The sequence below is a fragment of the Salvelinus namaycush genome, chromosome 8 (genome assembly GCF_016432855.1).
Source record: "Salvelinus namaycush isolate Seneca chromosome 8, SaNama_1.0, whole genome shotgun sequence".
NCBI lineage: Eukaryota > Metazoa > Chordata > Actinopteri > Salmoniformes > Salmonidae > Salvelinus > Salvelinus namaycush.
The window spans coordinates 49,093,860-49,165,948 of record NC_052314.1 but is presented as its reverse complement, the minus strand read 5'-3'; the positions used below and the strand labels follow the sequence as shown (position 1 = coordinate 49,165,948).

At 45.5% G+C, this 72,089-nt stretch overlaps 1 protein-coding gene across 1 annotated transcript; it reads left to right on the top strand.

Moving 5' to 3' along the window:
• The first annotated feature begins 12,328 nt into the window (after positions 1 to 12,328).
• Positions 12,329 to 66,982, top strand: dchs2 (dachsous cadherin-related 2). The gene is made up of 21 exons (XM_038999002.1): positions 12,329 to 12,334; positions 13,598 to 15,253; positions 26,649 to 26,840; positions 33,255 to 33,486; positions 35,762 to 35,998; positions 37,839 to 38,906; positions 40,126 to 40,316; positions 40,719 to 40,818; positions 42,565 to 42,722; positions 43,031 to 43,907; positions 44,667 to 44,906; positions 51,087 to 51,221; positions 55,076 to 55,285; positions 55,382 to 56,242; positions 56,587 to 56,700; positions 58,564 to 58,778; positions 59,161 to 59,312; positions 60,626 to 60,756; positions 61,439 to 61,725; positions 62,098 to 62,239; positions 64,389 to 66,982. The coding sequence occupies exons 1-21, from the start codon at positions 12,329 to 12,331 to the stop codon at positions 66,980 to 66,982; spliced, it is 9,798 nt and encodes a 3,265-aa protein (XP_038854930.1).
• Positions 66,983 to 72,089: the final 5,107 nt, after the last annotated feature.

The following is a 72,089-nucleotide window of genomic DNA, read 5'->3' as shown; positions in this document are numbered from 1 at the left end:
GAAGAACAGAACAGGTTCAAATCATTCATTTTCATCCCAGACATTTCAATGTTCTTGTCTAATAGTGATCCCTGTTTGTTACAAGCTGTACAAATTCACTTTAACAAACACAATTGCATATGCAGCTTCTAGATCTGCTTATTTGGCTCATACGAGCTATTTCTGTGGGTGATGGTTGACTGTTTCAACGCCAACGTTCTGATCTCTGCTGTTTGCCCAGGCAGACAAACAGATGAACACAGAATGACAATTGATCACAAGTAACAAGACAAAAAGCTGTAGGAGAAGAGTCGTTAGCTTCTGCTCGGAGGCTGAAACACCTTCATTGTCCCGTTGGTATGAAGAGATTTGGGAGACAGGCTCAGGAATGCGTAATAGGTTTTTTAATTAAGCCCCAATTTACGGCGTGCTGTGTAAAGGCACGGGGACGAAGACCAAACAAACACATAACAAAAACACAGGGTTGAAAGCCAAACAAAAGAGCGAGGAGTACCTCGAATAAATAACACAAGCGTACAATGATTATCACACGGGACGAGACCATCATCTGCGCAATCCACAAGGGCACGAAAGCCCAAAACACGCAGCACAGGTACTCACATGCACCAACGGACATAGTAACAATAATCGACAAGACCATGGAAACCACAGGACACATTGCCTTCAGAAAGTATTCAGACCCCTTGACTTTTTACACATTTTGATACGTTACAGCCTTATTCTAAAATGTTTTAAATCATTTTTTCCCTCATCAATCTACACAATATACCCCATAATGGCAAAGCAAAAACAGGTATTTCTAAATGTTTGCTAGTTTATCAAAAAAACACATTTACATAAGTATTCAGACACTTTACTCAGTACTCTGCTGAAGCACCTTTGGCAGCTATTACAGCCTCGAGTCTTCTTGGGTATGACGCTATAAGCTTGGCACACCTGGATTTGCGGAGTTTCTCCCATTATTCTCTGCAGATCCTCTCAAGCTCTGTCAGGTTGGATGGGGAGCGTTGTTGCACAGCTATTTTTAGGTCTCTCCCAAGATGTTAGATCGGGTTCAAGTCCGGACTCGTGCGTTGTCTTGGCTGTGTGCCTAGGGTCGTTGCCCTGTTGGAAGGCGAACCTTCGCCCCAGTCTGAGGTCCTGAGCGCTCTGGAGCAGGTTTTCCTCAAGGATCTCTCTGTACTTTGTTCCATTCATCTTTGCCTAATTCCTGACTAGTCTCCCAGTCCCTGCCGCTGAAAAACATCCCCATAGCATGATGCTGCCACCACCATGCTTCACCGTAGGGACAGTGCAAGGTTTCCTCCAGGCATGACATTTCGCATTCAGGCCAAAGAGTTCAATCTTGATTTCATCACACCAGAGAATCTTGTTTCTCATGGTCTGAGAGTTTTTATGTACCTTTTGGCAAACTCCAAGCGGGCTGTCATGTGCCTTTTACTTCCGTCTGCCCACTCTACCATAAAGGCCTGATTGATGGAGTGCTGCAGAGATGGTTGTCCTTCTGGAAGGTTCTCCCATCTCCACAGAGGAACTCTAGAAGTCTGTCAGGGTGAAAATAGGGTTCTTGGTCACCTCCCTGACCAAGGCCATTCTCCCGTGATTTCTCAGTTTGGCGGAGCGGCCAGCTCTAGGAAGAGTCTTGGTGGTTCCAAGTGATGGAGGCTACTGTGTTCTTGGGGACCTTCAATGCTGCAGACATTTTTTGGTACCCTTCCCCAGATCTGTGCCTTCGACACAGTTCTGTCTCAGAGCTTTACAGACAATTCCTTCAACCTCAGGCTTGGTTTATGCTCTGACATGCACTTTCAACTGTGGGACCTTATATAGACAGGTGTGTACAAACGGAGTACGCATTCGAGAAGTGCCCTCTATGCTCCGTTTTGCATACTTCGATTTGGACTCATACTCCGATCCCTCCGTGCTCCAATTTGCATGCTCAGAGCACGGTAGTATGCATTTTGAGAAACATCCATTGTTATTATTTTCTGTTACAATTATTTTACTGGGCAGTGGGCACTCATAAGCTTACAGATACATATGTAGCCCTATGAATGCATACATCACATTAAAATGTTAATACCCTGATTACTGTCTAAAAGGAAAGAACATATAAGACTCTGTGTACAACAGGTACAGTATGCATAATATCAAAACCACAACTATTGTATTCACTGGGCATTTACAGCCATGTAGATACAGACATACAAGATTAAAAACTACCCAACTTGTTGACACTTTGTGTTGCCTCGTGTTCACCAATCATTTGTTCTCATATTGACACATGCACTGCTGGGAGCAAACTTACCATAACATTTCAGATAGACAGGAGCTCCTAATTTCATTGAATTTACCACGTGTATTGCGCTGTGTAATAATTAAACTCCTTATTGAATACAGTATAAATTATGCCGCAGATATGCCCTATGTGAAATTTTATGATTATTATATAACATATATATATATATTAAACTGGTGAAGTAAAACAACACATTTCAATTAAATGGTGCTTTCTCTGTCTTTGTAGGCTTGCCGGCTGTACACTTACAGAGGAGTCTTGTGAGGATGTGGTCTTAGATCTCACTTCAGAACTGGATCTGAGTAACATTGACCTACAAGATTCAGGAGTGGTGCTGCTCTCTGCTGGACTGGGGAACCTGGAAATACTGAGGTCAGGGCTCATATTAAAAAAACATGTAGCTTTAAGCCTAGTCCTGGACTAAGAAGCACTTAGAGTGGTACTTTTCTAGGCAGAACTAGATGGTAACATGAAGCTTATTAGGCCATAAGGATCAATATTTAGGAAAAATCGTGTGCTCATTCACTTGACACTGCTAATGTTTCCTCAGCATGCTATTGGCTGTTCCTCAGCATTCCGGACACATTCAATCGACATCATTGCGTTTCCTTTACTTTAGTAGAAATTGTCATAATCATTAGCTGGAATGTATTGCTTTACCTCTGCCTGAACAGCTTCATAATATGGTCCTGGTATTTTAGTCCAAACGTTGTTTTTACCCTAACTCTGAGACGTTTGATGATTAGTGACCCAGTTTTCATCACCAGAAGGAAGTTGTTGTAAAATCATGATGATCTCTCTCTATAGGCTGGCATTCTGTAGAGTCACAGAGGAAGGTTGCGCTTTCCTGGCCTCTGATCTGATCTGATGTCTTCTCCCACCTGAAATAGCTGAAACTGAGCTTCAATCACCCAGGAGATGCAGGAGTGAAGCTGCCCTCTGCTCGACTGGAAGATCTACACTGTAGAAACTCAAGTTAGTAAAGTGACTTTTCAAAATGTTTTGTTTGTGTGTACCTTACTTTCCAACTTGTTTCACAGTTATAAGAATTCTGATCCAATTCTTGTTGTGGCAATCATGAATTGTGACATAAATAATGTCATCTTTCTAATAGAAATAGTGTAACTGATGCTGTAGCCTAACTTATTGAACTGATATTGTGTCTAGAACTCTTACTTCCCACTGGGCACACACTGGTTAAATCAACGTTGTTTCCACGTCATTTCAATTAAATGACTTTGAACCAATATGGAATAGAAGTTGAATTGATGTCTGTGCCCAGTGGGTTTGTCATTCTACTAAACTGCAGTTTATACACTGGCTGTGTCTGTCACTCACTGTCTGTTCTACTGCCTCTCCCACAGTATGGATAATAATGAAGAGTTCTGGGTGTAATCACAGCTGCTTAGGACGTGTGTTTGATATAAGAATTTCAAGGCAATAAAAGCCTTTCCTTAGTTTCATACACACACACAGGTTCTGATCCAGACAATTCTCTCTTCTCTAACTTATTTTCTCATCAACAGAGGCTTGTGATCTCACACTGGACTCAAACACAGCCTTTGATGGCATCTTTCTGTCTGAGGAGAACAGAATGATGGAGATGTTGTTTACACAGAGTTGGTGATATCCTGATACTGTAATCCAGAGATATTTGACTTCTAGGAACAGGTGCTGTGTAGACAGGGTCTGACTGGACGCTGCTACTGGTAAGTCGACTGTGAAGTGCCAGGGGTTGTGATAGGAGTGACATACACTACCGTTCAAAAGTTTGGGGTCACTTTGAAATGTCCTTTTTTCGAAAGAAAAGCCAACAAATTGTCCATTAAAATAACATCAAATTGATTAGAAATACAGTGTAGACATTGTTAATGTTGTAAATGACTATTGTAGCTGGAAACGGCAGATTTGTTATGGAATATATACATATGCGTACAGAGGCCCATTATCAGCAACCATCACTCCTGTGTTTCAATGGCATGCTAATCCAAATGTATCATTTTAAAAGGCTAATTGATCATTAGAAAACCCTTTTGCAATTATGTTAGCACAGCTGAAAACTGTCGTCCTGATTAAAGAAGCAATAAAACTGGCCTTCTTTAGACTAGTTGAGTATCTGGAGCATCAGCATTTGTGGGTTCGATTACAGGCTCAAAATGGCCAGAAACAAATAACTTTCTTCTGAAACTCGTCAGTCTATTCTTGTTCTGAGAAATGAAGGCAATTCCATGTGAGAAATTTCCAAGAAACTGAAGATCTCGTACAACGCAGTGTACTCCTCCCTTCACAGAACAGCGCAAATTGGCTCTAACCAGAATAGAAAGAGGAGTGGGAGGACCCGGTGCACAACTGAGCAAGAGGACAAGTACATTAGAGTGTCTAGTTTCCACATGACTGCGCAATCCACTGTCTCATCAGCTCAGCCAAGCAATTTATAAACTCTAGACATTATCTCACATTACTTTTAGACTAACATTTATTTTCAACAGCAGAGATTTGTATAAACCTTGCTGTCTGTCTCTGACATTTGCAACATTGTTTCAATATTCAAATTCGATCTTCAGCTGTGCCATAGCAATGCATGTGTCGGGAGTTGGGATGAGACAGACAAGCAGGCAGGGTTTCTTAGCCAGTCGAAATCATGAATCAGCTGGCATCATTTTTATGGATATAAACAAAGAAATGTAATTTGAAAAAAGCTAAAACGAAATGAAGTGCAGCTAGTTTGCAGTATTTTTAGCTTCTGTTTAAAGTGATTGTGTTTGCTGTGTTGTTGGCTAGCTCCTCTGAACATGTCACGTTCCTGACCGGTTTTCTGTTATTTTGTATGTGTTTGACGGTCAGGGCGTGAGTTTGGGTGGGTAGTCTATGTTATGTGTTTCTATGTTGGTTAAAGGCTGACCTGATATGGCTCTCAATTAGAGGCAGGTGGTTTTCATTTCCTCTAATTGAGAGCCATATTAAGGTAGGTGTTTTCACATTGATTGTTGTGGGTGGTTGTCTCCTGTGTCAGTGTCTGTGTATGTTACGCCACACGGGACTGTTTTCGGTTTTGTTTGTTCGTTCGTTTTACGTAGTCATTTTTCCTGTTCATGCGTTCTTCGTGTTTCATGTAAGTTCGTCGTCCAGGTCTGTCTACTCCGTTTTGTTATTTTGTTAGTTATTCAAGTTAGTTCGTTTTTTTGTCTTGTTCAATAAATATCATGTCAAGTTACCACGCTGCGTATTGGTCATCTGATCCGTCTCGCCTCTCCTCGTCCGAGGGGGAGGAAGAGCTAGAGAACCGTTACAGAACCACCCACCGAACCAGAACCAAGCAGCATGAGTTCGAGCAGTGGCCTACGAAACAGGAATCCTGGACATGGGAAGAAGTATTGGAGGGAAAAGGACACTGGGCTCATATTGGGGAATATCGCCGCGCTCGTGAGGAGATGGAAGCAGCGAGAGCCCAGGAGCGATGGTATGAGGAGGCAGCAAGGAGACGTGGCTGGAAGCCGGAGAATCAAGCTCAAGACCGGAGTTGTGAAGGTACGCGGCTAGCACGGAAGCCCGTGAAGAAACCCCAAAAAATTCTTGGGGGGGGCTAAGAGGTAGTGGGCCAAGGGCAGGTAGGAGACCTGCGCCCACTTCTCAGGCTAACCGTGGAGAGCGGGAGTACGGGCAGACACCGTGTTACGCAGTAGAGCGCACGGTGTCTCCTGTACGTGTGCATAGCCCGGTGCGTGTTATTCCACCTCCCCGCACTGGTAGGGCTAGATTGAGCGTTGAGCCGGATGTCATGAAGCCAGCCCTACATATCTGGCCACCAGTACGTCTCCTCGGGCCGGCTTACATGGCACCAGCCTTACGCATGGTGTCCCCGGTTCGCCTACATAGCCCGGTGCGGGTTATTCCACCTCCCCGCACTGGTCGGGCGACGGGGAGCATTCAGCCAGGTAAGGTTGGGCAGGCTCAATGCTCAAGGGAGCCAGTACGCCTGCACAGTCCGGTATTTCCGGCGCCACCTCCCCACCCCAGCCCAGTACCACCAGTGCCTACACCACGCACCAGGCTTCCTGTGCGTCTCCAGAGCCCAGTTCCTCCTCCACGCACTCTCCCTATGGTGCGTGTCTCCAGCCCAGTGCCTCCAGTTCCGGCACCACGCACTAAGCCACCTGTGCGTCTCCAGAGCCCTGTACGCACTGTTCCTTCTCCCCGCACTCGCCCTGAGGTGCGTGCCCTTAGCCCGGTACCACCAGGGCCGGTACCACGCACCAGGCCTATAGTGCGCTTCGAGAGGTCAGTGTGCCCTGTCCCTGCTCCCCGCACTAGCCTGAAGGTGCGTGTCCTTAGCCCGGTGCCTCCAGTTCCGGCACCACGCACCAGGCCTACAGTGCGCCTCATCCGGCCAGAGCCATCCGTCTCCCCAGCGCCATCTAAGCCATCCGTCTCCCCAGCGCCATCTGAGCCATCCGTCTCCCCAGCGCCATCTGAGCCATCCGTCTGCCCAGTGCCGTCTGAGCCATCCGTCTGTCCCGAGCCATTAGAGCCGCCCGTCTGTCCCGAGCCGTCAGAGCCGTTAGTCAGTCAGGAGCCGCTAGAGCCATTCGTCAGTCAGGATCTGCCAGAGCCGCCAACCAGACAGGATCTGCCAGAGCCGCCAACCAGACAGGATCTGCCAGAGCCGCCAACCAGACAGGATCTGCCAGATCCGCCAACCAGACAGGATCTGCCAGAGCCGCCAACCAGACAGGATCTGCCAGAGCCGCCAACCAGACAGGATCTGCCAGAGCCGTCAGCCAGCCATGAGCGTCCAGAGCCGTCAGCCAGCCATGAGCGTCCAGAGCCGTCAGCCAGCCATGAGCGTCCAGAGCCGTCAGCCAGCCATGAGCGTCCAGAGCCGTCAGCCAGCCATGAGCGTCCAGAGCCGTCAGCCAGCCATGAGCGTCCAGAGCCGTCAGCCAGCCATGAGCGTCCAGAGCCGTCAGCCAGCCATGAGCGTCCAGAGCCGTCAGCTAGCCATGAGCGTCCAGAGCCGTCAGCCAGTCATGAGCTGCCCCTCAGCCCAGAGCGGTCATTTATCCAGAACTGCCCCTCAGTCCAGAGCTGTCTCTCTGTCCGGAGCTGCCCTTCAGTCCGGAGTTGCCTCTCTATCCTGAGCTACCTCTCTGTCCTGAGCTACCTCTCTGTCCTGAGCTACCTCTCTGTCCTGAGCTATATCTCTGTCCTGAGCTACCTTATCCCGGGGCTGCCCCTTGTCCCGGTGCTGCCCCTTATCTTAAAGTTACCAGTTAAATTAAGTGGGTGTAAGATGAGGGTGGTCATTCTAAGGGGGAGACGTAAGCTGGGATTGACTATGGTGGGGTGGGGACCTCGCCCAGAGCCTGAGCCACCACCGTGGTCAGACGCCCACCCAGACCCTCCCCTAGACTTTTGGTGGTGCGTTCGGAGTACGCACCTTGAGGGGGGGGTTATGTCACGTTCCTGACCGGTTTTCTGTTATTTTGTATGTGTTTGACGGTCAGGGCGTGAGTTTGGGTGGGTAGTCTATGTTATGTGTTTCTATGTTGGTTAAAGGCTGACCTGATATGGCTCTCAATTAGAGGCAGGTGGTTTTCATTTCCTCTAATTGAGAGCCATATTAAGGTAGGTGTTTTCACATTGATTGTTGTGGGTGGTTGTCTCCTGTGTCAGTGTCTGTGTATGTTACGCCACACGGGACTGTTTTCGGTTTTGTTTGTTCGTTCGTTTTACGTAGTCATTTTTCCTGTTCATGCGTTCTTCGTGTTTCATGTAAGTTCGTCGTCCAGGTCTGTCTACTCCGTTTTGTTATTTTGTTAGTTATTCAAGTTAGTTCGTTTTTTTGTCTTGTTCAATAAATATCATGTCAAGTTACCACGCTGCGTATTGGTCATCTGATCCGTCTCGCCTCTCCTCGTCCGAGGGGGAGGAAGAGCTAGAGAACCGTTACAGAACCACCCACCGAACCAGAACCAAGCAGCATGAGTTCGAGCAGTGGCCTACGAAACAGGAATCCTGGACATGGGAAGAAGTATTGGAGGGAAAAGGACACTGGGCTCATATTGGGGAATATCGCCGCGCTCGTGAGGAGATGGAAGCAGCGAGAGCCCAGGAGCGATGGTATGAGGAGGCAGCAAGGAGACGTGGCTGGAAGCCGGAGAATCAAGCTCAAGACCGGAGTTGTGAAGGTACGCGGCTAGCACGGAAGCCCGTGAAGAAACCCCAAAAAATTCTTGGGGGGGGGCTAAGAGGTAGTGGGCCAAGGGCAGGTAGGAGACCTGCGCCCACTTCTCAGGCTAACCGTGGAGAGCGGGAGTACGGGCAGACACCGTGTTACGCAGTAGAGCGCACGGTGTCTCCTGTACGTGTGCATAGCCCGGTGCGTGTTATTCCACCTCCCCGCACTGGTAGGGCTAGATTGAGCGTTGAGCCGGATGTCATGAAGCCGGCCCTACATATCTGGCCACCAGTACGTCTCCTCGGGCCGGCTTACATGGCACCAGCCTTACGCATGGTGTCCCCGGTTCGCCTACATAGCCCGGTGCGGGTTATTCCACCTCCCCGCACTGGTCGGGCGACGGGGAGCATTCAGCCAGGTAAGGTTGGGCAGGCTCAATGCTCAAGGGAGCCAGTACGCCTGCACAGTCCGGTATTTCCGGCGCCACCTCCCCACCCCAGCCCAGTACCACCAGTGCCTACACCACGCACCAGGCTTCCTGTGCGTCTCCAGAGCCCAGTTCCTCCTCCACGCACTCTCCCTATGGTGCGTGTCTCCAGCCCAGTGCCTCCAGTTCCGGCACCACGCACTAAGCCACCTGTGCGTCTCCAGAGCCCTGTACGCACTGTTCCTTCTCCCCGCACTCGCCCTGAGGTGCGTGCCCTTAGCCCGGTACCACCAGGGCCGGTACCACGCACCAGGCCTATAGTGCGCTTCGAGAGGTCAGTGTGCCCTGTCCCTGCTCCCCGCACTAGCCTGAAGGTGCGTGTCCTTAGCCCGGTGCCTCCAGTTCCGGCACCACGCACCAGGCCTACAGTGCGCCTCATCCGGCCAGAGCCATCCGTCTCCCCAGCGCCATCTAAGCCATCCGTCTCCCCAGCGCCATCTGAGCCATCCGTCTCCCCAGCGCCATCTGAGCCATCCGTCTGCCCAGTGCCGTCTGAGCCATCCGTCTGTCCCGAGCCATTAGAGCCGCCCGTCTGTCCCGAGCCGTCAGAGCCGTTAGTCAGTCAGGAGCCGCTAGAGCCATTCGTCAGTCAGGATCTGCCAGAGCCGCCAACCAGACAGGATCTGCCAGAGCCGCCAACCAGACAGGATCTGCCAGAGCCGCCAACCAGACAGGATCTGCCAGATCCGCCAACCAGACAGGATCTGCCAGAGCCGCCAACCAGACAGGATCTGCCAGAGCCGCCAACCAGACAGGATCTGCCAGAGCCGTCAGCCAGCCATGAGCGTCCAGAGCCGTCAGCCAGCCATGAGCGTCCAGAGCCGTCAGCCAGCCATGAGCGTCCAGAGCCGTCAGCCAGCCATGAGCGTCCAGAGCCGTCAGCCAGCCATGAGCGTCCAGAGCCGTCAGCCAGCCATGAGCGTCCAGAGCCGTCAGCCAGCCATGAGCGTCCAGAGCCGTCAGCCAGCCATGAGCGTCCAGAGCCGTCAGCTAGCCATGAGCGTCCAGAGCCGTCAGCCAGTCATGAGCTGCCCCTCAGCCCAGAGCGGTCATTTATCCAGAACTGCCCCTCAGTCCAGAGCTGTCTCTCTGTCCGGAGCTGCCCTTCAGTCCGGAGTTGCCTCTCTATCCTGAGCTACCTCTCTGTCCTGAGCTACCTCTCTGTCCTGAGCTACCTCTCTGTCCTGAGCTATATCTCTGTCCTGAGCTACCTTATCCCGGGGCTGCCCCTTGTCCCGGTGCTGCCCCTTATCTTAAAGTTACCAGTTAAATTAAGTGGGTGTAAGATGAGGGTGGTCATTCTAAGGGGGAGACGTAAGCTGGGATTGACTATGGTGGGGTGGGGACCTCGCCCAGAGCCTGAGCCACCACCGTGGTCAGACGCCCACCCAGACCCTCCCCTAGACTTTTGGTGGTGCGTTCGGAGTACGCACCTTGAGGGGGGGGTTATGTCACGTTCCTGACCGGTTTTCTGTTATTTTGTATGTGTTTGACGGTCAGGGCGTGAGTTTGGGTGGGTAGTCTATGTTATGTGTTTCTATGTTGGTTAAAGGCTGACCTGATATGGCTCTCAATTAGAGGCAGGTGGTTTTCATTTCCTCTAATTGAGAGCCATATTAAGGTAGGTGTTTTCACATTGATTGTTGTGGGTGGTTGTCTCCTGTGTCAGTGTCTGTGTATGTTACGCCACACGGGACTGTTTTCGGTTTTGTTTGTTCGTTCGTTTTACGTAGTCATTTTTCCTGTTCATGCGTTCTTCGTGTTTCATGTAAGTTCGTCGTCCAGGTCTGTCTACTCCGTTTTGTTATTTTGTTAGTTATTCAAGTTAGTTCGTTTTTTTGTCTTGTTCAATAAATATCATGTCAAGTTACCACGCTGCGTATTGGTCATCTGATCCGTCTCGCCTCTCCTCGTCCGAGGGGGAGGAAGAGCTAGAGAACCGTTACAGAACAACAGTGTCCTGACTGAGTGAGCATAGTTTCTATGCCAGTAGAAATCGCGCCTCATTTGCTCATTGTTATGGATGTATTGAAATAAATGTCAGCAGAACACCGCTTAAACAAATGCAAATGCAGCTACTTTGTTGTTATTTTGGCTGCACCTTTGACGTGACTGTAAGTTTGCCGTTGGCTAGCTAGCCAGCAAGGGATAAGAACGTTGCCAGCCAGTATGACAATGTAAAATGTAAAACGAACTACTGGGTCGCGTCCATTGATACAGAACAAAAAGACTGAATGACTAGCAGCCGAACCAATAGAACAAACTACCAGCCGGCTTGGGTTGCAACTCTAGATTTGTGTCGGGACTATATCTTGTGGAAGGATGAAATAGTATGAATAGATTCATCAAAATATATTTTTTTAATGAAAATATGTTAATCATTATTTGAATATGTTGGTAACCTGTTGTATAAAAGTGATAATGTCTCGACTTCGTCTCGGACCTAACAACGCCCGTGCCAATATATCCTCCAAACACCGGTTTCGAGGGCATTATCACTTAAATGACATCTCCACTGATACAATGACCCAACTGTACACATTCCAGACCACAATCACTGAGCCCCTCTACCCAGCATTTGGGGGCAGACATGATGCGTCCACTGTAGAGCTAATGTTCATACTCCCTCCCTGCTTCTCAGTGTCCCTGTGTCAGGTAGAGTAGCCTCCTGTGTCCTGTAGAAAACAGTCTCCATGGAAACACACTCTTGTTGTTATCCAACCGTGTGACATGATAGGGTGTTGTTGACAGTGTTGACTTCAGTTATGGACGTTGTTCCAGATAAAGTTGTTGAGAGTGATCATGACACCGGATATGGACATAAATAATCACAACGAGGTTGTAATGACATAAATGATTGTTATATTCCTGTGACTGTGCATCCCTTTTCTGAGGTGAAAGGCCTTTATATCTAAGTAGGAGACATTTAATAATTGTGTTGTTGTTAAATCAGTGACATTGATCAAATCTATAGTTTGCAAATATTACTGTTTGGCAAATGACTATGTTGAATAATACAGACAACATACATCATACACTGCTCTGTCTTATTACCGCAAGAGAAAAAAAGCTTTTATGAAATAAACTTTGTGTGTGTGTGCGTCCGTGTGTGTGTGAAATCTTCTGCCCTCTTCACCTCTTCTTAATGTACAACATTTTTCACTTGTCCAACTCTTTCAGATCTTTGTAGATCACAGGTGTCAAACTATTTCCATAGAGGGCAGAGTGTCTACTGGTTTTTGCTCATCCCTTGTACTTAATTGATCAATTATGGTAACTGAGCCCCTAGTTGTCAAGGTCTTAATTGGAAATAACAAAAAACAGCAGACACTCTGGCCATGGAGTTTTTACACCCCTGGTGTAGATGAAGGTAAGGAGACAAGGTGAGGAAGCCACTTTTGACATGGTGGAAGATGGGTTGGGCAGGACGCCTTTTGATTGACACCCAAAGTGGCAAATAGCCGGTGTGGTGATACTGATGTTTTGTCGGGACTGATGATTTGTTGACAACTGCAGAATTTTAGCTAATCCTAACCCAGGTATGGACAGACGTGAGTTTACGTAACATGTTAGGAGAACTAACGCAGCAGGTTAGGAGAATGAGGTTAAGGTTAAGAAAAGGGGTAGGGTTAGGCTTGACTAAAACGGTACAGTTGTCAACAACTGTTATCCCTGACATGACATCTAGATGGAGCTATACTCCATTCTAGACACAACCAGACAAAAGCATTTGAACCCAAGTGCCATGACAGAACATATCAGTAGATATGTTCTCTGCAGAGAAAATATATTAGGCACAAGAATATTGCTAGGCTAAGAATATTGAATCTATAACAGTAGATGACAGGTTATCTTAATAATTATGATTAGACAATTATGAACAGCAGAAATAATACGTTTAGGCCTACATTTAAGATAATACACTTCAAATGATGTGACTAATTACAGTACCATTTTTTATGCATTAATATTACTTGTTTCAAGTAATTTTAGTATTAGATTTTCTGGGGACTTTGACATTTTCTTTAACTTTATTTAAACACAATTTATTCAACATATTTTAATCTGATTAAATAATAGCAACAACTAACATATGTGCTGATGAATTTAACGTTATTTCATTCCATCTGGATGTTTAAAGGTTAAATACTGTACCTCACGTGACCTAATTAGAGCTGACAGGCAGTCAAGGCCACCGACACTCGGGTCATTGAAGGTGCGTGCTGCGCGCTCTAGTTGGGTTGCCGGTAGTACCAGCGCGGTTTCAGTGTGTATTCTTGCCCGACGGATTTCGGCGCGTTACTATTTTTCCAATATTATAAATATTTCGAGGGACCTAATCATATTACGTTAAATAAACTGTGTAATCATGTTTTATATGTTGAAGAGTGAACTTTCCTCTAACCGAGCGCAAGAATGTGTTTTTACCTGTCCTCATTTTGAGTATCTGTCTGAAACGTGAGTAACGTTATCTTCAAGACTCGCCGTGTTTGAGATTCATTTTACACGGAAATATGTAAATTAAACTTCGGAATATAAAATGTCGAGGGCAAGAATTAGCCGTCGAAATGCGGCGACTTTATTTAAACTATTTGCTGTGTGTCTTTTGTGGGAGCGCTCATTTGCTCAACAGGTGTACAACCTCAGTCTCTCAATTGAAGAGGGACTACCTGCAAGGACTATTGTTGGGGATATAAGAGCGGGGTTACAGACTCCAAGCAGTGGATTTTTTATATCTGAAAGTAGAGATTCTTATGTTTTTAAAGACTTGGAAATAGATGCAGACACTGGAATAATTTCAACAGCTGTGGTGCTGGACAGGGAGAGCAGAGACCAGTATGAATTTGTGGCAGCCACTCTCACAGGTGATGTGATTAAGGTAAAAATAGTGGTTAAAGATGTGAATGACCATTCTCCTGTATTCTCCACTGAAAAGGTGGAGTTGAATGTGTCAGAGTTAAGTCCTCCAGGAACTCGCTTTGAATTTGAGGGGGCAAAAGACCAGGATGATGGTGAGTTTGGAACTCGGGGTTACCGCATCACTGAAAGTGAGATGGGAAATATTTTTATGGTGAAATATCGTGAGGGGGTTGGAAATCTATTCAACCTGGATCTCATCCTCACTGACAAATTGGACAGAGAAACAAGAGATCTTTATTCCCTGACCATTGAGGCATTTGATGGGGGTATCCCGCCTAAAACGGGGCTGCTTAAGGTTTATATCCACGTCTCGGATGAAAATGACAACCCACCTGTGTTCAATCAGACTGAATACCAAGCTTCAGTGTGGGAGGATGCTCTGGTAATGTCACCTGTGTGTCAGGTCTACGCCACAGATCTGGACCTCGGAGACAATGGGCTCGTAACCTACGAGATCAACCGACGCCAGAGTGACCCGAATGAATTCTTTGTCATCAACGGAACTTCTGGTGTCATCCATGTTAACAAACCCTTAGACTTTGAGACACAGCCATTTCATGAGTTGATTGTCAGGGCAAGGGATAATGGTGCCCAGCCGGAGTATAGCAGCACCTTTGTAGCCTTGAGGGTACTAGACATCAATGACAACAGCCCCATTATCAACGTATTGTTTCTGAGTGAGACTGGGGAAGCCGAGGTGTCGGAAGGGGCAGGTATGGGGGAATATGTTGCGAGGATATCAGTCTCTGACCCCGACCTGGGAGAGGTCGGGAGGCTCAGGGTCACCCTCGAAGGTGGCGATGGGAAGTTCACCCTGAAACAGACTGATGACTTCCTGTACGCCTTGTGCGTGGATGGTGAGCTGGACAGGGAGAAAGAGGGGCTGTACGAGTTAAAAGTGGTTGCCTCAGACTTCGGTAGCCCACCATTGAAGAGTGAAAGCACATTGTTGGTGAGGGTCACCGACACCAACGATTGGCGGCCAGTTTTTGACCAGGACGTCTACACTGTGTCTGTTTCTGAGGATGTACCCCAGGGTAGTTCCCTACTGAGTGTGCAGGCCAGAGACTCAGACGACGGGGTCAACGCAGCCATCCTCTACTCCATCCTACAGTCAGACCAAGACCACCTGGTCAACGTCGACCCAGAATCAGGCCTCATTACCACGGCAGCCAGGTTGGACCGCGAAAGGGAGACAGAAGTGCGGTTCCTGATGGTTGCGGTCGACGGGGGGTCACCAGCCCTGTCCTCCACAGCCACTATCACCGTTACGGTTGAGGACGTCAATGACAACGAGCCTGTGTTCCAGCAGCAGCTGTATAATGTGTCCATCCTGGAACACACCCAGATTGGGAACTGCTTTTTACAGGTATGTTGGCTAGTTTAGTTTAGTTTGTGTGTGTGTGTGTGTGTGTGTGTGTGTGTGTTGCATAAATGAATATGTGAAAAAAATATTCTGGGCAATTTCCATGTAAAAGGACCCATGAGCATCAACGTGAAGTTCATAGGAGCACACAGAATTTGTCAAATTAAAGCAAAAGCTTTAAGGTATTTGAAATGATTCAAAACACAATGTTAAGGCCCTTGCCAACCAATATCAACATTTTATATCTAATTTTGCAGAAATAATTTGCCTTCTGTAAGTTAAGAAATTTTGCCTAGTGTCTTGTCATTCTGTTACAAAACCCCACATACAGTTGAAGTCAGAAGTTTCCATACGTTTAAACTCAGTTTTTCATAATTCCTGACATTTTAATCCTAGTAAAAATTCTCTGTCTTAGGTCAGTTAGGAACACCACTTTATTTTAAGAATGTGAAATGTCAGAATAATAGTAGAGTGATTTATTTCAGCTTTTATTTATTTCATCACATTCCCAGTGGGTCAGAAGTTTACATAGACTCAATTAGTATTTGGTAGCATTGCCTTTAAATTGTTTAACTTGGGTCAAATGTTTCGGGTAGTCTTCCACAAGCTTCCCACAATAATTTGGGGGACTTTTGGCCCATTCCTCCTAACAGAGCTGGTGTAATTGAGTCAGGTTTGTAGGCCTCCTTGCTTGCACACGCTTTTTCAGTTCTGCCCACAACTTTTCTATAGGATTGAGGTCAGGGCTTTGTGATGGCCACTCCAATACCTTAACTTTATTGTCCTTAAGCCATTTTGCCACAACTTTGGAAGTTGGGGTCATATGCTTGGGGTCATTGTCCATTTGGAAGACCCATTTGCAACCAAGCTTTAACTTCCTGACTGATGTCTTGAGATGTTGCTTCAATATATCCACATAATTTTCCTGCTTCATGATGCCATCTATTTTGTGAAGTGCACCAGTCCCTCCTGCAGCAAAGCACCCCCACAACATGATGCTGCCACCCCCGTGCTTCACGGTTGGGATGGTGTTTTTCGACTTGCAATCCTACCCCTTTTTCCTCCAAACATAACGTTGGTCATTATGGCCAAACAGTTCTATTTTTGTTTAATCAGACCAGAGCACATTTCTCCAAAAAGTAAGATCTTTGTTCCCATGTGCAGTTGCAAACTGTTTTGGAGCAGTGGCTTCTTCCTTGCTGAGCGGCCTTTCAGGTTATGTCGATATAGGACTCGTTTTATTGTGGATATATATACTTTTGTGTGTATATATATATATCTCATTCCTGAGCGGTATGAAGGCTGCGTGGTCCCATGGTGTTTATACTTGCGTACTATTGTTTGTACAGATGAATGTGGTACCTTCAGGCGTTTGGAAATTACTCCCAAAGATGAACCAGACTTTTGGAGGTCTACAATTGTTTTCTGAGGTCTTTACTGATTCCTTTAGATTTTCCCATGATGTCAAGCAAAGAGGCACTGAGTTTGAAGGTAGGCCTTGAAATACATCCACATGTACACCTCCAAATTGACTCAAATGATGCCAATTAGCCTATCAGAAGCTTCTAAAGCCATGACATCATTTTCTGGAATTTTCCAAGCTGTTTAAAGGCACAGTCAACTTTGTGTATGTACATTTCTGACCCACTGGAATTGTGATACAGTGAAATAATCTGTCTGTAAACAATTGTTGGAAAAATTACTTGTCATGCACAAAGTAGATGTCTTAACCGACTTGCCAAAACTATAGTTTGTTAACAAGAAATTTGTGGAGTGGCTGAAAAACAAGTTTTAATGACTCCAACCTAAGTGTATGTAAACTTCTGACTTCAACTGTATATGCATTCTCTCAAGGACTTGTCCCGAAGCCACTCCAGCATTGTTTTGGCTGTGTGCTTAGGGTCGTATTGAAAGGTGAACCTTTGCCCCTCTGGGGCAGGTTTTCATCAAGGGTCTCTCTGTACTTTGCTCCATCTTTCACTCGATCCTGAATAGTCTCCCAGTCCCTGCCCCTGAAAAACGTCCCCACAGCATGATGCTGCCACCACTATGCTTCACCGTAGGGATGGTGCCAGGTTTCCTCCAGATGTGACGCTTGGCATTCAGGCCAGATTTCAATCTTGGTTTCATCAGACCAGAGAATCTTGTTTCTCATTGTCTGAGAGTCCTTTAGGTGCTTTTTGACAAACTCCAAGCGGGCTGTCGTGCCTTTTACTGAGGTGTGGCTTCCGTCTGGCCACTCTACCATAAAAGCCTGATTGGTGGAGTGCTGCAGAGATGGTTGTCCTTCTGGAAGGTTCTCCCATCTCCACAGAGGAACTCTGGAGCTATGTCAGAATGGCCATTGGGTTCTTGGTCACCTCCCTGAGCAAGGCCCTTCTCCCCCGATTGCTCAGTTTGGCCAGGAGGCCAGCTCTAGGTTGTCTTGGTGGTTCCAAACTTATTCCATTGAAGAATGATGGAGACCATTGTTTGGTACCCTTCCTCAGATCTGTGCCTCGACACAATCCTGTCTCGTCGCTCTACGGACAATTCCTTTGACCTCATGGCTTGGTTTTTGCTCTGACATGCACTGTCAACTGTGGGACCTTTTATATAGACAGATGTGTGCCTTTTCCAAATCATGTCCAATCAATTTAATTAATCACAGGTGGACTCTAATCAAGTTGTAGAAACATCTCAAGAATGATCATTTGAAGCAGGATGCACCTGAGCTCAATTTAAATGGATTAAATGTTTGTCCATATGACTGATTCTGTTGGACAAACCTCAAATGCAAATAGCGAGTTGAAACTGCTTCTTGTCAGAGAGGATGTAGTGATGGAACATCACGCAAAACATACATTCTAATTCATTAATTTGATATAATCACCCAGTCCTAACTGTACTGTGCTGTCAATCTTGTGAAAAGACACCATGATTGGTTCAGATTTGGATTGACCAAATTTCAACAACTTTTCAACGTCCATGGACGTCCGGTGTCGGTCGGTGCTCAGTGGGTACAGTAAATGGAAATAGTGGGATCATGGGTAGTTGTCCTTAAGAGCTTGGAGAGGTAATATCCTCTCCTCCTCAAGACCCAATGGAGAAGGTCCGAGGGGAGGAACCTCTGGCTTTCTCATCTAATGGGTTTTGAGAAGGAGAGGAGGAGAGAGGACACTTGGAGTATGCGATTGAGAAAAGGCCATAGGTTCTGTTTGCTCCTAGCAGAACTAGGCAAAGTGAACGTCTGTGCTCGCAGACTCCCTAAAGACCTTGGCTTGAAAAACGGACATGCAATATTAGTTTTTTCCCTCCAGAGCCACTGTAGCAACAACAGCTAGTCATAATACACTACATGGCCAGAGGTATGGGGACTCCTGCTCGTTGAACATCCCATTCCAAAATCATGGATGTTAATATGGAGTTGCCCCCCCTTTACTGCTATTACAGCCTCCATTATTCTGGGAAGACTTTCCACTAGATGTTGGAACATTGCTGCAGGGACTTGGTTCCATTCAACCACAAGAATTAGTGAGGTCGGGCACTGATTTTGGGCGATTAGGCCTGGCTCGCAGTCGGCATTCCAATTCATCCCAAAGGAAATTTGACAAACTGACTTGTAGGAAAGGTGGCATCCTATGACGGTGCCACGTTGCAAGTCACTGAGCTCTTCAGTAAGGCCATTATACTGCCAATGTTTGTCCATGGAGATTGCATGGCTGTGTGCTCGATTTTATGCACCTTTTAAAAATTATATTCTATTTTAGACCTGACTAAAATAAATCATGGATTTATTGTGATTTGGTATATTAAATTGATTTAGACTTTTTAAATGTAGACGTGCCAAAGGCACACATCAGCCGCTTGTATGCGTGGAGGCCTGTAGTTCCGAAGTGTTTATGTTAATTAATGGTCAATTACCATGAGACCCGAACCGACTTTTGCATGACAATAACCGGCTGAGAAAATGTCATGACCGCCGCCACAGCCCTGTAAATAGATCAGATATCCTTATTTATGCATTTCTATATAGTACAGATCAGGCACCCATGATCAAATCAAACTTAATTTGTCACATGCGCCGAATACAAGTGTAGACCTTACTGTGAAATGCTTACGTACAAGCCCTTAACCAACAGTGCAGTTAAAGAGTTACGAAAATATTTACCAAATTAACTAAAGTAAAAAATAATAAAATATAGTTCTGACTTCCTCCCTATAGGCTGTCTCATCGTTGTCGGTGATCAGACCTACCACTGTTGCGTCGTCAGCAAACTTAATGAAGGTGTTGGAGTCGTGTTTGGCCACGCAGTCGTGGGTGAACAGGGAGTACAGGAGGGGACTAAGTACACACCCCTGAGGGGCCTCAGTGTTGAGGATCAGCGTGGCATATGTGTTGTCGACCCTTACCACCTGGGGGCGGCCCATCAGGAAGTCTAGGATCCAGTTGCACAGGGAAGTGTTTAGTCCCATGGTTCTTAGCTTAGTGGTGAGCTTCGTGGGCACTGGTGTAGAGCTGAGCTGTAGTCAATGATCATTCTTTCACAGGTGTTCCTTTTGTCCAGGTGGGAAAGGGCAGTGTGGAATGCGATTGAGTTTGCGTCATCTATGGATCTGTTGGGGCGGTATGCGAATTGGAGTGGGTCTAGGGTATCCGGGAGGATGCTGTTGTGAGGAATGATCAGCCTTTCAAAGCTCTTCATGGCTACCGACGTGTGTGCTATGGTGGGGTAATCATTTAGGCAGGTTACCTTTGCTTCCTTGGACACAGAGACTACTATGGTGGTCTGCTTGAAACATGTTGGTATTACAGACTCAGTCAGGGACAGGTTGAAAATGTCAGTGAAGACACTTGCCAGTTTGTCCGCACATGCTTTGAGTACACGTCCTGGTAATCCATCTGGCCCCACGGCTTTGCGAATGTTGACCTGTTTAAAGGTCTTGCTAACATTGGCTACCGAGAGCGTTATCACAGTCATCCAGAACAGCTGGTGCTCTCGTCCATGCTTCAGTGTTGCTTGCCTCGAAGTGAGCATTAAAGGCATTTAGCTCGTCTGGTAAGCTCGTCACTGGGCAGCTCGCGTCTGGGTTTCCCTTTGTACTCCGTAATAGTTTTCAAGCCCCTCCACATCCGACGAGCAGCAAAGCGGGGGAATAGGATTCAATCTTAATCCTGTATTTATGCTTTGCTTGTTTGATGTTTTGTCTGAGGGCATAGCGGGGTTTCTCATAGGCGTCCGGATTAGTGTCCCGCTCCTTGAAAGCGGCAGCTCTAGCCTTTAGCTCAGCGCGGCTGTTGCCTGTAATCCATGGCATCTAGTTGGGTTATGTAGGTATGGTCACTGTGGGGATGACGTTGTCGATGCACTTATTGATGAAGCCGATGACTGAGGTGGTATACTCCTCAATGCCATTGGATGAATCCCGGACCATATTCCAGTCTGTGCTAGCAAAACAGTCCTGTAGCATCTGCGCCATTTGACCACTTCCGTATTGAGCTAGTTACTGGTACTTCCTGTTTTTGTTTGGAATCAGGAGGATATAATTATGGTCGGATTTGCCAAATGGAGGGTGGAGGAGAGCTTTGTATGCATCTCTGTGTGTGGAGTAAAGGTGGTCTAGAGTTTTTTATTTTTTATTTTTTTATTATTAGTATTATTTTTCCTCTGGTTGCACGTGACATGCTGGTAAAAATTTGGTAAAATTGATTTGTTTGCCTGCATTAAAGTACCCGGCCACTAGGAGCGCCGCTTCTGGGTGAGCATATTCTTGTTTGCTTATGGCCTTATAGAGTTGGTTGAGTGCGCTCTTAGTGCCAGCATCGGTCTGTGGTGGTAAATAGACGGCTTTGAATAATATAGTGTGGTCTACAGCTTATCCTAAGGTACTCTACCCTAGGCGAGCAATACCTCAAGACTTCTTTAATACTAGACTTCGTGCACCAGCTGTTATTGACAGACACACACTCCCACCCTCCAGCTCTATATTGTCCATGTCGTCGTTCAGCCTCGACTCGGTGAAACACAGGATATTACAGTTCTTAATGTCCCATTGATAGGATAATCGTAGGTCATCCATTTTATTTTCCAATGATTGCATGTTAGCAAGTAGAATTGATGGCAATGGAAGTTTACTTGCTCGCATACGGATTCTCAAAAGGCAGCCTGATCTGCGTCCTCTTTTCCTCCGTCTTTTCTTCACACAAATGACGTGGATCTGGGCCTTTTCCCGGTAGAGCAGTATATCTTTCTCGTCAGACTCGTTAAAGGAAAAAGCTTCTTCCAGTCCATGGTGAATAATCCCAGTTCTGATGTCTAGTAGTTATTTTCGGTGATAAGAGACGGTAGCAGCAACATTATGTACAATATAAGTTAGAAAATAAGTTACAAACAATGCAAGAAAATGAACAAAATAGCACATTTGATTACGGTTATGTAACACGCCATCCTCTTGGGCACCATTTTAAATAACTGATGTCAGTTACCATCATTCTGTTATCAGATGTTTAATGCACTCGACTTACTGTTGTTCAGTAACAAAATCAAGTTGTCAAATCACAACGGGGACACAATTCTTTCTGCAGACATTTTGTCATCTTAATTCAGAGTAGACATTTAAGAGTTTTTGGAAAACTTTGTCACAAACTGAGGGAGAATTTTATTTAATTCTGTTACGAAGCTTTACATCTGCGCTGTTCAAGTATGTTTTTGTAAAATTCAGTGAATTTTTGTAAAAAATGTGTCCTTGTGCATAGTTGGTTGATTTAACTTTGCAACCAATGGCTTTAGTTTACTATGCATTTTAAAGTGAAAAATGTGAGTCTCGGTGTCATTGTTACCATGGGATTACCCTATGCACAGCAGTATAACATTAGTTTTTTCGAATTCCCACAAGTATGTTTCTATGAAATTAAGTTATTGTTTAAATAATATGGCCCTTTATTTTAAAAAGTGAGGCCTATCAGCCCAAATAACATGACAAGATTGTGGACAAATGAATCATCAACTCTTGCGGGTGCGCGCACACGCACTCTCTCTCTGAGGGGACAGTGGCATGCTTTCTCTGTGTTCACAAAGCCACCAGTGTTGCCCTGAGGGGCCCAGTGCTGTCCAGGCTGGATCCAACACACTGACCCAGTCCAGCCCAGTGTTTATGTGATATGACAGATCTGATGCTTGGTACCACCTCCCTAGCTTGGCACAAGTCAAGGGCCATGACAATGAACCATTAATCACAAAGTCTGTCTGTGTAGTTGCCAATGGGCAGGTTTGAATGGTGGAAGAAACAAGGACAAAAAAATTCAGTTTCAGCAATAGGGATGCTATTAAAAGCACCGTCCTTAATTTGTTTTCAGCCAAACAGCACTTGCTTTGCTGAGGAATGTGGTTGAAGAAATAGACATTAACACTCAAATTGTGTTCATAGGTTGAGCAGTAAGACAGCTGTTATAAAGTGCCACTACTGGGCATGCTGATCCTGAGCCCATACTTATTTTTTGAATGGAGCTGTCCCTCATTAGAATTCTTCTGAGTAGGACAATCTGTTGACAAATTAACTTCCGAAACGTAATTGCGGAAGACTAATTGCTATCAGAGGGGAAGACTGTGCACAATAAGTAGAAAAACACAAATTGGAAAAGAAATGGCAGTGAATAGGGGTATTATGAAAACGAGTAAGGAGTCTGTTTTGCCTGATTCAAGGTGCACTATGCTCAAATACATACATACATACATACATACATACATACATACATACATACATACATACATACATACATACACAGTGCCTTCGGAAAGTATTCAGACCCCTTTTTTTGTTACAGCCTTATTCTAAAATGTATAAAATAAAATCCTCAGCAATCTACACACAAATACCCCATAATAACATATCGAAGAAAGGTTTTTAGACATTTTAGCAAATGTATTTAAAATTAACACAAATACCTTTTATTTACATAAGTGTTCAGACCCTTTGCTATGTGAGTCGATGTAATTGTCCGTAGAGCTCCGAGACAGGATTGTGTCAAGGCACAGATCTGTGGAAGGGTACCAAAAAATGTCTGCTGCATTGAAGGTCCCAAGAACACAGTGGCCTCCATTCTTAAATGGTAGACGTTTGGAACCACCAAGACTTCCAAGATCTAGCTGCCCGGCCAAACTGAGCAATCGGGGGAGAAGGGCCTTGGTCAGGGAGGTGACCAAGAACCCGATGGTCACTCTGACAGAGCTCCAGTGTTCCTCGGTGAAGATGGGAGAACCTTCCAGTAGGACAACCATCTCTGCAGTACTCTACCAATCAGGCCTGTATGGTAGAGTGGCCAGATGGAAGTAAAAGGCACATGACAGACCGCTTGGATTTTGCCAAAACTCACCTGAAGACTCTCAGACCATGAGAAACCAAGATTGAACTTGTTGGCCTGAATGCCAAGCATCACGTCTGTAGGAAACCTGGCACCATCCCTACGGTGAAGCATGGTGGTAGCAGAATCATGCTGTTGGGATCTTTTTCAGTGGCAGGGACTGGGAGATTAGTCAGGATCGAGGCAAAGATGAACGGAGCAAAGTACAGAGAGATCCTTGATGAAGGACCTCAGACTGGGGCGACGGTTCACCTTCCAACAGGACAACAACCCTAAGCACCCAGCCAAGACAACACCCAGCCAAGACAACACGAGTGGCTTCGGGATTGGTCTCTGAATGTCCTTGAGTGGCCCAACCAGAGCACGGAATTTAACCCGATCTAACGTCTCTGGAGATACCTGAAAATAGCTGTGCAGCAACGCTCCCCATCCAACCTGACAGAGCTTGAGAGGATCTGCAGAGAAGAATGGGAGAAACTCCCCAAATACAGGTTTGCTAAGCTTGTAGTGTCATACCCAACAACACTCGAATCATCTTTGCCAAAGGTGCTTCAACAAAGTACTGAGTAAAGAGTCTGAATACTTATGTAAATGTAATATTTCAGGTTATTTTTTTAAATAAATTAGCAAACCTTTCTAAACCTGTTTTTGCTTTGTGATTATGGGGTTGTGTGTGTGTGTGTGTGTGTGTGTGAATTAAGGAGGAAAAAAACAATTTAATACATTTTAGGTTACAGGCTTATTCTAACAAAATGTGGAAAAAGTCAAGGGGTCTGAATATTTTCAGAAAGCATTGTATATTTCTACTTCCACATTGTTTTTCATTTATCATAGCCCTGTCTGACACACGACTATACTCACCAGTAAATGAACAACTTTATAGCTTATATACATTGCAACAACAAAAAAGTCCCTAGAACCAGTATTGGGGAAATGCTTGTAGTATTTCCCCCTCATTTCCCTCAATTCTATGTATACAGTGTCCCAGCTGTCAACTGTAATACAGTTGGACACGGTCAAAGAAAAGAGCCATGCAATGTCACACGACATGAGGCAGAACCTCTGCTTGGACTTTTCAATGTGATTGCATTGTTGTGTGTATAGTGTTTGCTGGCATGTCAAACAATGGGGTAGTTCTCGTGCCAGTGTGCCCTCTGTGTACACACACAGCAAGGGGTCATTACATTTGCATGCATATGAGTAAGCAACAACTATAAACTGTTGCAGACCTTGACCTGTGTCTCTAACACCTCATCTCACAGTCAATAAAGCCCGGCATGATATCACTTTTATGGTGGGAAGGGAAGGGCATCATCAAATGGGGACGGTGAGATGAATCTGTCATATACGTTTCGAAACGTACCTGCAATCTCACATGTTTTGCGTTGGGTGTATGTGTAAGACAAACGGTCATAAACTTCCATCAAAGAATCCCCAGGTTCAAAGGCGGTCTTTATCTAGCTTCTTGGCTCCACTTGTTATTTTACGGCCTGTATGTGGAATCACACTCGATCTTTGCTGGTAGATATTTGCTGCAGACATTGTGCAAGTCCTTTACAAGTGAGTAATGTCTCACATGGTCTTTGCTTTGATCCAGGTCTTCTGCTCATACTCTTTGCCCCTGGAATAAGGATGGCTATTTATAGTCTTGTCTCACTGTCTCCCACCAGCTCACTGTACCTAGTACCACCACTAGTTATGGGAGAAGAAACTTACGTACCGACAATATTTTTTAAATGCTTCATTCAGAAATATGACATTTGTCAACCCAGTGTGTGTGTGTTGGTTATAATAGATGGCGCCACATCCACAGAGATGATACAATAACATCTAAGATGAATCGGTCAAGGTGCACCAAACACCCCTGCCTTACGCCTGGGTTATATCATTAACTAACTAATGTCCAGCTAATGAGATGTGCATACTTGTAAAGGAAAGGGTATCTGTAAAGTGGAGATTAATACGACAAGGTATATGGGGAAAGAACATCAGATTTAGGCAGACCTGCCAAGTAGACAAGTCATTGTCAGACTTTGTCCGAGGTAGTAACACTGTCATCATTAAAAATGTAATGTATAACATAAGTTGCTAAAACTCTTTTGTACTATTCCTGAATTATGCTTTTCCCCCCACATAAAGGACAGTAGAAAGTGTTGCGGTGTCTTCCCCATTCAGGTAGATGTTAGTTTATGGGATGCTAACTTGATGTGATGCCATCCTCTGACCTCCATAATGTGACCTTCCAAACATGTTGTGATTAGGGTCTTGGCACCATTCCACCCAACTCCCTGGCTTTAGCGCTAAACCCAAATTCTAAAGCGATTTGCAGGTAGAGCTCCTGGAAAAGGTGCCCTCATCCTCTACCTAAGCAACTTACTACATTTGCCAAAACCATAGAAAGCGTATTACGCACACCTTTTGTATGGCCACAGATTACTGTAATTCCTCCGTCAGCCAAGTCGAGGTTTTCCTGAAGAGCTATACCGGCGTAAACACGATTTCGGTTACAACCACATGTTCAATCCCTTCACGTTTCCGCTAACGTACAGGCAGACTCTGCTGAGGTAATCCTTGGTGGTCATGATCCTTAGGGTCATTATCCAATTGTTTTGTCATGTGTTTCCTGTGCCCCTTGCCCCGAACCCTCCCCCATAGCTAATGTCTTAACGAGATAAAGGAAGCAGCCCAGATGGGCAACCTGGTATCTCTCGTCAACCAACACATGGCGTCGAGATTGAGCCCCATCATAAAGGTCATAGGCCACATAGGAGCTTATGGGTCAGCAGCTAAAATACTGGGCCCTGAATTCTTCCCTGGTGGTCCTGTATGGGGAAAAATAAATTTGAGAAAAACTAAAGGGCCTTACCTGGCCAACAGGTAAAGGGAGTGAGTCACGCCCCACTCCCTTTAGTTTGCGACCACAAGCTGAATTGCTAGAATTGGTTACATTCCTATGGATATTTTAAAATATTCAAACTACACAGACCTATATCAACCTGTGTTTAGAACTTTGACTTCCAACCCATGTGATGGAGGATGTTTCCTTACCCTCTGCAGGTTGTGGCCACTGATGTGGATGGCAGGGATTTCGGTACGGTGCGCTACTCCATCTCTGACGGCTTTGATAAACAGGACACGCACCCTCTCTTCCAAATCAACCCAGACTCTGGAGAGCTTTGCATCTCACAGGATATCGACAGGGATTCAGGCCTGGCGACCTATGATTTATTAGTGAAAGCTGAGGATCAGGTGAGTTGAGAATGATCAAGTAGTTATATTAGTAGTTATACACTGTGTACAAAACATTAAGAACACCTTCCCAATAGTATGTTGCACCTCCCCAACAGCCTCAATTGTGGACTCTAAGCATGGACTCTAAAAGGTGTCGAAAGTGTTCCACAGGGATGCTGACCCATACTTCCCACTGTTGTCATGTTGGCTGGATGTCCTTTGGGTGGTGGACCATTCTAATATATACAGTAACAGTCAAAAGTTTGGACACCTACTCGGTCAAGGTTTTTACATTTTACATTTACTATTTTACATTTGTCTTCACTGTTATTCTACAAAACTATGTGAGAATGCTATTCATTGACTACAGCTCAGCGTTCCACACCATAGTTCCCTCAAAACTCATCAATAAGCTAAGGACCCTGGGACTAACCACCTACCTCTGCAACTGGATCCTGGACTTCCTGACGGGCTCCCCCCAGGTGGTAAGGGTAGGTAACAACACATCCGCCACGCTGATCCTCAATACAGGGGCCCTGAGCGGTGTGTGCTCAGCCGCCTCCTGTACTCACTGTTCACTCATGACTGCACGGCCAGGCACGACTCCAACACCATTAAATTTGCCGATGACACAACAGTGGTTGGCCTGATCACCGACAACAATGAGACAGCCTATAGGGAGGAGGTCAGAGACCTGGCCGTGTGGTGCCAGGACAACAACCTCTCCCTCAACGTGATCAAGACAAAGGAGATGATTGTGGACTACAGGAAAAAGAGGACTGAGCATGCCCCCATTCTCATCGACGGGGCTGCAGTAGAGCAGGTTGAGCGCTTTAATTTCCTTGGTGTCTACATCACCAACAAACTAACATGGTCCAAACACACCAAGACAGTCGTGAAGCGGGCACAACAAAACCTATTCCCCCTCAGGAGACTGAAAAGATTTGGCATGGGTCCTCAGATCCTCAACGTTCTACAGCTGAACCATCGAGAGCATCCTGACGGGTTGCATCACTGCCTGGTATGGCAACTGCTCGGCCTCCGTCCGCAAGGCACTACAGAGGGTAGTGCGAACGGCCCAGTACATCACTGGGGCCAAGCTTCCTGCCATCCAGGACCTCTATACCAGGTGGTGTCAGGAAGGCCCTAAAAATTGTCAGACTCCAGCCACCCTAGACATAGACTGTTCTCTCTGCTACCGCACGGCAAGCGGTACCAGAGCGCCAAGTCTAGGTCCAAGAGCCATCTAAACAGCTTCTACTCCCAAGCCATAAGATTCCTGAACAACTAGTCAAATGGCTAACCAGACTATTTGCATTGCCCCCCCTCTTTCCACACCACTGCCACGCTCTGTTGTCATCTATGCATAGTCACTTTAATAACTCTACCTACATGTACATACTACCTCAACTAACCGGTGCCCATGCACATTGACTCTGTAGCGGCACCCCCCTGTGTATATTATTTTTTACTGCTGCTCTTTAATTACTTGTTATATCTTATCTGTATTTTTTTGCAACTGCACTGTTGGTTAGGGGCTCGTAAGTAAGCATTTCACTGTAAGGTCTACTACACCTGTTGTATTCGGCGCCTGTGACTAATAAAATTTTGATTAGAATTGCGCAAAGAAACTGCTACTGAAGGACACCAATAAGAAGAAGAGACTTGCTTGTGCCAAGAAACACAAGCAATGGACATTAGACTGGTGGAAATCTGTCCTTTGATCTGATGAGTCCAAAATTGTGATATTTTTTTGGGTTCCAACCACCATGTCTGAGACGCCGTGTAGGTGAACGGATGATCTCTGCATGTGTGGTTCCTACCGTGAAGCATGGAGGATGTGGTGTTATGGTGTGGGGGTGCTTTGCTGGTGGCACTGTCAGTGATTTATTTAGAATTCAAGTCCCACTTAACCAGCATGGCTACCATAGCATTCTGCAGCGATACGCCATCCCATCTGGTTTGTGCTTAGTGGGACTTATGTTTTTCAACAGGACAATGACCCAACACACCTCCAGACCAAGAAGGAGAGTGATGGAGTGCTGCATCAGATGACCTGGGGTCTCATTTATAAATGTTGTGTAGGCACAAATGAAGGCATACACCACTTTCTAAGCAAACTTTGAGATTTATAAAAAACAAACTTGACAGAATGTGCGGTCCTCCAAGGACACTTTGACCCATACGTACGCACATAAACTGGAGAAATGAGAAACTGCAACTCCGATGGCAGAAGGATGAAACTTGAGAAACGCTTTGAAATTAATACCATTGTGTAAAATAGATCACAATATTACCTCTCACAAACTCAGCAAAAAAAGAAACGTCCTCTCACTGTCAACTGCGTTTAATTTCAGCAAACTTAACATGTGTAAATATTTGTATGAACATAAGATTCAACAACTGAGCCATAAACTGAATAAGTTCCACAGACATGTGAGTAACATAAATGTAATGTGTCCCTGAACAAAGGCAGGGTCAAAAGTAAGTCAGGTGTGGCCACCAGCTGCAATCAGTACTGCAGTGCATGTCCTCATGGACTGCACCAGATTTGCCAGTTCTTGCTGTGAGATGTTACCCCACTCTTCCACCAAGGCACCTACAAGTTCCCGGACATTGCTGGGGGGAATGGCCCTAGCCCTCACCCTCCGATCCAACAGGTCCCAGACATGGTCAATGGGATTTAGATCCGGGCCCTTCACTGGCCATGGCAGAACACTGACAGTCCTGTCTTGCAGGAAATCATGCACAGAACGAACAGTATGGCTGATGGCATTGTCATGCTGGAGGGTCATGTCAAGATGAGCCTGCAGGAAGGGTACCACATGAGGGAGGAGGATGTCTTCCCTGTAATGCAAAGCGTTGAGATTGCCTGCAATAACAAGCTGTCCGATGATGCTGTGACACACCATGACGGACCCTCCACTTCCAAATTGATCCCGCTCCAGAGTATAGGCCTCGGTGTAACTCTCATTACTTCGACGATAAACGAGAATCCGACCATCACCCCTGGTGAGACAAAACCGTAACTCGTCAGTGAAGAGCACTGTTTGCCAGTCCTGTCTGGTCCAGCAACGGTGGGTTTGTGCCCATGGGCAACGTTGTTGTCGGTGATGTCTGGTGAGGACCTGCCTTACAACAGGCCTACAAGCCCTCAGTCCAGCCTCTCTCAGCCTATTGCGGACAGTCTGAGCACTGATGGAGGGATTGTGCGTTTCTGGTGTAACTCGGGCAGTTGTTGCTATCCTGTACCTCGCAGGTGTGACGTTCGGATGTACCGATCCTGTGCAATTGTTGTTACACATGGTCTGCCACTGCGAGGATGATCAGCTGTCTGTCCTGTCTCCCTGTAGTGCCGTCTTAGACGTCTCACAGTACGGACATTGCAATTTATTGTTCTGGCCACATCCGCAGTCCTCATGCCTCCTTGCAGCATGCTAAGGCATGTTCCTGCTGATGAGCAGGGACCCTGGGCATCTTTCTTTTGGTGTTTTTCAGAGTCAGTAGAAAGGCCTCTTTAGTATCCTAAGTTTTCATAACTGTCAGTAAGCTGTTAGTGTCTTAACGACCGTTCCACAGGTGCATATTCATTAATTGGTTCATTGAAAAAGCATGGGAAACAGTGTTTAAACCCTTTACAATGAAGATCTGTGAAGTTATTTTGATTTTTACGAATTATCTTTGAAAGACAGGGTCTTGAAAAAGGGATGTTTCTTTTTTTGCTGAGTTTATTATATATGAAGAGTTCCCTGGAGTGCATACACAAAAAACACACAAATATAATTTAGGACAATAAATCTGATCTGTTTTTGCAAAAGAACCCCTCATATGTTGTACAGTTTAATCGGGATTCATATTTAATTGGATCTGTAATTGAACAATACTTGCATGTTATGAAATGTATTCTCATAAATAAGGTGAACAGTAGGACAAATTATGTTTAAACTGATGCTGTTTTCGATGCCTCAGGCGGGCAGATACGAGTGCACAGTTTCATATTGTTTTCACATGTTTGTTGCGCAGAACTGTCAATGTGATAATGGCCCTGTCATTGTCAGTTACAATCAGGGTAATTACCACTCCTGAAGGTGTTACGCAATTGGGTAGCTTTGACAATCAAATGAGTGGGTATTTAAAAGCCATGCAATTTCAATGTGTAATGATGCACAATGGCTGCTTTGGCACTGTTGGAAGATTTGGTGAATGGAAGAATTCTGAGAGAGCGAATTTCCAGAGACCAAGATTTACTGGCCAATGATGATGAGTGGCTTATGAGCCATTTCCGATTACCAAGCGCTGTTCTCTTGGATCTCTGTGCTCTAGTGGGCACAGCTTTACTGAGAAGCACCAGCAGAAACCAAGCCGTGCCTGTCCCACTTCAACTCCTTGGCAACCTCGTTAATAGCGTCGATGGTGTCTCTTTGCGTTTGCAGGACTGCATCTGTGAGGACATGGTCGCTGGAAGGTTGTGACACACAAGGTGCAGTGGAGACACCGAGGCTGGGCGCATTCAGCTCCTGCTCAGCTGCAGCACCACTGGCCCCGCTGGAACACGCAGCGACTAAATACAATAGAAAATGGCACAATTGTGTAAATAAATGTTTAAACTCAAATTGAATGCATTTGGTTTACTCATTTTCAAATGAGGGAATACTAATTACATACCTGGATCATCCGGTGCATCTTGCATGTCTGTGTCCCCCTCCACCTCCGTCACTACTCCACTCAGCAGGGATTCCCCTATAATACTGGCAAGTCGCTCAAAAAGGGGGTTGAGCTCCGATGTCCCCTTTCCCCTGCTTGTGGCACAAACACTTTGTCTGTGTAAGGCCTTTTGGCCTCCACTTTTATGTCGGAACACTTCTTATTTCTGAGAGGGTCCGACCTTCTGAGCCAGCAGCATTCACAGCATCCACCACATGCTACCACTAACGCCTTTTTGGCATTTGTAATGCCCACACCAAACAATATATTTTTTCTTGGTTCAACTTCCCCTACAAGAACTTACATTTCACACTGGGTGAAATTTCTTTTTTTAGCCTTTCTGTCGGGATTTGCCGTCATTGTCGTCATGCAGTCAGTATGGATGAATATTAATTAGGGGGATTTCACTGACTATTTATAGGCAACTATGGGAGTTAAAAGGTGGGACAAGACGCTCGCTCGCGCCAAATTTCGAGTTGATTATGATTTATAAAGGGAAACCGGCGTGGGACGAGTGTGTGCACTGTTATAAATCAGAGTATTTTTGTGAGTAAGCAATTTGTGTTTTGTCCGTACGCCACCTTTTGACGTGAATCCTCCGCACAGTTTTATAAATTATGCCCCTGGCCTCCACAATCACCCGACCTCAACCCAATTGAGATGGTTTGGACCACAGAGTGAAGGAAAAGCAGCCAGGAAGTGCTCAGCATATGTGGGAACTCATTCAAGACTGTTGGAAAAGCATTCCAGGAGAAGCTGGTTGAGAGAATGCGAAGAGTGTGCAAAGGGTGGCTATACTTTGAAGAATCTCAAATATAAAATATATTTAAATTTTTTTAACATGATTCCATATGTTGTTTCTTAGTTTTGATATCTTATTATGTAGAAAATAGTAAAAATAAAGAAACCCCTTTTTGACGTGTGTGTGTGATATATAAAATGGTGTACATTTTACCTGTTCCCCCCCCCCCCAATTTCATGATATCCAATTGGTACTTAGTCTTGTCTCATCGTTGCAACTCCCGTACGGCCTCGGGAGAGAAGAAAGTTGAGAGCCATGCATCCTCTGAAACCCGACCCTGCCAAGCCACACTGCTTCTTGACACACTTCTCGCTTAACCAGGAAGCCAGCAGCACCAATGTGTCGGAGGAAACACCATACAACTGGCCACCGAAGTCAGCGTGCATGCGCCCGGGCCGCCGCAAGGAGTCGCTAGAGCGTGATTGGACAAGGACATCCCGGCCAGCCAAACCCTTCCCTTATCCGGACGACGCTGGGCCAATTGGAAGCAGCTTCATGGGTCTACTGGTTGTGGCTGGCTGCAACACAGCCTGGGATTGAACCTGGGTCTGTAGTGATGCCTCAAGCACTACGAAGCAGTGGCTTAGACCGCTGCGCCACTTGGGAGGCGGTGGAGCATTCTTGATACACACAGGAAACTGTTAAGCGTGGAGAAACCCAGCAGCGTTGCAGTTCTTGACACAAACCAGTGCAATAACTGTGGAATCTGGTAGTTTTTTTCCTTAACTAAGTTGAATGTGTTCACTGTAAGTCACTCTGGATAAGCGGTTATGCTAAATGACAGTACATGTAAATATCTTTGAATATTGTTTGTCTGATATTGAAACATGGTACAAGATTGCTGGTGTTTGTCACTGTCCTGAACGGTCTACTGTTTGTTAATATTCTATCCCTATAATATTCTTCTCTCCCTCTTTGCCCAAAAGGGAGGTTTGAGTGCCCAGACGTATGTCCATATCGAGGTGGATGACTTGAACGACAACCCGCCGGTGTTCAACCCGGAGAAGTACGTGACCAGCGTCAGCAGCCATGCACAGCCCGGCACAGAGGTCCTCAGCGTCATCGCCACCGACAGGGACTCTGGGGACTACGGTCACATTACCTACCAGATCCTGGCTAGGGACCTGTCCTCCCTTTTCTCAGTGGATAAAACTACAGGTAGGATGACAGCAGAGATCTCTGGGGTAAGAATGAAGCGGGGTTGGGGTAAAAAAATAATAATAATTCAGTGAATTAAGTCCTCGTAGAAAACCATGGGCAATTTTCAATACAGGAAGTGAATTGAAATTCACTTCTTGAATTGACCACAAATCTAGGTCTTAGGTTGTTGTGTCGTGGAGGAACACAATGTTAAGGGGCTGCTTATTGTAGTACTATGTTGCCAACTGGTGTTTACGAAGTCCCCTCCCGCCCTCTACTGTATACCCAAACCACTTAGTGTTCTTACTGGACTAATTGTGCCACAGCCCAACCCCACATCACAAGCACAGCACAGGTAGTTTTACCAAGTTCTAATCAGGTTTTGCACTGAACTGTGTCTACTACATCTGTCTACTACACCATTTTTACCAGGGGACACATTTGGTCTTCACCATGATCTGGAGGTGAATATTATTGCCTTGCTGTCAAAATCCACAAAATACCATACTCTGTACATTATCTTTAAAAAAAATATTTATTCTCCCTGACTGTTTAGCTTGTGGTGATTAGCTTTCTGGACACAATGTTAACTACGATTACTGAAATATTAAATTATTACATGGTCCAATATCATTTCGATCTCGTTTGTCGTTCAAGTTTAGACTGTAGTAGGTTTTTTACTAAGACAACCACTCGCCGCATTAAATTGGCTTGCGGGCTGCATCTTGCTCATGGGCTGCCAGTTTGAGATTCCTGTACTACACCTGTAATGTCAGTCTTATGTCAATGAATTCAAATTATTAATTTGTACACTACTTGTAGGTATGACTTGTCAACCTTCGAGCTTTCTAAACGCAAAAAAAAAAATCTGATACAAAATTAACAAATACATTTGTGGATGACTTTGACAATGGAGTATTTTTCTTGCTTCATTTACTGTATTCACCTGAATTCCTTCACGCAGCTGGTCAGTCACATTGACGATGCACATATAACATATAACCTGCAGCTAGAAGTCTCACTTGCACCCTGGCATCATTTGATGCCAGCAGCCACATTGCGATTAGCAAGTGCTTACTCGGCATAAGCCCCCAGTAGTGGACATGATTGCTATAGTCACCTCACAGCAGGGATGCTGCAGATTTAGGAAGGCATGCCCTTGAAGTCTGCAGTAGATACCATTGTCCTAAATGATGGCACACTACCATAATTAAGACAATTGAATGCATTCATAATGGTACAAGCCGGTAACCATTTGAAAGGCACCATACAGCCGTGGTATTGTAGGGGGAGTTATTGCAGTTTGACATGTTTGTGTCATGGTGTCAGAAAGCACATGATTTTTACAGAGCCGAGTGAACTCATACACATGACGTCGTTTTAATAAAAGCATTATAATAATTCTAACCAATAGTTTCCAGAACAATGTTTATTTGCATTTTACTATGACGCAGGCTCATAAAAATAGTTTTTGAGGGTAAATTTATTAATAAACTACTGCTAAGCTAATTGTTGCTATTGCTCCAGCCATCTGTGCAGGCCCTGTGGGAGCCCTTTTATTAACTGAGGCTTTCCAGTACAATACTTCCTGAAATCGGTGAGATTTGAGGGTGAATTCGGGTGACAAAATTAGCTGACCCCAGGGCCATATGTCCTGTGTCTGTTGTGCTCCACACATAGTCTACCATTTCAAGAGAAGCCTAATTTTGAAGGTGCAAAATGCAGAAATCATTCCGACATTTCCTGATTGTTAAAATTCTAATAGTTTTCCTAATTTCAGTTTGTGTGACAAAGCAAGCACTCGGTGTAAAGAATCATTGTACAATCCAGACTGCTGTGAAATATCTTTTCAATAACCAAAAATATTGTATGTTCAGCTGTTTGAAGCTGGTGTACAAAACCGAAAATAAAAGACGCAAAAACAAAATTTAAGACCAGGACGCATAGAAATAGGACACATAGAACAGATCTACCGCTTCATAGACTTGCTTTTAATGAGAATGACAGATCTATAACTCACATTTCCATGTGAATTTGGTCGGGTCGCCCAAAAAGTTACTTATTGCAGTTTTAAGAGGCCCAATCATGATGTGAATAATCCTTCCCTACCATGGCAACAAGTTTAATATAGATTCATACCCCTGATTTAATTAATAAAGAAATTGATTTGAATTATATATTTTTTTCTCCAAATTTGCTAAATGACAAATGTAACTCTAGCAATTGATTTTCCCCTATTACTTCAAACAAAAAATCCAAAATGTTGACCGTCCTCATCCTTTTGCCTCTACAGGTGTGGTCTACCTGACCTCCACCCTGAACCACCTTGGCACTGCGAGCATCAAGCTGTCTATTACCGCCCAGGACAGTGAGGGTGTGACGTCGGCCCGACCCGCAGAGGTCACGGTGAACGTCCTGCGCAGTGCCCAGGCACCAGCAGTTTTTCAGAGGTCACGCTATGCCTTCACCGTGCCTGAGAACGCCCTGCCTGGCACCCCGGTGGGCATCGTGGAGGCCCTCAACCCTGCCAGTGAGTAGTGGATGGACGGGTGTGAGAGATGTTGATTGGGCTCTTATTGTGTGGGTTGGATCAGTGTAAACCAGATGGTAATGGCTCTTTCTTGTCCACTGGAAGACTAGGTGCAGTTCAACCATGTTGCTTAAAACAATCTAATCCATTCAGATGCGAAATGAGTCTAGTGGCCCAGTCACTAGTAAGTGGAAGTAATCCATGACTTGTTTTTTTTTGTCCATTAAAGTGAGACTTCTGTCACTCCCCTTTTTTTAACTGTCCATCTTATTCCTGACCAAGTTTAGTGCAGTTGTCAGCTGAGGTGGATGTAGGGTGAAGTTGCTCTTAGATCCTAATCTCGGTCAGTTTAGCATTTTCCCCACTAATGGTTAAGGTTAGGATTGGGGGAGGGGAAGCTGTTCATAGATCTGTACCTAGGGGGAAACTTCACCCCGGAGCGCTTAGGTGAGTGCTGAGCAAAAGGCTGTGGAGCAGGCCGCCTGCCAGGGCTGGTGGGAGGCAGGGGAGTCGGGGGGGTACGTCTCTCCCTCCTGGATGATCACACAAAGGGGATTTGGTAGGCTTTGGTGCTCTTCAGCACCTGCCAGGCCCATAGGTGAATGGGCAAATGATTGTGATACAATGTGAATTTTTTTGCCTCCTGTTAACTTCTCACTACCTATGGCTCACAACACCTTGCTATTAAAATATAAACACAGGGATATTTTGTTATTACCCTTTACTGTGTTCTACCTTGTTTTGACTTGGTTGATAAGCAGGTGTGTTAGTCTGTTAGTGGATTGACTATATAAAGACTACAATATACAACTGGCAATGAGGTATTTGCCAACAAAGGCAATGAGTATTAGAATGATATGAAAACCTGGCGTTTTGTCCTGTTAATGCTGCATGACCAAACTGAAATGGACAGAATGGCACATTATCCAAAGTGAATTCCAATATACTGTAGGCTACTGCAACTTGTAACTTCTTCCCATGGACACTGTAGTGTTTAAGAAAAGTTGCAAAATAAATTGTAAGATGCAATGTTTAGAATCGCCTCCCGTAATGTGCCATCACATCTTTTTTTTTCTTTTTTTTATATGTTTTTCTCACGTTACGTGATTTTCACCTCATATTATTTAGCTGTACATGGGTAGCTGACAAGGGCCCGTATTCAAGCGTCTCAGAGTAGGAGTTAAGATAAAACTGATCCTACTCTGAGATTATTTATGAATACGAGCCTGATCTTCAATAATCCAAGTGAACTAGCTTTTTAGTAAGACCTGTACTTTTTCCAGGAGGAATTCCTTGGGGATTCCCTTACTGTGGAGAGTTTCCCACTTTTCGATTTCCCTGGTTTATCACGTCACTGGCCACTCAGAGCAGTGTCCCTCCTAGCTCTGGTCCAAGGCGTTAGTGTGGCTTGCTAACACCTGAAGGCCCAACGTTAGCATGCACTGCACTAACGCCCTGGACCAGAGCTATGTCACTCCTTTCAGTGTTTCTAAACGACTAAGCTTTTCTTCAGTAGTAGACAGTCATTTAAGGTTGTCTCGTTGGTTAACAGATTAACCCCTTGGAGATAAAACTGTGAAACATCAAGAATGTCTGCTTTGAGGGAGGGGAGGGAAAACCCCTCTTAAGCCCTCCTCAAAGCTTTACTGTTCCCCTTGGCTGTTAGGGTATAGTTACTGTTAAAACACGAGTTGAATTGGTTGCTCGATGAGTTATCGATTTATGTTCATTGATTGACTAAATAGGAATAATTATACAGGTCAGCCAAAAATACCTGATATTGTAGGGCCTAGTTTTATTTCAATATTTATATCCATCCATGTTTTTCTTGTCATCCCAGACTCAGTGGACTCGTTGTCGTACCGCATCTCGTCGGGCGACCCCCACGGTCTGTTCTCTGTCCACTCCAGTTCGGGCCTGATCAGTACCAGCCACCCACTGGACCACGAGTCCCAGCCCTATGCCCTCCTGGTGCTCCAGTGCCATGCGGGCACCGCCTCGCCCGTCTACAGCAGCACCCAGGTCAACGTCACCATCGCTGACATCAACGACAACGCGCCTGTCTTCACCAAAATGGCAGACACCGTTGCCGTGTCCCAAAACACGCCTCCCGGAACGGTTCTGTTCATAGCCCATGCCCATGACGCAGACAGCGGCGCAAATGGGAGGGTGCGGTATTTCCTGTCACGTGGTAGTGCTAGGGGGAGTGTGCCATTTTATGTGGATGCCGACCAGGGTACAGTGTACTTAAACCAAAGCTTCTCTCGGGACCCTCGACCAAAGTACACCTTCGAAATACTGGCGAAGGACATGGGCGAACCTTCGCTCACCGCCACGCTGATGCTCACGGTCAACGTGGCGCGCAGTGCCACTGAAGACACCCTGGCCTTCGAGACACTAGTCTACCAGGTGGAAATGGGCGAGGGCACCCAGATAGACACCCGGGTCATCCAGGTGAGGGCGCATCGAAGCCGAGGAAGCAGCAGCCACCAACAGGGGTCCAACCCCAATCAGGTTCTCTCCTACTCCCTGGAGCCTGACCCAGACTTTCCCCCTCCGCCTCTCCGAGTCCACCCCGCGAGTGGGTGGCTCTTTCTCTCCCAAAACCTTGACTACGAAACAGAGCCCATGTTTCGCTTCAAAGTCCTCGCCACTGTTCAAGACAAAACAACACTAGCTATGGCTAACACCACCGCTACAACCAATGTTATCGTGCTTGTCCTAGATGAGAATGACAATGCACCAGTGTTCACCAGCCTGGCCTACTTCTTCACGGTCCAAGAGGGGCCTTTGCCCCAGGGCCTGGTGGGGACGGTGCAGGCGGTGGACCGAGACTCCAGGAAGAACGCGCAGCTGTCCTACATCCTGCTGTCGGACGGGAAACACTTCCGCATCAACACCAAAACAGGTAAGAGGCCCTTTCCAAAGACTTGTGCATACTTACTTTCATCCCTTCATTGAAGTAATCCCTGATCTGACATGACTGGATGTGTTAAAGCTAAGAAGTGGGACCTTTGCTTTCACCAATCCATTTGTGATTTATTTCTCTTAGGAATGGAGCAGGTAAGGATTAATTTTAACAGCATTTCAAACTGGGCAGAGTGATCATAGATCATGTTTAAGCCTATGATAGAAGAGGCATTAAATGGTAGTTTCCCTAGAATATGCATTAGCCAGTCAAATTGAAAGCGTAGCCTGCCATGGTGGTCCGGGCTATCTAGTATGAAATCAAATGTGGTGCCCTCTGGACCATTAATACATTGATTTCACCCCAAATACACAGCTAAATTCTCAGGTCTATTTTTATTCAACTAGGCAAGTCAGTTTAGAACATTCTTATTTGCAATGACTGCTTTACCCCCCCCCCCCCCCCCCCCCTGCTAAATGGCATATATTATAAGATTATTTTCCCACAAAAACTGTTTGGGCTAGCTAGAGGCACATCGTTTTCAGTAAAGTAAAATTGAAACCATGGCAGTGGAAAAGCTGTGCTGTTTTTTTTTTTTCTTCTATGGCACTCGAGCTGCGCAAGGAAGGCAAATCATTATTGTAATAGATAGTTTATGACTTTGGAAAAAGTAGCTGGTTCAAAATGAGTCTTTTACCGGCTATTTGGCCGATGACCAGCACTTACGGAAAACACTGATTTTAAAGCTGAGATCAGTAATGGTTAAATTGCCACATCTGTTTGTAATATTACAACAGAAATGACTTCAGTCAACTATTGCGGATTCCAGCTTTAAGAATCTCATACAAGATTGCAGATACTTATATTTCCCAATGCCTACCCTATCTATGGTAATGGGGTTGCAGGTAGCCTAGCGGTTAGAGCATTGGTTAGAACTGAAAGGTCGCTAGGTCAAATCCCAAAACAACCAGGTGAATAATCTGTCAATGTGCCTTTGAGCAAGGGACTTAACCCTAATTGCTCTAGGATCGCCGTTGATAACATCAGACCCTAGCTGTGACCGGGGGTAGTTAGTATATGCAAAAAGACAAATTTCCAATTCACACATTCATATTAATACTCACTTGTACATGTAAAATAGGACAAATTTAAGCACCCACCAAATTATTATTTATAACACTAATGCTTTATCACTCTCTTGCCCATCCTGCTCTTCCAGGGGAGATAATCAACTGGGTGTCTCTGGACCGGGAGCAGCACGCTGGGCACACCCTGAAGGTGATGGTGACGGACCAGGGCCAGCCCCGCCTAAATGCCACTGCCACCATTCACATCCTGGTCACCGACATCAATGACAACCCACCCCAGTTCACCCACCTGCCCGCCTCCGGCAAGGAGCTCAACGTCCAGGTAGAGAGACACACACGCATTTTCACCAGGCAGCACGTCACATGAGCTGAAACAAGTAACACTTAAAATCGTACTTTCTAACTAATATTATTAGATTATAAATGGCTGTGATAACCATATGATGATGATTATTATTATTATTATTCATTAGTACAAGTTAACTGCAGATTAACAACTGATGGAAATTATAATTTTGAAATGTGATAAAGAAAAGTAGTAGTAGTAGTTTCTGTGAAGTCACGTGTACTAACTCAAAATATTCAATTTGACTGCATGTCCATCGGTATAGTATTTTAGAATGACCCACTATTATGAATGTTATTAATTATGCATGCAGTAGCATGTACACGTTTTTAGTAACACTTGTTTTGTTCATTCATTCTCTTGTTGGGGTTCTTTTAGGTTTGGGCAGGCCTCCCCACAGGCTCATTGGTGACCACCATGTTTGCCAAAGACCTCGATGCAGGAGAAAATGCAACAGTCAGGTTTTCTCTCACCACAGGTAATGTTTTCAAATCTTAACACAGAATTGTTTTACATAAACTCAACAAAAAAAATTGTCCTCTCACTTTCAACTGCGTTTATTTTCAGCAAACTTAACGTGTAAATACTTCAACAAGATTCAACAACTGAGACATCAACTGAATAAGTTCCACAGACGTGACTAACAGAAATTGAATAATGTGTCCCTGAACAAAGGGGGGGTCAAAATCAAAAGTAACAGTGTGGCCACCTGCTGCATTAAGTACCGCAGTGCATCTCCTCCTCATGGACTGCACCAGATTTGCCAGTTCTTGCTGTGAGATGTTACCACACTCTTCCACCAAGGCACCTGCAAGTTTCCGGATATTTCTGGGGGAAATGGCCCTAGCCCTCACCCTCTGATCCAACAGGTCCCAGACGTGCTCGATGGGATTGAGTTCCGGGCTCTTCGCTGGCCATGGCAGAACACTGACATGCCGTACTGCACAGAACGAGCAGTATGGCTGGTGGCATTGTCATGCTGGAGGGTCATGTCAAGATAAGCCTGCAGGAAGGGTACCACATGAGGGAGGAGGATGTCTTCCCTGTAACGCACAGCATTGAGATTGCCTGCAATGACAACAAGCTCAGTCCGATGATGCTGTGACACACCGCCCCAGACCATGACGGACCCTCCACCTCCAAATTGATCCCGCTCCAGAGTACAGGCCTCGTTGTAATGCTCAATCCTATGACGATAAACGCGAATCCGACCATCACCCCTGGTGAGACACAACCGCGACTCGTCAGTGAAGAGCACTTTTTGCCAGTCCTGTCTGGTCCAGCGATGGTGGGTTTGTGCCCATAGGCGACGTTGTTGCCGGTGGTGTCTGGTGAGGACCTGCCTTACAACAGGCCTACAAGCCCTCAGTCCAGCCTCTCTCAGCCTATTGCGGACAGTCTGAGCACTGATGGAGGGATTGTGTGTTCCTGGTGTAACTCGGGCAGTTGTTGCCATCCTGTACCTGGCCTGCAGGTGTGATGTTCGGATGTACCGATCCTGTGCAGTTGTTGTTGCACATGGTCTGCCACTGCGAGGACGATCAGCTGTCCGTCCTGTCTCCCTGTAGTGCTGTCTTAGGCGTTTCACAGTACGGACATTGCAATTTATTGCTCTGGCCTCATCTGCAGTCCTCATGCCTCCTTGCAGCATGCCTAAGGCACGTTCACGCAGATGTGCAGGGACCCTGGGCATCTTTCTTTTGGTGTTTTTCAGAATCAGTAGAAAGGGCTCTTTAGTGTCCTAAGTGACCTTAGTTGCCTACCGTCTGTAAACTGTTAGTGTCTTAACAACTGTTCCACAGGTGCATGTTCACTAATTGTTTATGGTTCATTGAACAAGCATGGGAAACGGTGTTTTAACCCTTTACAATGAAGATCTGTGAAGTTATTTGGATTTTTACTAATTATCTTTGAAAGACAGGGTCCTGAAAAAGGGACGTTTCTTTTTTTGCAGAGTTTATTTTAATTGGTCTTACTCGGATACCATTTGACTTAAAGGGACAGTTCATCACAAAGTTAAGATTTAGGTTAGTTCAGGCCCTTTAGGGTTAATGTTTTTGGAGCTCAAAGTTGGTCTTATGTTGCCCTCATTCCAGGCCATTGTGTAGATCCAGCTATACCCATCAATCAAAAATAAGGAAGATGTGCACCATATAATTTTTATCTATGTCTGTATGACGTGTAGTTTCTCTCTCCTCTTTCTTTCTTTCGGTCTCTTTCTCAGATGAGGAACAGGGCCACTTTGAGATAGACAGTCAGAGCGGAGAAATACTGAGCACGGAGCTATTCACCCAGAACGCCAAGACCCAATACACTCTGACAGTGGTTGCCACAGACAATGGAGCTATCCCCCTAGAGGAGACCGCAGTCATTCACCTCCAGGTGCCCTGACCTTCCTTTTGCAAAATGGGATTGATATTGGCCCAGTTCTCACGGAGTAGTACTATGACATGCCTCTACATGTTTGTAATTTACCTTTACCAGTTGCTCTTGTCCAGGGTATCATGCAATTAAGATACCTTATCTTATAATATGTAATAGACAACTGATGATTACTGTGGATGGTTTGGAATTCTAGTGTAATTACTATAATTTAGTAGCATTTGTGACATGATTTGCACTACTTGAGTCTGCATTGGCAATTAGACATTTAATGGTTTGAATTGAAGTTGAATTCAACCCATTTCCAGGTTCAAGCTGCAGAGAAACAACACGGCGGCACCCACCCCCAAAGTGTGCGACTCTTCTCCGTGAGGGAGGACACCAAACCCGGCACTGTGATCGGCTCCGTCCACCCCTCCCCATCCCCAACAACCAATGGCAGGCTACGTTACTCCATCGCCGAGGGCGACGGAGTCCTTCACTTCGGCCTGGACAGCTCGTCCGGCGACCTGTACCTCAACCAGCCGCTGGACTATGAGTCTACAGCACGCTACTTTCTGGTTGTACATGGCGAGGACGCCACCAGACCAGGGACGAACGTAACTGCATTTGTGAGCGTAGCGGTGGAGGACGTGAACGACCACGTGCCCTGGTTTCCCTGCGAGGTGATCACGTTGGGGTTGCTGGAGGACGTAGAAGTCGGAACGCGTGTGATCGCCTTCAATGCCAAAGATGGCGACGGGAGCCTGGCCAACAGCGGCCTGCGTTACTCATTGACCTTTGATCCTGAACTGGGCAGGTCAGGAGGGTCATCGTTGTCCTCCACAACATCATCATTTCCTTTCCGCATCCACCCACTCACCGGCACTCTCACCACGACCACTCCCCTGGACCGCGAGAGGACCGTGAGCTTCACGTTCATGGTCACCGCCACCGACCAGGCAGCAAGGGCGGTCGACCGCAAGTTCGCGACTGTGACCGCTCAGGTGTTCCTGCTGGACGTGAATGACAACCGTCCGGCGTTTGTCTCCCAGGACACGGTCCTCGTGATGGAGGATGCAGAGGTGGGGAGCCTGGTGCATCGTGTGGTGGGCGTGGATGATGACGTGGGTGAAAGCGGCCAGGTCACCTATTGTCTTGTCTCTGGGAACAAGGAAGGGTTCTTTACTTTGGAGGAGAAAACAGGTATGCTCTTGGTAGTATTTCGATGAATGACGAAAGTATGATTCTGGAAAATGTATGAGGAATCATTTACCTCACTACAGTCTTTCCGTAGTTTAATTTCCAGGCGAAGCACAAAGGCCCCCAAAGCAAAGCATCCAGGTAGTCTAATGAATCACACTAAATTCTTCCGCTGCTCTGATGTTCGCTCCATACTTTAGTCTGAGACTGCCATCAATTAATTTGTTTGTGGTGACAAGGGGCGTTGTACAAAAAGTCCTCAGAGATTGGATTGTCTCTAACCAATCAGAGTATCAAAGCCAATGATGAATTTTCAAACCGCCGCTTTACCCCTGTGTGTTCTGGCTCTGGTCTGACCAACCTAATTGGTGATTGGACCAATCATACGGCGCTGAATGTGTTTGCATTCGGTGAAGCGGTACTCAGATCCAAACTCATTGCGAAGAATAAAACCAATGTCCTTTGGCGTAGCGTTTGGCCAGAGCAAGGAGTCTGGGTAGCCAGGCAAACATCCAGATCCTCTGACATCAATATTGTCAAATTAATCCCTGATCGATGAATCACTTTGCATCCTAAACAACTGCAAATGATGTGATCATGGCTCGATTCTGCGCCTTGCCTTGCTCTAACTGATCCCTTCAGACACACTGAATCTCTAGGTGGGGGGTAGCAGCGCTAGATAGTTGCCCGCCCTATCAATACAATGGCAGGGGAACACTGCCACAGTACATCAGTCTCAACTTGCCTCTTCTCCCCCCGTAGGTCTGCTGTACCTAGCATCCCCTCTGGACTACGAGCTCCAGACCTCCCACTCCCTGACCATCCAGGCCTCGGACCAGGGGGTCCCCTCCCTCTCCTCTATCCAGACCCTGATGCTGGAGGTAGGGGATGTGAACGACCAGCCTCCTCTGTTCCAGCAGGACGTCTACACAGCCAGCGTTGCCGAGAACAGAGAGCCTGGGGAGAGCGTGGTCACTGTGTCCGCCACAGACAAGGACTCCGGTACGTGCCACTCTGGATACTGTTATTTTTTTCAAATTGTGTTTTATTGTTCAGTTCAGATGGAGAATACAGAGCAGAAATACAGAGCAGAAAAACAAGTCACACAGTTTTCTCTCCATTTGCAGTGCTTCAATTATTTATAGGAGATATTGTTCTGCGCTAGCTAGTGCCTCATCTCAAAGGAAGAAGTAAGCTTTGTCCGAGCCAAAAGGGTCCATGGGGAAGGAGCCTCATGTTTCTGTAGCATAAGGCAGTTTGGTGTAGAAGTACACCCCCTGGAGATCACAAGGCCTACCTACCCCCTTACCCCCAATCCATCTCCTTAATGCAACGTGCCAAGCAGAGGCATCAGGTCCCATTTTTAGAGTTTTTATGAATCGACCCAGGATCAAACCCCCAACCTCAGGGTGGTCAGGACAAAGAACAATAGGCAGAATAGTTCTCTAGATAACCTAGAGCCCACATCACTCATTGTAGACAAACCCATCCACAGTTTAGATGTACACAGTGTCACATTTCAGTTTAGCCTCTAGGTGGCAGCATCAGCATATCTTACCTTATCTTACAGTTGTTGTGCTGAGTCTGATCTGTCCTGCGATTTAGTGGTCAACAAACACTGCTGATTATCCTTTCTAACCCAAAATCCTGACCATAAAATTGCATTTGATAAAATAACCAAGTTGGCTATGGTTTGGATTTCGGTTTGGGACTTTTTTTTTTATACTCAATTTTGATTCTTATGTTGCTCTCTAACTGTACACTGTCCAATGGCAGTTTAAATTATTTTTGATATGACATACTGTATCTACAGCAGAAAAGACACAGTTTATGGAAACATTTGAGATTCCTATCTCAAATAACTATTAAGTAGGTGCAACTATGTGGTAACCTTGTTTGCCGAAAAGCCACACAAGTCTACCATAACCCCCCCCATTTTCCCTTTCGCCCACCTGTCCATACATGGTTCATGTCAATCACCAGTATATCACACTGACAGGGGCACCATTAACCGACAATCCTCCTCAATCTGTGAGTTTTCAGTAGAGCCCTAGAGGCCTGACAGGTCAAGAATTTCTACTTCTCTGTTGGTCCCATTCCATTAGGGTTGCGTCCCAAATGGCACTCTGTCCTCTACATACTGCCCTATGGGCCCATGGCACCATATTTCCTATGGGCCCTGGTCAAAAGTAGTGCACTACATAGGGAACATGGTGCTATTTGGGATGCATCCTTTGGGTTTGATTGAAATTAAGGGAGAGCCGCAGTGCGCTCCCCTGATCTTGTCTTCTACTATTTGTTTTCTCTCTGCACAGGCTAGTTCAAGCATACATCCCACTGAATTACACTCACGACCCAACTTAATCACGTTCGCACATCCACACGTTGGCCCTTGTTTATTGTAACACTTTTCCCCGCAGTAGCCCGCCATCTCCCAAATCACGTTTCTTAATTGCTCTCCCAAATATTGAAAGTTGAGGAAGAAGGTGAAGCGAGGGAGGGTGTGTGCTCTTTTTCAAACACCAAGGAGGTGTGTGTCTGTGTCTCAGCGTGCGTCCATGTGTGTGTATGTGAGACATTCTTGGGGGTGAGAACCAGTGTCTAAGAAAAGCAAGCAGACAGAAAGCCCCCGCTCCTCCAGGAGATGTGAAATGTCCCACCGACAATGAGTCCATAATCCCAACCATCTGTGCTAATAGGCCTTGAGTGTTCATCTGTCTCCTCCAATCACCTCTCTCCGGAGTGGCCTGAATCTGTGGCGTGCCTCAATGGCCGCTCTCTCTCTCTCCATCTCTCCCACAATTAAGTTGAGGAAAGTTGTATTGTTTGTTATATATATATATATTTTGGGGGGGGTGTTGATCTTTGTCTTTTGCTTCAGTGTTGGAGAAATTGTGAGGAGAGAGCGCGACTGGTTGTTCAGTACTTCACTCCAAACTTTGTAAAAAAAAATTGAATGGCCAGTGGCCTTCTCTTACTTATCTCTCCTTACAGTTGAAATCGGAAATTTACATACACTTAGGTTGGAGTCATTAAAACTCGTTTTTCAACAACTCCACAAATTTCTTGTTAACAAACTATAGTTTTGGCAAGTCGGTTAGGACATCTACTTTGTGCATGACAGTGATTTTTCCAACAATTGTTTACAGACAGATTATTTCACTTATAATTCACTGTATCACAATTCCAGTGGGTCAAAGTTTACATACACTAAGTTGACTGTGCCTTTAAACGGCTTGGAAAATATCATGGCTTTAGAAGCTTCTGATAGGCTAATTGACGTCAATTGGAGGTGTACCTGTGGATGTATTTCAAGGCCTACCTTCAAACTCAGTGCCTCTTTGCTTGACATCATGGGAAAATCAAAAGATATTAGCCAAGACCTCAAAAAAAATTGTAGACCTCCACAAGTCTGGTTCATCCTTGGGAGCAATTTCCAAACGCCTGAAGGTACCATGTTCATCTGTACAAATAATAGTACGCAAGTATAAACACCATGGGACCACGCAGCCATCATACCGCTCAGGAAGGAGACGCGTTCTGTCTCCTAGAGATGAACGTACTTTGGTGCGAAAAGTTCAAATCAATCCCAGAACAACAGCAAAGGACCTTGTGAAGATGCTGGAAGAAACCGGTACAAAAGTATCTATATCCACAGTAAAACTAGTTCTATATCAACATAACATGAAAGGACACTCAGCAAGGAAGAAGCCACTGCTCCAAAACCGCCGTGTAAAAGCCAGACTACGGTTTGCAACTGCACATGGGGACAAAGATCGTACTTTTTGGAGAAATGTCCTCTGGTCTGATGAAACAAAAATATAACTGTTTGGCCATAATGACCATCGTTATGTTTGGAGGAAAAAGGGGGAGGATTGCAAGCCGAAGAACACCATCCCAACTGTGAAGCACGGGGGTGGCAGCATCATGTTGTGGTGGTGCTTTGCTGCAGGAGGGACTGGTGCATTTCACAAAATAGATGGCATCATGAAGCAGGAAAATTATGTGGATATATTGAAGCAACATCTCAAGACATTAGTCAGGAAGTTAATGCTTGGTCGCAATGGGTCTTCCAAATGTTCAATGACCCCAAGCATACTTCCAAAGTTGTGGCAAAATGACTTAATGCCAACAAAGTCAAGGTATTGGAGTGGCCATCACAAAGCCCTGACCTCAATCCCATAGAACATTTTTGGGGAGAACTGAAAAAGCATGTCCGAGCAAGGAGGCCTACAAACCTGACTCAGTTACACCAGCTCTGTCAGGAGGAATGAGCCAAAATGCACCCAACTTATTGTGGGAAGCTTGTGGAATGCTACCCAAAATGTTTGACCCAAGTTAAACAATTTAAAGGCAATGCTACCAAATACTAATTGAGTGTATGTAAGCTTCTGACCCACTGGGAATGTGATGAAAGAAATAAAGGCTGAAATAAATAATTCTCTATTCTGACATTTCACATTCTTAAAATAAAGTGGCGATCCTAACTGACCTAAGACAGGGAAATTTTACTCAGATAAAATGTCAGGAATTGTGAAACTGAGTTTAAATGTATTTGTCTAAGGTGTATGTAAACCTCCGACTTCAACTGTGTGTCCATCTTACATTTTTTGGTAATGAAAGTAATAACATAGTAGTTTTATTGGTGGAAAATACAAAATAATTTTTAAAAATCCTCCCTGAGTTTACAATCTTTCACTGACATTTTGCGTGACAAGAGTTTTTGCCTGTGTCTCTTCACTTTATTGTACAATTTATAGTTTGTCAGAAATATGTGATGTTTTTCAATGTGTTCCCACAAGTATTTTTTTTATATATCTCAACGTCAACAGTGAAGAGGCGACTCCGGGATGCTGGCCTTCTATGCAGAGTTCCTCTGCCCAGTGTCTTTTGCCCATCTTAATCTTTTCTTTTTATTGGCCAGTCTGAGATATGGCTTTTTCTTTGCAACTCTGCCTAGAAGTCCAGAATCTCGCAGTCGCCTCTTCACTGTTGACGTTGAGACTGGTGTTTTGCGGGTACTATTTAATGTAGCTGCCAGTTGAGGACTTGTGAGGAGTCTGTTTCTCAAACTAGACACTCTAATGTACTTGTCCTCAGTTGTGCACCGGGGCCTCCCACTCCTCTTTCTATTCTGGTTAGAGACAGTTTGTGCTGTTCTGTGAAGGGAGTAGTACACAGCATTGTACCAGATCTTCAGTTTCTTGGCAATTTCTCTTATGGAATAGCCTTCATTTCTCAGAACAAGAATCGACTGATGAGTTTCAGAAGAAAGTTCTATGTTTCTAGCCATTTTGAGCCTGTAAACGAACCCACAAATGCTGATGCTCCAGATACTCAACTAGTCTAAAGGCCAGTTTTATTGTTTATTTAAACAGGACAACAGCTTTCAGCTGTGCTAACATAATTGCAAAAGGGTTTTCTAATGATCAATTAGTCTTCTAAAATGATCAACTTGAATGAGCTAACACAAAGTGACATTGGAACACAGGAGTGATGGTTGCTGATAATGGGCTTCTGTACGCCTACGTAGATATTCGGTTTAAAATCTGCTGTTTCCAGCTACAGTAGTCATTTACAACATGAACAATGTCTACACTGTATTTCTGATCAATTTTATGTTTTAATGGACAAAAAAATTGATTTTCTTTCAAAAACAAGGAAATGTAAGTGACCCCGAACTTTTGTGTGTGTGTGTGTGATAACTGTACAAAACCGTCCACTGTAATCACTGGGGCCGCTAGACAGGGAAGAGAATATATCCCACAGTCACCCCTGACAATTAGTGGTTGAGTTATATTTGTCCCGTGAAAGTGTGTGGTGATGTGAACCACATGCGAAGACCTACGCTGGCTGGTGCCTGATGGGGCTGCTCTACCACCTGACCTCTATGTCGGGAGGGCTGGAGGGGCTATAACTAGGTCAGGGACATCAGTCTGTATCTGTTTGGTACTCTACTAGCAGCACTTTCCCTACTGCCACCTCTCCCTGTTCTTCCTCGAAACCACCAATCTGGGTTGTGTTCATTAGGGCACGCCGTAGCAAAACGTTTTGCAATGGATAACAAGTGTTTCCTATTGGACATGTACCTACCTGTTTTCATCCGTTTTGTGCCTGGGACTAGGGGGAGGCGAGTGAGATGTTGGGGGGGATTCGAGGTTGTGTGCATGGGTGATCCACTAGCATTGAATCATACCGCAGCACTTGGTGGGGCTCTTGTGAAGGTTAGCTAAATATTTTCATTTGTTTTTTTCCTTTATTTAAGTACACAGATCATATCTCGAGGTGATTTACCCCTGTTAGCACTGGTTTCAATCTGGGAATCAGATAAGGCCCCTTGTCCCAAACGCCTCTTTTTTTCCAGACGGGCCCCTAAACATGGCACCGTATTCCCTGCCATTTGGGACGCGTACATGGGCTGACCTAACGAGATGCTAAACGGCGACGTCAGAGCGGAATATTTATTAATGCGCACCTAAACTTCAAGTGTGTGTGTCCCAAATGGCACCCTATTCCCTATGGTGTAGTGCACTTCATTTGACCTATTCTGTATATAGTGCACTACTTTTGGTCTGGTCAAAAGTAGTGTGCTATAAAGGGAATAGGATGCCGTTTAGGACACAACCCAAGATGTCTAAAAGGAGCCAAGTGGAATTTGCTGGGTTATCATCCATCATATTGCCAGAAGAAAAAAGTAGTTCATTGGTTTTGATGGAAAGCATGAGTGAACTTTGGTGGAAATGTTGGAGGCTGGAGCGCTAGACTAGCCGTAGCAAGGGTTGTTAATATTGAAATGGATGGTTTTTATGTGCATACCTGCCATTTATTGAACAATGTCCTATTTATTACATGTTCCTTGTTTTGAATGTCTTTGATTCAAACCATGAGCTGGATGGATGGTGCCATGGCTACGTGCCCTCAGTCTTGATACTGTTTTCGTGTGTGTGCCAGACCAGAGTAAAAATAATGTTTTCTTTCAAATACTTCATTTTTGCTTGATTGAGCTTATGTGGCACAATGGAACCAAAGGTCCAAACCCTGCCTATCTGGCACTCAAGGCAGGCTCAAGCAAACGCTGAAAGTATTTGTAATATTTTATTATTTTGTGTACCATGCATCTGATATTGATGTGAACAGTACTCCACCTGTAACCAACATTGTCCATCCATCTCTCTACCACAGAAGAGAATGCTGCGGTGTGGTACAGCCTGTTGCCCGGGCCGGGCTACGACTTCTTCTCCATCGACCCCCATTCTGGAGAGATGAGTACCACCTCCCAACTGGACAGGGAGCTGCACCAGCACTTCACCCTCAGAGGTTATACACATTCCACACAGCAACTCATTACTGTTAAATGTGCAGTTTGTCACATAGTGCATTTTGAAAGTCAACCGATGCTCATCTTAATTACACGCACTTGCGCGCGCGCGCACACAGAGTATGTCAGTAACATAAATAATTAGCCACACTCACTTTAGTTGGTTGATATTTAACAAATTGTTTCTCTGCAGTGAGAAAGTTCCACCCAAAGACTGTATAAGGGTGATTTGCAGTTCAGCGACGTCTAGCGTGCATATCTGTCTAGGGGGTGGGCGCATATCTGGGGATATCAGCCAGAGAGTGGAATTGTAGCACCATTTTCAAATCAAATTGTATTTGTCACATGCGCCGAATACAACAGGTGTATTCACCTTACAGTGAAATGCTTACTTTACAATCCCTTAACAATGCAGTTTAAGAAAAATAAGTCTCTTAAAATATTTACTAAAATAAACTGAAGTTAAATAAAAAATAATTAAAGAGCCACAATAAAATAACAGTAATGAGGCTATATACAGGGGGAACTGGTACAGAGTCAATGTGCGGGTTAGTCAAGGTAATTGAGGTAACGTGTACAGTACCAGTCAAAAGTTTGGACAACTACTCATTCCAGGGTTTTTCTTTATTTTTACTATTTTCTACATTGTAGAATAATAGTGAAGACATCAAAACTATATGAAATAACACATGTGGAATCATGTAATAACCAAAAAAGTGTCAAACAAATCAAAATCTATTTGATATTCTTCAAAGTTGCCACCCTTTGTCTTGATGACAGCTTTGTACTCTTGGCATATATTTTGATTCGTTAAAAATAAATTGGTTTACTACATGATTCCATATGTGTTATTTCAAAGCTTTGATGTCTGCACTATTATTCTATAATGTAGAAAATAGTAAAAATGATGAAAAACCAGTGGCGTGCCGTGGGCCTGGGCCTTCAGTGAGGTACTACACAGTCCCACCCGAATTAATCCACCTCATTATGATGCCATGACTCTAGAAACTATACATTTAGACAGAAACGCAGTATAACCAGGCGTTGCGTCACCTTGAAATTGACAAATTGACATTTTTGGGTAAACAGTGTTTACCCAAAAACATGACACAATCAATGAGTCTTTTCAATATTTCCCTTCACCTTTTCATTGTGCAGCTCCGTTGCCCTGCGCGTGTGTTCTTTGAGCTGTAGATCCACTCCGGTGTCCCCAAAAGTTTTCAAAAGCACCATTGCTTGTTAGTGCCCAGCCGTACTTTGGTGTCTCGTTGCTGCCTTGGTTAGACAACTCAAGTTTGCAAAGCCAGTGTGGCTCCAAACACCAAATCGATCACTTGCAAATAATAGGCATTCCCAGCAGTACAGTTTGCAGTGCTTCTCGGAGCCAAGGAGCCTGTGAGCCATTGACAGCGCTCGTAGTTGAAACTTTGAAAGTGGCGAGCGAACGAAGCACTTTCCCGCCTGTGACAGGCTTTGTGGCGTCGGGCGACCTCTCCTTACAATGTCTAACTTTTCTTGAAAAGTTCGTCTTGAGAATGGCGTTATAATTATATCCTCGACCAAATCGATATCTTCTCCTCCTTCCGCCATTGTGGGTTGAAAAAACAGCTTAGTAGTACGCAAATTAATTTGTTTATCAAATTCAGTTTCCTAGATCTCCATAGGACCTGCCTCTCAATATTGGTAATCCAATCAAAAGACGTGCACGCACTACGCCTGCTAGCTGGCTCCTGTGTAACACTGGAGCCAGCCAGAAGGCGTACAATAGCCAACTCTAAAGCTGATTGGTTGACACTACATTTTCATTTCCATTCACTATAAGCTACAAGCGCCCGCACTGTTGATTCTGAAGGCCTGAGGGCAGATTTTAGACCCCTGGCAACACATGATGGCTGAATATGATTGGATAAAAGATCTAACAAAGACCAGCCCTCAAAATCTCAACCTGGGGCTGGAAGCAGTGCAACCAAGAGGAAAGCTATGAAATTACTCTTACTCTGGGGAATAATTTAATACATATTTGTGGGAAAATATATTTAAAAAAAATATATATTCTGATGATGTTTAGGCCAGCAGAGAAGGCCTTGCAGGCCCTGACGGCCCACCACTGTGAAAAACCCTTGATTGAGTAGGTGTATGCAAACTTTTGACTGGTACTGTACGTCCCCGATATCTGTCTCTTCATGCAAATGACGAGGATTTTTGGGCCTTGTCTGGTGCCTGAAGTAAATCCTTTGCATCCAACTCACTAATATTTCAAAGCCCCACCATGCGATACGTGGAGACAGTTATCCCATATGGCAGTCCTCTCTCGTTTAGGGCACCTCTCAGCTTGTCACATCTGTTTCCACCATAGGGCTTAATAAAATATCTAGATTTTTTTCCCCCCTCTTGCTCATTCTCTCTCCCTCTCTTTCTCTCTTTCTCGGGTTCTCTCATTCCCTCATTCTCTCTTTCCCGTGCTCACGCCTTCCTCGCTCTCTTGCGCTGTCCCTCTCTCGCGATTTGCTCCTCTGCTCTCTCGCCACTACACTCTCTCGCCCTCTTTCAATCTCTCTTTTTGTTGTTGTATGGTTCACAGCCAGAGTCATAAAGAACTCGGTCTACCCACTTTTTGAAAGCAACATTATTCACCAGATTTGATTTATGTTGAGGCTAGACGTTACAAGGGTACGTCCAAAATGGTACCTGATTCCCTACATAGTCCACTGCTTATGGGTGGGTGCTATTTAAGACTCTCAGCTTTGTGGGTAGACTCATGTTCCACGGACTGTTTTATGCCTTGGACTAGGGTATTTTTCGTGTGCTCCCCCAGCCCCCCCCCCCCCCCCTTTACAAGAATACAATTACATCCAAAATATGCAATAATATTTTGTGATAAACTGCTTTCAGATGTGCACATGACGATATTTGTACAGTCTGGAGGGAGTTTGAACAATTAAAATCTAAGGAAATATAATCACAGGAAAGCCGTGATGATTTGAAGTCGTGCCAGAATCGACCCGGTGATGATTGTGAAATACCAAGAGACGTCGGCCAATTTTCCACTGGTACGGTCAGATTAAAACAAGGGGGAAAATGAACCCTGAAAAAAAATCTGTTTCATATCAGCATTTTGGGGGGGAGGGGTGGGTGGGCGGGCAGTATAAGATGTTGGTACAATGTAGAGAGAAGCTGTGAAAGAAGTACGTCTTCAGTTATGACTTTCAAAGTACAGTCTATTTTGCTAAGTTATTGGTCTGTTAAATCTGTGAAGGATACAAAACGTAGAACTCATGAAATAAAGAAAATCTGTGAAGGAGCCGGTGTTTGTTCATGCCGATGTTTGTGGGGTAAAAAAAGAGCATTCGAATGACTGAAGCGGTGAAAACCACAAAGTTGATCCCTTGCTCCCACCTTTCCAACTGTTAGTTCAGCTATCACATCAAGGAGGGGTGGCACACTGTTGCATTTTTATTCTATTCTCAGTAGTACTAACAGAACTGTCTATTCATCAAACCGCAGCTTTTCTCGAGCAGTGCTTTACTTGCAATGATCGTGATATATGGCCGTCTTACCTACTGGATAGGATAGGTCTCCAAAATGACACAAATTTAATGAAGAAAGTTTGAACAATATTCAAACAAAGTATTTCAAAAATTCCTTTAAAAAAATGTAATCCTGGTTGGGGGATTCTGGATTTCCTTCTCGTTCCCGTATGATTCAGGGAATCTTCCAACTGGGATTTCTGGAAAACCTAGGAATTTTGCAACCCTATTCAAACAGGACCTAAACCATCACCCTCCTCTCCCTAAACCCTCACCTTCCTCTCCCTGTTGTCCCTCTGCATCCTCTCCCTCGTCCCCCTCACCAGTCCAGGCTCGGGACAGTGGCGTCCAGCCCCTCTCCAGCACGTCCACGGTGCTATGCTCGGTGCTGGATGACAACGACAACGTCCCCGAGTTTATGCAGGCGTCCTTTCAGCTTAGCCTGCCAGAGAACCTGCCCCCCGGGGTCATCCACACATCCCAGGCCTCGGACCCAGACCACGGAGCCAACGGCACCATCACCTACGCCATACAGGGTGAGATTCCTAAATGGAGCACCTGTGTTTCAGTGGAAAATTACTTGGTTTCAACCAGATTTAATCTAACTGGAGTGTATTGACTTATCCCTCCAGGCGAGGACTACGGCGGGCGTTTTACCATCCATGCCACCACGGGCGCCGTCAGTACCACGCGGGCCCTCGACCGGGAGGAGCGGCCCAGCTACACCCTCTGCATCCAGGCCAGCGACGGCGGCCAACCCTCCCCCCTCAGCTCCTCCACCCAGCTCCTGGTGCTCCTGCTGGACCAGAACGACAACAGTCCCTCGTTTCACCGCAAGAGTTACCGCGCTTCCTTGGCTGAGGGGCTCCCTGCAGGGGCAGAAGTGCTGCGTCTGGAGGCCCGAGACCCGGACCAGGGCCCCAACGGCGAGGTGACATTCTCTCTGGCCGAGGACACCCTGGGGGCCTTCTCGGTAGAGCCCACCACAGGCGTGATTCGGACCACCCGGCCCTTGGACAGGGAGAGCCGTGCTCAGTACACCTTCAGTGCCGTGGCCACCGACGGCTGCGCCAGAGGTCCACGGAGCTCCGCCACCGCGGTTACCGTGCAGGTGGAGGACGCCAACGACAACGCACCCGTCTGCACGGAGAACCCCATTGTTGGCTGGGTCTCCGTGGAGACGATCCCAAACAAGATTGTCGCCACGGTGACGGCAGTGGACGGTGACCGTGGTGAGAACGGGACTGTGTGGTTTAGCTTGGTGGGAAACAACCCTTTTTTCACCATCAACGGTAAATCAGGAGACATACGATTGAATGGTTCCATTAGTCAGAGTTTCTTGGGTGCTAACCTGCAGGTGTTGGCTGCAGACCAGGGGAGGCCAGCTCTCACCTCTACCTGCCTGGTCCTTATTCACTTGAAGGGAGAGGATGAGCCACTGCACTTCACTGAGACGCTCTACGAAGCAGTTGTGGTGGAAAACAGCAAAACTGGTACGGAAGAACTGCTCTAATATCAGTATATGAAGAACTATTCAAGACAAGTGCATTGATATGTACCAGATCTGGTTTCAACTAGTATTTGTTTTCTATCATATATGTGCTTGATTGAACTTGGCTGCTGCAATGGAGCCAATTGAATAGTCCTAAAAGTTGGGACCCAGCCTGTCTGGCTCTCCAGTCAGGCTCAATCAAAAACTTAAGTCTGCTGTGTATGTTCAGTACTTTATCCAAACTCTTTACTGGCGTCACGCTATCTATCAAACCCTTTGAGTTCAGGTTCAGGCTAAAAGCCATTGAGAGATCTTTTTTTCCATCTCTTCTCCTTTCACCTCCAGGCACGTGGGTGGGAAACGTGGTGGCTCACGACCGGACCGACGACAGACGGCGAATCGAGTACAGCATTTTCAACGGCAACGAGAACGGCGCCTTCGCCATCAACCGACACACGGGTATGAACCTTTCCAATACTAAAAATGATATTTCTCGTGTGGTCCAGTCGTTAGTGCCACCATCCCCGGCACACCAGAGTCAGAATGTGTTTAAATCCACCTTTTTGATTCACAATCTCTCCCACCTTTGTTGTCTCCTCTTCACTGTCCTAATCTTCAATAAGTACATTTAAACCCCTAAAATAACTTGTTCTCCTCTCCAAAACACTTCTCTGAGGCTGGAATCATAGACATAGCTTAGGCTCCAGTGTGCTTGTTGGCATAAGCCAGCTAGGACTCTTTCATTAGTTGCCTGCAGCAGGAACTTAAAACCATGCTTGTCTTTTCTTCCTTGTTCGTTTTTCAGGTAATTTTTGGACTCCAGGGACACACCAAAGCCAGAACCTCCGCCTATCCCTGCATCCATCTGTCTAGTTTTCCGTATCTCCATCCAGGCTAATAACCCCGTATCTCCATCCAGGCTAATAACCCCGGCATTCCAGACTCCTCACATCCATTTCCCAAACAAGACTTTACTCCTTTTTCTTCCAATTAGCGCGACTAGCCTCTCAATCCCTTTGGACCATCGCTCGCTCTCTCTCGCTCGTTCATTTTCACGTAACACATTGGGGGCGATGAACAAAGGAAGGAACTGAAGAGGGCGGTGGGACCGTTGGGCAATGCGAGCATGGGTGAGGGAGTGTGAATGGGGTACACCAGTAAATCAGCTCAAAGTGACTTATTTAAGTAATCTATTCCCATGCACAAAAAGTTACAAAGTTTGAAATAAAAATAATAGTTTTAGACAAACATATCTGTTTGCAGTCTACAAATTATTTTTGTATTATCTTCTGGCCCCCCGACCATCTGCTCAAGAAACAAATCGGCCCACTTCTGAATCTAGTTGATGATTCCTGCACAATAGTTTCCAGCCCCTACTGGATTTTCTGTAGATGCCTAGCCTGCTTACTTGTGTAAACAACATCACGCTGCTTAGCGAGTACCACTTCCTCCTGATTCGGACCATACCTGGCACAAACTCGGGACTTCTGCCTCACAAACACACATGACCGTCCTCCCTCAAGCATCTTAGCTGATCGCACCACCTCAAAAGCTAGCTAATGAGGCTACACAAGCGGGACACTCAAGGCTGAGGAGTATGTGTCTAACATCCCCATGTGCTACACTAGCACGCACATGAGGGCAACGCTATAGTGGCTATCCAAATTATTATGTGGAAATCCCCTTTTAGGGTTATTGAAGGCATTGTCTACTACAGCAGTCAAGAGGTTCTTTTCCCATATCCCCCTGTTCAGAGAACTGGAGTTGTATCCCAAATGGAACCCTATTCCCTATGTAGTGCACTACTTTTGACTAGGGCACATAGGGCTCTGTTCAAACACAGTGCACTATATAGGGAATAGTGTGTCTCATGGGACGCATACAGTCTTTGCTGTGGATTATGGACTGCTTGCCTTAGCCAGCATGGATTCATTATGGCCCAAACTCTCCCTGAGCCCCTATATAAGCAGTGTGGCTGAAGTGGAACGGGTGGGGGGGAACATCAGTCCAGATTACATTCTTGTTTGGAGACTGAGAGGAATCAAGTTGTTAATGGAATGTGTACATATGTTTTGAATGCACAACTGCAAAACATGGATACAACGTGGTGATAGAATACACGCAGGCGCAACGTAACTCCCTGTGAATTCTATGAACTTTTTATCGTACATCCATCAAACAATCTTTCTCATTTGCGCTCGCCCTCTCCATCTCTTCTCCTACTTTCCTGTCTCTCTTTCTGTTCGCTCGCTCGCTAAATCCCTATCTTTGTTCCCTCTATTTCTCACTTTCTTTGTCTTTCCACCCCTCTCCCTCTCCCAGGTGACATCACAGTGTGGGACCAGGCCAGTCTAGACTACGAGGCCAACCGGAGGTTCCACCTGGTGGTGCTGGCTGACGGCGGCCCCCTGCAGACAGCCCACTGCCGGGTCACCGTCACGCTGCAGGACGTCAATGACAATGCGCCGGCCTTCGAGCAGGGCCACTACCGCACGGCCGTGTGGGAAGGCCAGGTACACAACACCTACGTCATGCAGGTATGGATTGGAGGCCAGCCAATCGAGTTGTTACTTTGTCATTTTGAGCTAAGGCAGAAACATAATTTGTCGTTACCAATCAGTTTCTTTTGAGCTAGGTTTCTTCCATCTCTGGAGTTTTTCCTGGGCACTGGGCTCTTGCTTTTGCTTTAATTGATTGATTGAAACATGGCTGTAAAAAAAAGCATTACAATCCATTTCAAATAACAAATGCATAGCATTATTGCGTAGTTTTTCCATTAAGTGTTGTGCGGCCTGTAACAGTCTGAACTGACTCTTGCAAATGTTATTTTTACATTTGCCAATGTGCCATGCTTACGCTGGGTATTGGCTATGTAGAAATAGGCTTCCCTACTCTATAATGCTTTTCTTCCTGTTGTAGGTGTTTGCCTCTGACGCGGACAGGGGTGTGAATGGTCAGATTGAGTACTCCATCTTGTCTGGTAACCAAAACGAGGCGTTCATCATTGACTCTGTGCGCGGGATCCTTGCCACCAACACTGTTCTAGACCGGGAAATCACTTCCTCTTACAAGTACGCTAGCTTACATTAAACTTTACGCTACTATTAGAGTTGTCACTTGCTATGGCAATGTATTGTGAGTTGTGTGTATCTAATCCTACATGCTAGACAAAAGATTTCAGTGCCCTTGAACGGGGTATGGTAGTATGTGTCAGGCACACTGGTCTGTGTCAAGAACTGCAACGCTGCTGGTTTTTCATGCTCAACAGTTTCCTGTGTGTATCAAGAATGTTCCACCACCCAAAGGACATCCAGCCAACTTCACATAACTGTGGGAAGCATTGGCGTCAACATGGGCCAGCCTCCCTGTGGATCGCTTTCAACACCTTGTAGAGTCCATGGCCTGATGAATTGAGGTTGTTCTGAGGTCAAAAGGGGGTGCAACTCAATATTAGGAAGGTGTTTATAATGTTTGGTATACTCAGTGTTTTTCTATACTGAACAAAAATATAAATGCAACAATTTCAACAATTTTACTGAGTTACAGTTCATATAAGGAAATCAGTCAATTTAAATAAATAAATTAGCCCTAATCTATGGGTTCCACATGACTGGGCAGGGGCGCAGCCATTTGTGGGACTGGGAGGCCATAGGCCCAGCTACTTGGGAGCCAGGCCCCGTCAATAATAATTCGTTTTTCACCACAAAAGGGCTTTATTACAGACAGATATACTCCTCAGTTTCATCAGCTGTCCGGGTGGCTGGTCTTAGACGATCCCGCGGTTGAAGAAGCTAGATGTGGAGGTCCTGGGCTGGCTTGGTAACACATGGTCTGCGGTTGTGAGGCCGGTTGGATGTACTGCCATAGTCTCTAAAACAACGTTGGAGGTGGCTTATGGTAGAGAAATTAGCATTAAATTCTCTGGCATCAGCTCTGGTGGACATTCCTGCAGTCACCATGCCAATTGCACACTCCCTCAAAACATTAGACATCTGTGGCATTGTGTTGTGTGACCAAACTGCATATTTTAGTGGCCTTTTGTCCCCAGCACAATGTGGACATGTTTAATCAGCTTCTTGATATGCCACACCTGTCAGGTGGATGGATTGTCTTGGCAAAGGAGAAATGCTCATTAGCAGAGAAGTAAACACATTTGTGCACAAAATTGGAGAGAAATAAGCTTTTTGTGCATATGGAACATTTCTGCGGTCTTTTATTTCAGCTCTTGAAACATGGGACGAACACTTTGCATGTTGCGTTTTCTATATTTTTGTTCAGTATATACAATATATGTCTATCGATCTCTACATCGTCTACCTACACTGGCTAGTTGGAGTCCTAGTAATGTAATGGTGTGCGTTTCCTTGTGGTGTTGTGTTCCCAGGTTGGTACTGCAGGCGTCAGACAGGGGTAGCCCTCCCCTTAGCAGCACCGCCACCGTCCGGGTCCAGGTGGTGGACATCAACGACAACAGCCCGGCCATTCCCCCCATGGAGCCTGTGGTCATAGCAGAGAGTAAGACACCACCTCTCTCAAATGGCACCCTTTTCCTGTTACAGTACACTACTTTTGACCAGGGCCAATGGGGTAACCATTTTCAGTCTAAATTTTCTAATCACATTTAAAAAAAAAAAAAAAAGTTTGTTTATTTAAAGCATCTTCACAGCAGGCCAAGATTTGGTAGCTGGCGCTGAAAGGAAGTACCTCTTTGTAACAGTCCCACGGGCTGTTGTGCCTGAGGCAAAGCTCTATCCTAATGCCACTGTCCTGAAGGAGTGAAGATCACTTCCTGAAACAAATTGCTTGGGAGACAAGCCCACCCAATGAGCAAAATTAGTTGAAATCGGTATTTCCAACCAAAAGACGTGTTTTCAATGTCTGTCCAATGTATTTTGCTCAAGGCAGTTCCCAGCCCTTCACTGATTCAGCTAACCAAAGTTTTTATGATTAGTTGAATCAGGTGTTATAGCAGAAGATTTTATTGATTGACAGAGATTTTCAAGAGAATTGTCAACTTGACATAATGTTTCAGTTTAATTTGTAATTCTAAAAACCTGTAGAGATGAAGTAGGAACCGTACACACAATTGCTCTTCGGCTCAGGCCAGGCCAGTACCCCCTAACAAGTTGTGTGCGTTTGACTATATAGACTATTTGGTACTAAATACTTCTTACACTGTTACCTTGTCGGTCACCAGACCTCCCAGCGGGCTACATGGTGACCCAGGTAAGCGCCAACGATGTGGACCTCAGCTCCACCGTGACCTACAGTTTTTTGGACAATGCCAGCGCTGCCGGGAGCTTTGCCATTGACCGCTACACGGGCGTGGTGACCCTGACGCAGAAGCTTGACCATGAGGAACAGACGACACACAGGCTGGTGGTGTGGGCCTCGGACTCCCTCCACCAGACCACGGCCGAGGTCCTGGTTCAAGTGCTGGATGTAAACGACAACGTGCCCGTCTTCTCCCAGGACTCCTACCAGGTAGCTAGAACTGCAATCGGTTTGGTATTTCACTAATGATGCATTACAAGACAGTTATAGTTATGGAACACAAATCCCTCACCACACACACATCTACTTTGTGGTGAGCCTTTACACATTAGCAAAACATTATTATATAGGAGGCAGAAATTAAGTCGTTTAAAATGTAAACATGACTGACTCACTGAGAGGATGAGGGGATTTGAATGTCAAGTTGGACAATGTCTGATCTATCCATTTGACACCATTGTACTCCCTCAGTGATGTCTTGTGACTCCAAGTTCTCCTTGAGTCCTCAATGAGATGTTTATAAATGTATTTATTTTCTCCTGGAAATTGACATGAGATGTGTTTGTTTGTTTGCACCATCAGGTGAAGTTGCCAGAACTGTCTCCTGCCAACATGTTGATCCTGACTGTGGCTGCCACGGACCGAGACTCTGGGCTTAACGGCAAACTCGGCTACAGACTCCTCTCGTCACCTCTACACGGCTTCTACATACACCCAGACAACGGTAAGCACTATTAGATTTACCAATTAGATTAAAGTTAAATGATGTAAAACAGTACATGAATAGCTTTCATCAGAATTAGCCAGATAAAGTCAACTCGCCTGTTCTAATTACAAAATATATATACTTTAGTGTTTTTATTAAAGAGAAAAATGTATGACCGAGATTGGAGGGAGAATGTGTCATTGAAGAATGTGTAGGCCGGATATAACCCAATGCCGACGTGTACATACAGTATGCGTACCAGAGACTACGGCCCTAACTACTGTACCATCCAGTCCATTCTAAATCAATTTTAATCAAATTGAAGGGTAACAATGGAAGAACTTATTTAGGCACGAAGTCTCTAAAGTGCGAACTCTTGGCAGAGGCCTTGTGAAAATGTTTTTAATGGACCCGGGACCATTCTCCCAATCATACCCAGAGTCCAAGGACGAGTCAGTCAGAAATTCCAAGGCTGACTCTATATAGCTGCTGCTAGGTGTTGAAGAAATAGGCCTAATCCTCCCGCGATGCTACAAAATGTGCTTCTCTTAATTCCTACGATTCAGACTGTCAAAATGTAGTAGGAGAAGAAAAGTTACCGCCACATGCTTTCCAAGGTTCACGTCTTAAGACTGTCTGGTAGCCCGGTTTTCATATTCATCTTTTATATTCCCTTGTTTAAAACCAAAAAATTTCTGGCGCGACGCGCTTATTTTACGCATGTTGGCCAAGAAATGGGGGTTTGCGCCAACAGTAAGTATATGCCCAGTTCTGCATGGTTCTACACATCAAGGGTTATTCAGAGTATTCACACTGCCAGTAGCCTCAGTTTCTCCATCCATCCTTTCTCTTTTTACGGGCTTGGATATGTGAAGGAGTGCAGTGGAGGGGGGAGAGAGAAAAAAGAAGGGGGGAGTGGGAGAGATTGCTGATGAGAGGTCACTAATATAAAGGTCTGCTTCAGAGCCGGATCTGTCCTGTTATATTCAGTCTCGGGAAGCAAAGTCTTCGCCCTCCCCAACCCAACAAGTGAAGAAGACTAATTGAACCCGACGAGGCTAAAAGAGACCATTACATTCTCAAAGCTCTTTTTTCCTTTTCTTTATTGAAACATATTTTTTTGGGGCCACCTTGTTACTTTCGAGGGCCAGCGACTTTAATATCTGAGAAATGTGTTCTCCATGTTTTGTGGTGCGAGTAACTAATGGGAAGTGAAATTTGGATTGGCGTCAATATTAGAATTGAGCCTCTCAGAATCGTGTCTTAATCCTAACTCGAACCAGAAACTAGATACTGGCTCGTTCTTTTGTGTTTCCTCATGTTTCCAGCACTCATATGTTTTAACTTATGTGAATTATGTGTTTCAAGATAAGTTTCAATATTACAGGAGGCCGGGCGATATCCCAAACTGATTGACTATACAGTAGTGTTCGATTCTATGTAATGAAAAATACCAATCTTGCTCGTTTTCAGTCTAAATTTACTGTGCTCACATCAGTAAACTCATTTGATAGTTCAACATTCTCAAAAGGAACTTCAGCAAAAAGCCTACAGAACGCACTTCTATAGAGAGCATTAAAGACACAATCCTGAATTTGGGTTTCAGTCAAAAGGCGGCCCCGCCACTCGGTTTGCTATAAAGCTGAGGAATCGGGCGGGAGAAATGTAATTACGCTCAGATTTCTAGACTAAGCTATGGCTGCAACTCATGAGGTAGTGAGTGATCTTATTCTACTGTACAGGTTTTGCGGTTGCCAGGTCTCCCTTGTATAAAAAAAAAAAAAGTTTTAATCACCAGGGACTTTCCTGATTAAAGGGAAATTCCACCAACGTTGCTCTATTTGATAGGTTGTTCTTTACCATAATAACAGCTAGAGAGCTGTGCGTTATTGACAGTCAGCATGGTAAAGCCTCCCTGATAGTAGCTGTAGACTGAGTGGACAGCTGAAACCCTACATTAGACAGTGTTAAAATAGATCAGTTTGAGTGTTTGTCTAATAATTATGATAACATTTTTATTTTGATAGCGCTTTTAAATTCTGCATAGGAATAAAGCAATATCTAAAGGATCTGCAGCCCTTTCAGTTGACTAAAAACACTAGTAAGATGTTTTTCACTGTTTTCAAATTGGAGACGATGGCTAACTCCAAACCCATTTGTCTTGTAGGGTCAGTGTTCACCAACAAGCCCTTGAAGTATGTCACCAACGGTAACGTGATCCAGCTCCTGGTGGAGGCCAGAGACTGGGGCGACCCAGTCCGCTCTACAGTCACCTCCGTGGACATTGTGGTCCTGGACGCCAACGACCACACCCCGCTCTTCCAGCATGACGCTTACACGGTCAGCCCCCTTGAGGATACCCCCGTCGGCACCACCTTGCTGACCCTCTGGGCAGAGGACCTGGACTGGGAGTACGAAAACACAAACCTGGACTTTGTCATTGCCAGTGGCAACGAGGACAGGAAGTTCTGTATAGAGGTAGGTGCGGTCCAAACGGAGAGCCAGCAGAGGACCGCTGGGAGTCTGGTTCTGTGCCAACTCCTGGACCGCGAAACCACTGAGGGCTACATCTTGACAGTGATAGTTTCTGACCGTGGCTCGCCTCCGCTCAACAGCTCGGCGGTTGTGGCGGTGACCGTAGCGGATGTCAACGACAACGTGCCGGCTTTTGTCAGCGCAGAGTACCACGCTCAGGCCAGCGAGAGCAGCCCAGCAGGCAGCAAGTTGGTTCAGGTGACCGCCCAGGACCCTGACCGCGGAACTAACGGTCTGGTCCGGTACGACATCATCTCAGGCAACAGCAAGGGTCACCTCAGGTTAGACCCCCACACCGGCACCCTGGAGGTCAACCACAGTCTCGACTACGAGGAAGACTCCAAGTACGCACTGACCGTCCAGGCGTCCGACGGGGGAGAACCTGGAAACCGTAAAGTAGCTTTCACCGTGGTCTTTGTCATGGTGTTGGACGAGAATGACAACTCACCCTACTTCATCTTCCCCGTAGTCAACTGCTCGGTGCCGGAGAACCTTCCAGCCTTCACCCCCACCTGTTCAGTCCATGCCATCGACCAAGACGCCGGGCCCTATGGCCAGCTCACCTACTCCATCATGTCCTCCTGCTTCATGGACTACGGCAGTGGCAGCCCTGACAGGAAGGAGGCCTTTGCCATTGACAACCTCACTGGGGACATCCACACCCGGCAGACCTTTGACTTCGAGCGGGAGAGCGTCTACTGCTTCATAGTGGAGGCCAGGGACAAAGGCGAACAGGCGGCCACCGTGCGGGTCCAGGTGGCCATCGAAGGGGCGGACGAATTCAGTCCCGTCTTCACCCAGAGGCAGTACCGTTTCATCCTCCCAGAGAACGCCAAGGCGGGGCAGACGGTCGGCCACGTTATGGCCATGGACCATGACGGAGGCCTAGATGGCATGGTCGAGTACTCCCTTGTCAACCCCTCACAGTTGTTCTCCATCAACAAAACAACAGGCGCAGTGTTCGTCTCGGGCCCAGTGTACCGCAAGAGAGGAAGTTTTTCCAACGAGGACGTGGTGGAGCTCTTGGTGACAGCCGGCAGTCCCAGAATGGACTCCAGGTCCACCACCAGCCTGGTAACAGTCAATATCTCCAATTCGGCTGAAGCTCTCGTCGGGGTGGCCCTCGGTGTCCAGACAGTCACTCTGGGCGTGTCGCTGGCCATCTTCCTTCTCCTACTCGTCAGTTTCGTGGCCCTTGTTCTGAGGTACAAGACCAAAGAGGCCGCCATCAAGAAGGCCGCTGCCCTTGCAGCCAACCTAAACACCGGCACGTTCGGCAGGACCGGCGGTGCCCAACAGCACAGCGGCATCGGCTTGCGGGAGCTGAGGGCGCCCATCACCATCCGAGTGAAGAGGGAGATATCCTTCCCTATCCGGAACTCTGACTCAAGCGGCCGCGGCTCGGCAGAAGGTGAGACGGCCGAGGACCATGAGATCAAGATGATCAATGAGTACCCATGCCGCAAGAGGGCCGACTCGGCTCAGAGCAGAAGGGTCCCTGACTCTGGCGTGCCCAAGGACTCGGACCAGCTTTCCTGCCATTCAGAGGATGAAAACCAAGGGACGGTCGTAACCACGGTCTCCAGCACATGTCTGGCCACAGGGATGCAGAGCTCCGAGAGCCTCCACACCTTCAAAGAGGAGGGAGGGGGGGAGGGGATGCTGCCGCGGGTCAGGATGAGAGACATGGAGGAAAGCATGAGGGGCTACGTCCCTCTCTCGGATAGCCAGGCCTCGGTGGACGGCTCCTTCAGCTCGCTGTTGTGTCCGGAGGAGCAGCTCCGGGGCAGCTATGGCTGGGACTACCTGCTGGACTGGGAGCCGCGCTACCACACGCTGGCCTCAGTCTTCACCGACATCAGCCTGCTGCCCGACGAGGACCTCCAGGGGGGCAACGAGGGCCTGGCGTCCGAAGCCTGCTGCCTCATGCATCCACCACCCCTCATCACGGGTGTGGCGCAGCCAGGCCTCAGGGCCGTGCCCCCCCGGATGCCCCTGCGCAGCATGCACACCCTGACCCGGAGGCCCTCCTACCCCAAATACGCCTATGCGCCCCTGGCCAGGAACACAGGGCTCACCCCGTCTGCCATGACGCCCAGTTTCTCTCCCTCGCTGTCGGTGCTCACACTGCGGACCCCCAACGCCTCCCCGGTGGTCTCAGAGACTGGGCTGGGGGTCTTCAGGCTAGACGCCGGCAGCCTCCTGGAGGGAGAAATACAGGTGTAGACTTGCGGACCTTTTGATATTGACTTTGAAAAATATTGTATGATAGATGCCAAATACTGGCATTTAAATAATTTGGTTCTCAAGCTTATTTTAAATCTGATTTTAACATCACATCACTATTCAATTAGTTTCTTCAATTAGTTTCTCAACATAAAGGATCTACAAATCAATATTGGCTCATGTTGAACATTTGGACAATATTCTGTCATCTGGCACATCTATTAGTATGGACATTATACAATGCAGATGCATGGGTGAAATCAGACATTTATTAAATGTCTTTGTACAATTAATGATTTGCATTGTGGTGCATTTAATATTTTCATAACTTGCTTTTGTAATAAGTTATATATGCAAAAGCCTGAACTCTGGTTTGCATTGCAATAGCACAATGCAGCACTCTGCACACGAGTGGATGTTTGAATCCACAATTAATGAACAAATTTATGGTCGTAAACATGTTTGCATGCTAAAGACAATGAAATGCATTGTTATAGCTTTTTGACTTGGCAAGTATTCTTGTTGTTCTGTAATTGTATTATGTCAGAGTACCACGAGCCCATATTCTGTGAACTACTACATTTCAAATACCTATAGTATTTGAAATGTCATTAACAGCTGTACAAAGAGCCAGGGCAGTTGGTGTGGGACCAGTCTTTTGATATTGATGTGCCCTGATTGTGTACTATAGATACTAACGGCGCTTTTATGTGTGTAACATTTCAAAATGAAAAAAAGTGTTTTCTCTCAATTGTAAAATGTATATAAGCAAAGGTCAAATTTAAGTAGGTTAAACAATGTCCTGCTATCTTTTAGTTCTGATATGGGGCAGTTCTAACTAACTTGAACAACAATTAGTGTACGATTCAATTCCACAATGGTTTGTGACTTTCTCTTCATTCCTTTTCATCGTTGAACTGATTTGTTAATGTGGTTCATAAATTAAACAATTCCAATGGAAAATGTGTGTTGCTTATGGAGCAATCATTTTTCCAGACTCCCTCTGCAATTAGGACATTCTAAATAAGACTAAACTATCACATTTCAGAAACCTATTGATACCACATGGAGAACAAATCCCCATAAGCCTTTATTGTTGTTCTTCACATGGTGGATCATGCTTGTTAAGAAACTGGAAGTCCCACTCTTTAGAAATGTCTTGGAATCACGATCGAATAGCATTTTGGTTCCTTCCAACATTCTTCCACAAACCCATTTTCCACATGGCCACCCTGAGTGTTTCCTTTAACCCAGTGTTGGAGAAGGAGGTCTGATGCAAAACAATTGTTTGAATCAGTTTCAAATGGGATCCAGACCCCCCCCCCCAAAAAAAGTGCAACCATTCCCTGGCTAATAGAATAGTTGCATTTTTAAAGGGTGGAATAAAAACAAGGTTTGCTTGTGGCTCTCTGAAAAGGTCCAACGTGAGAATCCCAAGCTTCAGAGGCTGGTATCGTTGCTCAGAGGTTATACAGTAGAGCGTGTTTTCCATGACACTAGATCTCGTTCCTCGCACAGTTTTTGAGGTCTTTGTAAATGTTCCTCCTCACAGCTATGAGGAAAGTGCCAGATGAAGATACAGTATGCTTCTCTCTTTCCAAGGGTTTAGTCCGTGGCAGCGTAAACGGTGTCTGAGCTCGGGGGACCTAACACTCCTCTGCTAGGCTTGGCTTGAGAGCATCCTTAATGTTGATCAGCTGTTTCCTCACATTCTGGTCACAGCGACAGAGATGATGCATCGATTGTTTTTGGTTGGAGAGCAAGAATATATTGAAAGACCTTTGGTCTGGTGTGAAAGCTAGTGTGGTAATGAGGGGTCTCTTAGTACCCCAGAGGTCCTTGGGGAGCCCAAACACTTCTTCAGAGCCTCTGTCTCAAGATTAACATATGGATTTACCATCCATACATTTGGTCACTGTGATGTGAAAATATGGAATTGCTTTTGGCCTTGAAACCCATTTTGGAAAAAAGTGTAAGGAATTTGAATTAGCCTTTTTCAATGTGTCTTTTTACTCATTTTCAACTCAAATGAGACTGCACACGATTTTACGTCAAGAGGCTATAAAATGGCGCTGCTGGTGAAAGACTCATGGAGAAGTAATAGGCCCTGACATCCAAGTCTAATAAGGTCTGATGACTTTCAGCCATTTTTTCCTTGCGCCCACCCAAGCGTCCCTTACTGTCCATAACAGCCATCTGAACACCCATTCATTCCTTTGCTCCAAAATAAATAAAAAAATAAAAGCAGGGCGATTTGACACGGCTTCACTTGGGCTGGTGCTAATCCCCCAAAAAGTGTCGGCAGAGGTCTGAGCCCTTATCGGGTAGCTTAATTAAGGATAATAAACATTTGTGTGACTAGTCAGCTAGCTGTGCAGGCTTCATGCATTCTGAGTATAGGCCATGATAGGCATCTTATTTATTGACTCAGTTCTGGGTCACTCCTTCCTGCCAGGTTGGTTTGGACTACAGCTCTGCTCGCTGATATTTGTGATTTCGGTGGGTATTTGGCTTTGGGAAGCACAGACGATGGAGAGATCTCTCCTGTGTCATGTGATCTGGTAAAACAAGCATCTGCATGTCTCGGCACATACTGTAGCTGGGCGAGTCAGGGGACCCGGACAAGAATATAGAGCTCCTCTGAGATGTTCCATCACCACTCCTTCAACGTCTGTCAGTCAGCTGACAATGTTTTGGACAGAGACCGGAGAGGAAGCCCGTTTTGGTAAACTTTCACCTTGTGGTATTTCTTCTGGAAATTGACTGTTAATGGATTTTTTAGATGGTTTTATAATTATGATAAATGCTTTGCAGATGTAAAACATCTTTCCATCCTTGAGTTATCAGACAGACTAGGCCAAACAGCCTTAGTATTAACGTTATAAAAAACAAAAAAATCAAGCACTTATTTATCCCCCCACTACTGTCATACATACGCTGTTACCTGCCTAATGTCAGTACTGGTCTGCTCTCTCATATCGTAATTTGGGAAGAGATCGAGCTTCCCCAGAGGTGCCTTGCGTTCGGAGCACAGTAAAACAATCTCCTTGCGTCAGACACGAGCAGTTCATGCTCATGATTATGCAGGTCCGATGTTCAGTTGGACGGGGATGCGTGTTGGTAAATTCAAGACAGCTGCACTCTAACCTGGCTTAGATTTCATACTACTTCGCTTGATATTAAAATATGCATTGGCTTCTAAACAAGTCCTGCATTGTTGTCTGTTTTCTCAGCGACTGAGCTCTGTAACGTCTCAAGGTTCGGGCTGAGTCATCCGCTGCAAAATCTAGATTGCGTTTGGATTTGGCGGAGCAACACTCACTGAAGGGGAGGGAGGGGGGGTGTACAGTCCGGGTGACAAGTTGTTTTATAAGGATTCGGTTTCTGGAGCGCGATTAAAAGGCAGTGGTAAAATATTTAATCCACTGCTAAATCTGATAATGTTAAAACAGCTCTACATATTTGAGCAGACTCTTGCCTCTTTCAATGTTTTAAAGTAACAGTTGACCGCTCTCACCTTTTAAACGTGTATTCTATTTTTGGAAGCCAACAGACTTTAATGTGTGACTCATTTGTCAGTGTTCAACAAAGACTTTAAAAGCAGATGTTCCAACATGTGAAACACGAAAATATAATTTTCTGTGGGCCCGCATCCAAAAAGTGATGCGGCTACAGAGAGGTATACTACAAAGCAGGATCAATGAGTTAGTCAGCTAACTTGCCTAAATATTCTGAAATAACATTTTTTTTAAAGATAAGCTTTAAATGGGCATCATCAAATTGACTCATCAACCAAAAACAAATTAAGATTAACTATTGATTTTCTGATTAGTTGAAAAAGTTATTTGTTTATCAAAGTTAACTCATTGATCCTAAAAAAGGTTAAATAAAAATCATGCTTTGTGGTATAGCCCTCTTGAGTAGCCTACACAGTGTTATGTAGCATAAGCTGTTCATTACTGTTTCCTCCATACTGTAAGTATATTTTGGAAATAATCCCCAGAACATGAGTTAATTTGAGTCGCCTTCACCAGGGTCTGGCTCTGTTTATTTTGCAGCTGGCTAGCCTTTGTAAAGAGATCGATTGGACACTAAGGCTACATTTCTTATGTCACGATTATGGAAAATAAATATCCCCAAACTAACTTTACTGGCGATTCTAAATAAACACGGTTACACTGCGGGCTCTTAATGTCATTGTTTTCAAACACGGGCGACTAGAGTGAATTTCTGGTGCTAAACCATATAGAACATTTTACTCAGCCTTTGGAATCAAAATGGCCACCTCAGCTCTTGCATTTTATTATTTATTTAACTAGGCAAGTCCGTTAAGAACAAATTCTTATTTGCAATGACGGCCTACCCCGGCCAACACTGGGCCAATTGCCGCCCTATGGGACTCCCTATCACGGCCGGTTGTGATACAGCCTGGAATCGAACCTGTAGTGACGCCTTTAGCACTGAGATGCAGTGCCTTACACCACTGCGCCACCCTGTGACCAATTAATCACTCTAAACAAGCTTTTTCCCCCTAGTTATTAAAATGCTCAACTTTAGTCAAATGTTGTATTAAATCATAATTATGTAAATGTAATAATTCCATTACCTGTGGGAAAACATTGACATACACTTTAATTCAACATGGTCAACCTATACTGTAGAAATACTTCCCTGTGCAATTTAATCAGCATTTTTTCTTATAGACTTCAGAAAATACAATCTGAGTAAACTGTTGAAAGTGTACACATCTGCAGTGGATTGAATATGAAATGGTAAAACACATTAAACGCAGATAAATGACAGTCTAGATTTACAGCAGACCCTGTAATCTGTTTACTGTCTTTCAACACTACTGTAGTGAGGAAAATAAATGAGGTCTGCTCGGTCATAAATCAACGCTAGGCCCTTTTAACTCCAGACACTCAGCATTTGGGCAAAGAGTCAACATCGTTGCCTTAAATCTGTAAGTTGGCCTTCCTCAGCCCTTTTGCCCTCATTGAAGATGTATATAAATATGTTATTCGGGGCATGCTTTGTGCTTCATTTGCGAGCTGGCCACATTCCTACGGTTGAATGTTTTCTTTCATTTGTCTTTTTCTCTCTCCTC

Excerpts from the sequence above, each read along its gene's own strand:
- dchs2 (XM_038999002.1), top strand. Across the intron at positions 40,317-40,718 it reads GCAAGGAGCTCAACGTCCAG|GTTTGGGCAGGCCTCCCCAC; the intron begins GTAGAGAGACAC and ends GGGTTCTTTTAG. Across the intron at positions 51,222-55,075 it reads CCAGCACTTCACCCTCAGAG|TCCAGGCTCGGGACAGTGGC; the intron begins GTTATACACATT and ends CCCCCTCACCAG.